A 70,379-nucleotide genomic window follows, 5' to 3' on the forward strand; every position below is an offset into this window, starting at 1 on the left:
AATGTATATGCATTAGAGAGAGTCTGAAGTACTGGCAATCTTAGAGTTATGGTGAGCCCCATGTATGGATTGAGAGAAGGGGAAAAAAGAAAGAAAAAAGAATCAATCAGTTTATTATATAATATATTGTAGAATTATATGCAGATTATACAGTTAGCTATAATTTCTGTATATGTATATTTTAATGTATTGGTTAAAAATCACAACAACAACAACAAAAAAGATAAAAACAAAAAAAAAAAAAAAAAACCCTTAAGTCTAAAACATAAAAGTTTATCTCTGTAAGCTACACTGATTCCAATGATTAGGGGACTATTCTAGCTGTAGGGTACACTTTGGACAGGTTGTTGCTAATAAGAATAAACAAATATCCACGTGTTTTGTCTTATTATTAATCGCCACACACCTAAATCCTACTTGCTACAACCTTTCAGTGCCTGTAGGGGCACCAGAGCTAATGGATTCGATGTTTGCGCTCGCTTGCATCAGAGCAGAAAAAGAAGCAAAGGGCGGCCTTCAGCGATATCCCACATTTAGCCAAGTTCTTTTAGCTATAACGAAAAATCACTTTCCCTCCCTTTAGATAGCCGATGTAAGGTTTGTGCGGAATAAAGACTCATTCATGTAAGTGTGAACGACAGCTACTTCTTATCCATTTCTTTGATATTTATTGTGTGTTAGCTACAGCTAAACAGCTACACCTCGCTATTGTTTGCGTTGAGGAACTAGTTTAACTTAGGCATGCCTATGCTTTGTTAGGTTCAGTCTACTTCCTAGAAACTTAGGCGAGTAGCGTCGTGTTTTTGGTAACGTCCGCGTATTTCCAGCATCCATAGAAGACGTGTGTTGTATCACTTCGGTATATTTTGGAACAGTATGAAAATTGCTAATATTTGCTAGCCGATGGTGATGGCTGGTGAGAACTGGACGGTCCCTGGCCGCGGGTAACACACGTGCGCTAACTGTTATGCGCCCATTATCGGACATATTCACGAAGCGCTTTCCCTCATCTCCTGTAAAACTTTGTTGAAATAAATGTATTCTTCACACAGTGCTGTCTTCATATAGAGGAGAGTGCTTAGTGGCTAGAAAGAAAAAAAAAAGCGTGTCTAAACACAAAAGCACTGCAATAATAAAGTTAATTTCGGTCCGACTGTTAAGTTAATGGAACATAACGGGTGACTGTCTAAAGCTAGTATAACCGTCCGCATGACTCGGTAGCAGCCCATATTCTCTTCCGATTAGCAACCACAATTAAGAAGTGCCTTTGAAAATGTTTAGAAATAACAGGTGATATCATGTTATTTATGACCATCCAGGGTTGACTGCTTCATTTACCGGGTTTATGCGCCGTGGCCGCAGTACTGTCAGAAGGTGATAAATGCTCGAAGACTTGTGCACATTGTTTAGCACACAGTGTGCACTTTGTGTTGATGAAATTCGTGACAAACCCAAAAATATTTACATGAGGCAATGAGCTATCCGATGATGGAGCGCTTGATTCCAGATGCTAAGTTTAAATGGGTCCTAACGGCTCTGCTTATTGTCAAACTCTTCAGGTGTGTAGGTTTTGTAGCTTTCTATGGCTTCTACATTATACTAACCCGTATCTGCTCTGTTGTTACTGTTATTACCTCGCAAGCTAACAAAATGTTTAGCGTCACTTTCCGGAACTAAAAGCATGTCGTCATTACTAAATGCGGAAGCTAGAAATAATGGAAGGCAAGCGGCAAAGAAGCCCCTGATAAGTTGAAATCCTATACTGACGGTTAACACTGAGCAAAGGAGCTTTTTAGTTAGTACAATCTGCCCGTGTCCAGTCAATGATGAGAAGTAATTTTTTTATTTATTTAGTTTTCACCTGTCATTTTAAAATGACTCTACTGAATCTTCTGATTCTGATACAATTTCAGGTGCTGACTGAGGGAAAGGGACAAAACACGCAGACATGTCTGGAGCGTGTCTGGACAGAAGGACCCGCTGGCAGGAGATTCAAAAGGGCCTCCAGTTCATCCAGTAAGTGTCCCTGGTTTGTTTCTTTTTCTTCAGTGTGTGACTGTTTTCCTGAGCCATTTATTAGTTAGTCTTGGTCAGCTTTGGCAACTATTTTGATAATCTGATAATCATCTTATTGGTTTGTTTACATACAAAAAATTAGGGTCTGTGAAAGTGTGGTTTTTCATTCTATTATGGTTTTGCATGTGATGTCATGTGCATATTGCTCAAGAGCTGTCCGCCTCATTAGATGTGATAACCGGTAGAGATCACATCCAATAACTTGTATGTTTTTTTTGTTTTTTTTTTCATATTCATATCACTGCCTCTTCTTCATCTGCCTCCTAAACCATTACTCTCTCCTGCTCATTGCTCTCATCCTCTTTCTCCCCACTCCTGAACTGAAGTTAGTTGCCATACTTAAAAGTAAACATGGGGTTCTAGCATAATAATGTTTAGTAGGTTATTCACTTACTTGACGTGTCAGGATTGCTACACATCTAAAATGGCCGAAAAGTTCATGTCACATGGGAAGCGATCACGTGTCTGCAAAACCACAATCTCTCATTTATCATTTAAGATTCGTACATTAAAATTTTCATCATCTTTCTCTTCATCCGCCTCCTCCCTCGTCTCCACCTTATCGACTTCCTCCTCACTTCAAGCCTTGAAGTGAGGAGGAAATCTCTTGATTTCAAATTAGGGATCTAACAAAAGAAAACTCTATATAATGTTTATTTATAATGAGTGTTGTCACAGTAAGTTATTGTCACTAGCTGTCATCAGACTTGCAGCCCTTCTGTCTCTGGACAGCTGATGACAGATGGTTGTAAGCTAATGTTATGCCAGTGTCCTAAAACACTCTGACTTTCACTCACATTTTGATTACATTGTCAGACCGTATGAGAGTTTATTTGCTAAGTTTACGAGTCATTAACAACATTACACCCACTTCAAAGAAAATTTGAGTAATGAGCTGTGCTTACTTAGGTTCAGGAGATCCTCAACAACTCTCCTCAGTATTGTGGTCAGAGGTGAGGTTCATTGACTCATTACTCCAGGTTAAGGCAGAAACAGTAGGAGAAACATGCTGGTACAAAAGCTCAAAATTCATAGGCAAAAGGAATCAGTGACAATAATAGTTTATATCCTTGTATCAGAATATTAGATTACTTGGGTATTCAAACAAGTTACTTTTTAATTTTTACATATACATACATACATTTTTTTTTTTAACATCAGTTTGACTCACTTTTTCCTTCTTTGAATTTGGGTATCATTGACATTAACATATATAGTGATGCCACGATACCAAAACATTTAGTAGTCAGTACTCAATAGAATCGCATGATTCTCAATACTCAAACAAAATGATCCTCTTATGTAGTTAAACAAACTATGTATTAAAAAGTTGTTGTAAAACATGGAGTCAGATCTTTTATTTAAAATGCATGCATGTTGTGTTGACAGAATACAGACTGAAATGTTAGGATGTTTACAGAGTAGCCTACTAATATTACAGCTATGTTACATCAGCATTAGGGCTGCAACTAAAGGTTAGTAATACAAATTAAATTGCTAGTAGGATTTAAACAAAAGTTAATGTGCAAATAGGAAATTAAAAACGGCTTCTGTCCATAAGTTAGGGTTCAAATTAAATCAAAAAGATTTTCTTTCCAGTTCATGAATTCACGATTGCAGTGAACATGCTCTGGAGTGACGCTTGCTCTTATCTTTGAGATGATGTTCCCAGATGCTGATAACCATCCTAAAGATGCTCTCTGTCATTACTTCAGGTATTTGAGAAGTGCAAAGCCTGGAAACTCATCTTAATACTAGTAAAACAGAATTAGAAAAAACTGTTACTTATCAGAAAAGTAGTTATATATCATAGTTTCTCAGATGGCGTAGTGTTCAATGTCAATTAAACTAAATAATTATTGACATGATCCAACCTACAGATTAACTACCTAAAGATAGGTGGAAGACTATTCAGAAGAAATGTTAATGTGTGAGGGGGGGACTTAAGTTTGTAGCTACTTCTGTTTAATTGTTTCCTCTTGCGTATCACTCATTGGCTAACAAAATTTACATAGTGTTCGCTTAGCAAGCATCATGCTGAGAAGTTTTCCGACAGGTAAGCTAACATAAACATTACTGTAAAAACCTAAACATTATCGTACAAACATTAACATAAATGAGACATCAATGCAATGCACCAGCTTAACGCCCTAAATCTGATCATTCAGAGTTGACATCACAGCTCCATTGTGTCGTGGAAGGTTTGGTTTATTTGAACACTGCTTTTTAAGAGTGAACCATTATCCCTTTGTCAGCCACCCTTGAGTGCAAAGTACTCTCATAGCTGAATCTGCCTTTCTTGAGTTGGAGCAGAGCTTCACTACTTGCCATCTTCCAAGTGTAGTTTTTGCTGTCCCATTTGTATTTTTCCCTGTGCTTGTGGGCTTTGTTTCTAGTGTTCTACTTCAGCATGTTTGGCTAGATTAGAACACTTATAGCCTTCTTCAGTTTCAGAAGAATGGCCACCTCTGTGCATACATCGCCTGTGGATGTTGGTATGGAATCATAAGTAGTATTGATTCTGGTGACATCCCTGACGTCCCCCCTACAGTGTAATCCTGTCACACAATATAAATACATTTCTTGAGGTTTTAAGCATGTAGCACATGGCTTCTTCATATGATATTACACTATTTTTTTTTTTTTTTTTTTTTTTTTTTTTTAAACACTATTTTGCTCTTCACTCTACTCTGAGCCCCTCCCAGATGGCCAAACTCCTCACCCTATCTCTAAGGGAGAGGCCAGCCACCTTTTGGAGAAAGCTGATTTTTAACGCTCGGATCTGCGATACCGTTCTTTCAGTCACTACCCAAAGTTCATGACTGTAGGTGAAAGTAAGCATGTCAACCAGTAAATTGAGAGCTTTGCTTTTACACTCAGCTCTCTCTTTACCACAATGGACCGGTACAGTGTCCGCATCGCTGCAGCGCCAATCCGTCTGTCGATCTCGCGCCCCCCTCTCTGCTGACTCACAAACAAGACCCCGAATACTTAAATTCCGCTACTTAAAATACTTAAAGTCAGATAACACAATACCCATTGGATGATTGTAAAGGAACAGATTGAAAATAAAAACTTGTCTCCCCCCCCCCTTTTAAGAGTAACTAACAGTCCACCACAATCTCATTGGGTTGTTAATATCAGTTGGAGGTAAGAGAGACAGCCGATTACTGGTATTACTTCAGTTTTGTTTCTAGCTTCGTATTCAAGCATCAGGCAGAATTCCTTTATGACCACATGTTGTTTTAGAGCTGAGCAAAGCAGTTTAGCTTTTCATTTCATCTAATCCACCAAGGGCATTTTGTTTTAAAACAAAAGTGATACTTAAAATACTATGGTGAATGCCGTCACTGTGATGTAGTATGTGTGTGTAAAGTTGACAAAGATGAATGAAATAGGTCTGCCACTTAGATTTTTTTCACACCGAATCATTAAATACTTAATTGTTCAAAAACATGGCAACGAGCGAAGTGGTATTTTGTTGTATGCAGAGGAGCTCATCATGCCTTGGTTGAAAGGACTGCCTAGAATATATCGCTCTCCTAGTCCACTGTTTAAAAGAAGAAATGCAACTCTACATACCAGGCAGCAGCTGTAGTGGAAAACAGCCTTTGAGGAAAAAAAAGACAAACTTTTCCATGATAGCATTTAATGGCACAATGGAACCTTTTAGTGTAGCAATTTATCCAGCTAGTTTAACATTGCATCAAATAATTGATGACTGTTGATGATATTAAGCTTGATAATGACTGTAGGTCTGTGTTGACATCTAAATGAAATGTAGGTTTGTGAACTGCTTGTGACATAAACCACACCCTGATTAGAATCATAATACAATTTTACTTCCTGGCAGTCACTACTATTTAGTATAACTTAACAATACAGTCAGAACCAAACCAGTAGATGATGATGATGATGATAATAATAATAATAATAATAATAATAATAATAATAATAATAATGGATTGCATTTATATAGCGCTTTTCGGGACCCCTCAAAGCGCTTTACAATTCCACTATTCATTCACTCTCACATTCATACACTGGTGGAGGCAAGCTACAGTTGTAGCCACAGCTGCCCTGGGGCAGACTGACAGAGGCAAGGCTGCCATATCGCGCCATCGGCCCCTCTGGCCAACACCAGTAGGCGGTAGGTGAAGTGTCTTGCCCAAGGGCACAACGACCGAGACTGTCCGAGCCGGGGCTCGAACCGGCAACCTTCCGATTACAAATGGATGGTTTGGTTTCAATACAGTTTTTAGGATGTTTTACTTAAAAAAAAAAAAAAAAAAAAGGGTAAAAAAGATCAGGGTAATTAATGTAATTTACAGTTTCTCACACACATACATAATTTATTTAATGGCTGGCACTTTGTAATTTCATTTTTATTTCTTTCTTCTAGATCAACCCTTCCATTTCCTGGGAGTCAGGAGCAGTATGAGGTAAGCAGTGTAAATTTGAATGGACGGTGACCCAGTTCCATCAAAATTTGAGTTAAACAAATTTGACGTTATTTTAATTTATTGGGTAAAAAAAATAAAAGGCAAGATATAATTTCCTGCATCTGTGTAAAGACGTATTACTATATTACTGGACTTTGTATGTTTTGTTTTATTTGTATGTTTTAAATTTTCCAGGTGTTCATAAAGGACCTTGTGTGGAATCTGTTTGGAGAAGGAAACGACGTGTTTAGGGAAGGAGAATGGACAAAATCCATCGAGATGTTTACTGAAGCACTGAATATAGCAGATTATGCTGAATCAGAAGATATCTGTGTTCAAACAGGTTTACTAGAAAAGCTGTATGCAAATCGAGCTGCGGCATACCTAAATATTGTTCCGGTAAGTTGTGAGCACAACATTGATCACAAAGTCACTTTCAAACTTTGCTCTTAAAATTTACATATTAGTTTTGTTAGTAAAATGCATAATGGTGAGAAGGAAAACTCTAAGGATAAGGATAAGATACTGTACTAAAATTTTGGATGTGAAAAACAAGCTACATTATTGTTTGGTCTGTTTGTGCTGTTGGCAAAGTGATTTACTTAATCATATTGAGATAATACAGTTAAATATAGTTACTGCCCTTTTTTTTTTTTTTTTTTTTTTTTTTTTTTTTTTTGTTGCTCCCCTGCTCTGCTGTGTAATTGTTATTGTAGTCTGTTGGTAGATGGTTGCTATGACACATGTCATGCACTATTCAAATTTTTGTGGATGGAAAGATGTTGTGAAATTAAAATGACAGAATGTTTTAATAAGGTTTCTTAGGTGCATAAATGCTAGAAATGGGTTATTTTAACCCAGTGGTATGTGGTTGCTAGGCCGCATGATAATGTCATTATTTGTCATGTAAATAAGAAACTTAATGGGTTTAAGATTTATCTGTGTGCCAAATTTGGTTGCTCAACTGATTGCCAGAGCAATTTGGTAGTGAAGGAATACAAACAGTGTGTTCAGATTGAATTCAGTTTGAATTCAGACTGCATTGACAGGAGAAAGTTTCCTCTGTAAGTAAGATGGACACATTCCAGGGGCTCGGCACAGTCTAAATGCAGTCCAGAAAGTGTAGCAATGTCTCTCTGGAGCACATCATACTACACTCACCATATTCCTTCTGGAACTTAATCACTGCTCTGAACTCATCCATGATATTGTCCAGGGTCCTCGCATTCCTCGTGATGATAGCTGTACAGACGGTTTATATTTCCCCCTGTTTAACCCTGTGCTTAGCTCCTCTGAAAACATGTGGGGTTTTTTTTTTTTTTCTTCATATCTCTTCTTGAATTAAATTCCTCGCTCTGTACAGAAATCAGAGCATTCAGCTAGTGAAGATTCTTCATTGCCATGAGTATAATGCAAAGGAAATAGACTTGCAAAACTTGACATTTGCCCAAAAAGTAGCCATTTCACATTCGCATCAAACAGCGAGCAATGAAAATCGACTTTATTGTGTGATAAAGTCAACAAAAATAAAAGCTCCTGCATCCTCCATTCAGTGCATAAAACACAGTTTTAAATGACAGATTAGTAGATGTAGAGGTGGATGGTGATGACCATGTTATGTTTTAAGGCCTTCTTACAAGTCATTTTATCTCTGTTGTATAAAACAGATGATCTGTCATTGACATAATGTTAGAATAAAATCTGAATTAAATTCTTGAACTCAGAGTACCATTTCACTGTCCCGAGTGTCCCAAGAGTTCTACTAAAGTGAAGCCTTACCTGGCTTTGCTATTGCATGTTCTTTTCTACATTATCAGTTAAATGTGCATTAGTGTAACTAAAGGTTTTCAAATACTTACTGAATTGCTAACTCGCTTTAATGCTACAATTTGCATTTCCAGTTTGACAGTAATGCTTAGCCTGAGGACCAGTGGGTTACCTTAACATTAGGGGGAGGGGTGTTTAACTTTGATAACCAGGTCGATTTATGCCAGATATATATTTTTGGTCTTTATAAAAACACATCCAAGAGTTCTGTTCTGTACTGGTGAAGCTGACACTAGATTGATTAGATTTTGGACAGTGATTTAATAACACGTGCTGCTTTTAACTTTGATTTAAATTGTTACCAACACTCTGCATTTAGAAAAAATAAAATATATATAAAATGTCACATTTTAGGAAATATGCTCATTTGCTTTCTTTCTTTGTGAGTGTAATACCTCTCAAGTCTAAATACAGATAGCAACTGCTTAGCACAAAGACAAAGAATCTTAAGAAATGGCTAGTCTTGCTCTAAGATATTAAATTATAGTGTATGTCATGTATTAAATCCATTTGAAACTAGTTGAAAACTTATAACAATACACCAGAAAGGTGTAGGTTTCATTCATCAAAATGTAACTTAGTAATGGGAGAGACTGGGTTCCAGTAAATCAAACTGGTGGAAAATCAACCCTACTTTCCTGTTAGTGTGTTTGCCCTGTATTGAGTCATGTTACATGGCAGTAAAAGCACTCTGCTGTCTTCAGGGAGGAAAAACGACACACCACACCCTTACCTGAGTCAACTCACTGAACGTGTAATGTCAATTTAGGACACAGGAAACTTTTGTTTTGTGCACACAGACCATGCCTCAGTATTCTTACTCTGTAACATGTTTTTTTTTTTCCATAGGGACTCTATGACCAAGCACTAGAAGACTGTGAAAAGGCTCTCCGGTTGAATGAGGGCAACTACAGAGCTCTGTACAGAAAAGCAAGAGCCTTGAAAGAGTTGGGGCGACATCAAGAGGCCTATGAGGCTGTTGCCAAATGCTCTCTAGCAGTGCCTCAGGTAAGGAGGCCCAATCACCCCACCTTTTTTTTGTCATGGACAAGTTAGCTAGTAATTCTCATACTGGATATATATATAGAGGATACACCAAATGGCTGCTTTAGCAAATGAGCGGGACTTAAGAAAGTTTCATAGACTGATATACCCTGGTCTTCAGTGTAATTAGCAATCGGTTTTGCTTTCTGCCATCTTAATTTACTGATTTCTCTTCCTTTCGTACAAATAGTGCTCAAATCTCAGCTCAGGAGAAGTTTTAAATTACCAAATGTTGCCAAATCACTCAACCCCCACTGGTCGTGGCAGATGGCCGCCCCTCCCTGAGCCTGGTTCTGCTGGAGGTTTCTTCCTGCTAAAAGGGAGTTTTTCCTTCCCACTGTTGCCAAAGCGCTTGCTCATAGGGGGTCATTTGATTGTTGGCGTTTTCTTTGTATTCTTGCAGGGTCTTTATCTTACAGTATAGAGCACCTTGTGGCTAATGTTGGTGCTATATAAATAAAATTGGATTCAAATGAATACTGAGTTATTCCTACTTAATGCTGTGAAATGAAAACAATACTCTGCTTTAAGTGTTACGAGTGCATAAATGCTAATAAGGCCTGACTTAGATTTCTGTGGGGAGTCTTTACAGTTTTCTTTACAACTAAACCTACATAAATGGCTGACATTGTCGCAGGTATTTATGTTTGTGCTGGTGCTTTGTGTTAATTATCTTGTGGTTGTGTCCCAGCTGAGAGAAATAAATAAAATGCTGGAACTTTATTTCCCCCTGGGTCTCCCTTCTTTCTGGGGATTTATGCTTCAGCAGGAAAAATACGGTATCTATGTCGTAACTACAAACCGCTCAAACGGCATAGCCTTACGTACGCCGCCCGAGAAATGTAGCTACATGTCAAGTTGGCACAGCCTCAAAATATTGTGATTGGCCTGTTCATCATTGTTTCCTCCCATCTGCTTTTTTGCTGCACTTTTTGAATTTATCAATGAGAGGATAACAATCATCCTCTCAATAAAAGGAATAGCAACCATAGCATCAACATAAGGATTCACAAATGTCAGCAAATTCTTGAAGGGTAATCGTGGCAATTGTCGTATACGAGGGAAATATACAAAGATGTGGAAAAGCGTGAGGGACAACAATGTTAGCCCCTGAAGGGGGAAAAAACCTGACCATAACAAAGGCCTGCTTTAGACTTCCACAGGTAGACTTTGTAGAGCGCAGAGACCATAGGGTTTTATAGGAGTTTGAGGTTACGACGTAACAGAAGCATAAATCACCAGTAATTGGTCATTTTAGCCTAATGGTAGGTGGTTGCTTGGCCACATGGCCTATATGACAGAGAAGCACCTTCAGGGGCAGACATACCTGTATGCCAAGTTTGTCTGCTTAACTCTTGATCGTGTAGGAGTATTTTGCAGACAGAGATTTTAAAGATTTTGTTATAGTGAGTTAGAGATTGTTTTCATAAAAGGTGTATTGTGCTGCATAAACCATATACCAGAAGTATGAACATGTGCCGTTACATTCACTGGATCTTTGTAGTAAAGGTATAAAAGTAGTAATTCTACATGTGCACTTTGAATCATCATAGATAATATAAAAAATGAAGAAAGTTTGGTCTGTAGCCAGATTTTTGTCCACCTCCACCCACACCCTTTCTTTCCCCTAACCTCTGTACGCATTCTGGTACAGAAATTTGCTTGCTTGAAGGACTGCAAATGTAACCTTGGATACAAAAAATGTCAGGAAGACTTTGTATTACAGCCATGCTTTAAGAAGCTCTGCTTTATAAAGTAGTGGTCTCAACATGCACCATGTTTCTGTCATGTATTTGTATAGAATACTATGAATGGAGGGGCGTATCTGTCAGATTTAATTTTAGATAGACTCTCCAGGTTGGTAAAATAGTGCAGTGAAAGATTTCGAGAAAAAAAAATCTTAATTTAACATGAATAGGATGTAGGAGATTATTAATAGCTGTAAAACATAAAGAATCAAAGGCGGTAACTGTCCTGTGTTGTTTCCCCAGGACTCCAGTGTCACACAGCTGACTCAGGACCTTGCCAAAACTTTGGGGTTGAAAATCCGTAAAGCTTATGTGAGGAGTAAGGTATGGATGTATGATGACAAAGGGGACCTGTTAGGTTTTTCAGAATTTTATTTATTTTTTTGTATATCCGCTAATTAAGCAATGACTTACAAACCCTGCTTCTGGGTCCAAGCTCCTACTGTGTTCATTAAGGCTGTTCTCTTTTTTTTTTACATGTTGCAATGCTCTGTATATTTTTATTTATTTATAAACAAACCCCTTAAAAAATTCCTGTGATTGTTGTATGCTTCTCTAGCTGTTCATTAGCACAGTTCATATGCATCACATCTTTAGGCTTAGTTTTTAAAACCCTGCGATGTAACTATTCTTCACAAAAGAATATCTCTGAGGCTCAGTAGGTGCATGACTAACCCTGTGTTGTGGATCGATCATCACAGGCATTCTCTTGACTGAAGTTTGGTCTGTTTTCAGCATCTTTTTCACTGCCACATGATTGCATCTGTCTCTGCCCAACAGGGACACTCAACTTAACGTTCATCCTCCATTCCTGTTTAGTTTTCCGTCTCCATTGATGTTCAAAGAGAGAGCAGAGCTGCACGTTTTTTTTTTTTTGTTTTTTTTTGTTTTGTTTTTTATTTATAAATCCCTCTGTCAGAACAAGGTGGATCAACTTTAGATGGAAACTAGCAAGCTAACTTCCTGCTGACTTTAGGTTCTGTTACACTTCAATCCTGTAAAGCCCCTTTTTCATGGACACCTGGATGTTAAACTTTATCGTAACACGTGGGAGAGCAACCACACGGAACATTTTATTGACAAGTTAGGGCAATTTTAACTCTGCGATATCAGTGTTTGTTTGAGTTTGGACCTGGAAATGATGATGATGTCAGACTTAAGGCAGCTAAAATATTTGACATAAACGTGTAATCCCTGCAATCCAAAAGCTCAGGATTCAGAGTGCACTAAAAGTTAAGCTTGAGTCAGATTTTACAACTTTTGGCTTAATGTGATGCTAATCAGTTGCTTTGGTTACTGCAGTTGTCCCTGTCTGTGAGCCCACACCTGCTCTCCGCACATACTCCACCTGACCACCTGTTGTTTAGACTTTCTGTTCACAATGGAATAGCCACTCAGAACAAAGTTTGCTTAAAGGAAAAGGAGCTAAAACTGCTCTGTCCAAAAATTAAATGCAGAGCTTGGAGCATAATGGGTCCCCGGTTACGGTCAAAACAAGTAAAACCACTCTGATTCGTGGAGGTGGTTTTCAATGAATTGCTGTGTTAATCGAATGATAAGGAAGTGAATTCATAAAAAGATTTTATTTATTTATTTACAGCCTGCCTTGAATGTTTTGAGAGGATCAAGTTATCAAGATGCGTCATGTGACAAGGTAAGCAACCTCAGCCACACAAAAGAAAATATGTAGCAGTAGTTTTCCAAGACACAAGGTGATCAATAACAATTTGTATTTTCCAGTTTTCTTATGGCTCAGATTCGGTTGAAAATATAGAAATTGGTAAGTTTCGGTCCTTGATAACCTTTTTATTTGCATATCAAAAGATGCCAGGGCTAAAATCACTCAATCTGTCCATCCTGTTATGTGTTTTTTAGAAGTGCCTCAGTTAACCCAGGATAGCAGTGTTTTGACTCCAGGACCAGCTCCCATCCAACCTCCGGTGGCAGTGCACCTACCTCTGAATGAAGCAGTGGTGGATGAACTCCCCTCTACCAACAATATTTCATCTGTCCCCTCATCTGAACCTCCAGGCTTCGAATCTGTCGCCCTGCCTGTGTCTGCATCCACGTCCGATCCCCTCCCTGCGCTCACATTCGTAAATGGGTGCCGAGCCAGTAAGCCTTACCCAATTCTTGATACTAGTCAAGATTTTGATACGGACATCATTGGGGACGACCTAGATGATCTTCTGGACCAAGCTGGCCCCGAATCTACTATGGTTAGTTAGCAGGATCCCTGGCAAATCAATAAGACAGTGAGTTTATATTTGAACAGACGTGTGACTTTCCCTAATCTCCTCTGTCAGGTTATTCCTACGGTGAAGGGGCCTCTTCCTTTACCTGCCAGTATTGCCTCAGGCAGTTCCATGTCAAGTCCATTCCTGATGCCATCGCACATCAACCCTTTTCTCCCCAGTGGTCCACATCAGTGCACTGTAACGCTGCCGCCTCTCTATCACAAATCGGGGTCAAGTGCGTATTTTGGTATGGACACTTTTGACCCCATTTCACCACCACTGGACTCTCTGGATAGTCTCAGCATATCAGACTTTAAACCAGGTATGCTACTTCACCTCTTTACTTGGGCTAAGATCACTATTTTTCCATCTGTATCAGATACACAAATAAGCATTTTCCCCTCCTACTGTCACAGTTTCAGATTATGCTCCAAGTGCATTCCTTCCACAGGTAATTACTGTTTATCAATAATATCGAACCATCATCAGTTCAATCTTTGTTACAGGCTCATATCACATTGTTTTTCTTTGTTATTACAGATCAACAATAATCACACCCCAATGGGGATGGCTGTGGGTATGCCTGATGTAAAAGGCCTCCCTGCTGCTGTTGATTTAGCAAAGAACCCCCTAGCTGAAACGCATGAATTCAAACAAGCCTGTTCAGTGTGCTATGTCAAAACTGGTGAGGAATTGTTTTGACAGTACACTTATTTAACTGTCTGCTTTTTGTTCTGCTGTAAGCTCAAATTTGTCACCGTCTTTGAGGATGGGATGGGAAGTAGGGTTTGGTGCAACTTGTTTCATATTTTCTCTATTCACAGGGCCTGGAGTGTTGGATTACACACTTCATACGGAAGACCATAAATGCAAAAAGGATGTATTACTTGGCAGAATCAAGCATTTGCCAGACAAAACATGGAAACTCATTCGACCCAGACCAACAAAAACTCAATATGTTGGACCTTATTACATTTGCAAAGGTTAGTTAATTTATTTTTAGTGTAAATGCCTTTCTCACAACCTGTTTCATTTATTTATGTTGATTCCCCAAAGCATGGATGGGGGAACTCTTGGCCTCATGGGCCGGTGTCCTGCAGGTTTTAGATGTGTCCTTGATCCAACACAGCTGATTCAAATGGCTAAATTACCTCCTCAACATGTCTTGAAGTTCTCCAGAAGCCTGGTAATGAACTAATTATTTGATTCAGGTGTGTTAACCCAGGATGATATCTAAAACCCGCAGGACACCGGCCTGGAGTTCCCCACCCTTACACTGAATCAAAACATTAATTTACGTTTGTTTTGCCAAGAAATACCTGAATTATCAAAGCTCTTTTTGCACATTTGCATTGTTACAGTGCGCTTATTTTGTTATGTTCATCTTCAGCTCCACATTGTTATTGTTTGATAACTTTGCAAAAAACCCTTAATTATCATATAATTACCAGTTTAGCTCCTCTCCCTTTTAAGGCTACGCTGTCTTTAAACTTTCTTCTGATTGGTCGCCACTCCCAAATAGAAGTTTGGTCTGTATTTTATTTGATCATCCACCATTTTAACTGTATACATGACATAGAAAATAAGGAAAAGCTTAATAGCCCCACTTTAAACTCGAATCATTTACCACCTTTTTACAGAGACTGAATAAGATAAGAAATCCCTCTTAGTGGGTCCCATTCCCTCTTTGCTTGTTTACACTAAAACCAACAAATGTGGCGTAATGCTGTCCCAGTGTGCATTTTCAGAAAGCTTGCCAGCATTCTGAAATCAGAGGCATGACGTGTATTACAACAGTGTCAGTGTCTAGTGTAGCGTGTCCCCCCCACACTGGCTTTCTCATGAACACAGATGTCAGTTCAGCTCTGTGACTAAGTCTGCCTCTGGCTTAAAGGAGCAACAACAATATGCCCCATTCCCTCTCTGTACCTTTCACTCAGAAAAGCAAGGCAGGAAAAAAGCATGCAACAGCACTGCTATTTCCTGTTTTATTTTACCTACTTATCCCTACAGAACATGTACACATTTATCTTCAGAGGAACATCTGTAACATGTTTTATGACTGACTTTGCTTCTAGCACTCTTTGTGATAATAAAACGTGACCTTGCGTGTTGCAGAGGTGGCTGTTGGAAAAGATTGCTTGTACCCTGGCCACTGCACATTTGCATACTGCCAAGAAGAAATTGATGTTTGGACTCTGGAGCGGAAAGGATTTATTTCCAGAGAACTGCTCTTCGATCCTTTTGGGCCAAACTCCAACATCAGGTTGACTGTTCCCAAGATCTTGCAGGAGCATCATGGGATATTCATGTTTCTCTGTGGGGTGTGTATTTTGATTTAGTGTCTTATCCAAAACTAGTGTGGATGTATGCAAGGCAGGACCAGTACTTCTGGTTAAGTTATATTAAAGTGCCAAATCTTCGTTTTAAAAAAATTAATATTTTCGGTTCAGTGTTTTAAAATTAATTGGAAATACAAATTCAAGGGGGAAAAATCCTCACATTTAATATTATGCCAAATGTTTTGGCGCGAAACTGTTTTGTTTCAAATAAATGTGCTGATGCACGGATGAAGTAGGATATCTGTCAGTGTTTATTCATCTCATAGACTGTAGTGATAGTGTTGTAGTGCTGCTGCATGTGGGGATTTGTTTGTTTGTTTTTTCCTTGTGAGTTGAGGAGAAAATCTTTGGCCTCGTTGTAAATTGATTCTTTTGCTCAAATATGTTAAATGCAGAAAACAATGCAGACAGTTATGAAATGAATAAACTGGCTCATTTAACCACAGTAGTAAATATCTTTTTCATTGGAATGGAATGCGAGACACTTTTTCTGCTGCTCACGTTTTATAGGTGATCAAAGTGTGTATAGCATAAAGGTGTGTGTATATATAGTTTATTGTCTTGTTAGTTTAATGCCTAAAACAGATATTTTATGGGAAATGTGCTGTTCTGCAGGTGTGCTTTGACCACAAACCCAGAATAATCAGCAAGACCAACAAAGATGACCCTTCAGTTTGTTCTCATCCTGTGACAAAGCATGACTTTGAGGATCATAAGTAAGTCAATCACCATTTCAGCACATGAAACCATCTTCATTTTATTTGTGACTTAAAGGATTTACCCTTACAGTGTTTAGATCTTAGAATATGAAGATATTCTGGAAATACATAAGAATTATCAGATTGCGAGTTTGATCACTCTGTTTCTTTTTGAAGGTGCCTGGTCCACATTTTGAAAGAGAATACAGTCCGGTATTCCAAAATAAGACCCTTAAGTCCCCATTGCCAGCTGGATCTTTGTCGCCACGAAGTCCGGTACGGTTGCGTGAGAGAGGATGACTGTTTCTACGCCCACAGCCTCATCGAGCTGAAGGTCTGGATGATGCAGCACGAGCTTGGTAAGACTATTCTTTGAAAATGATACAAGAACTGGGTGGTATTGCATCTGAAATGCTCCCTTTTCTTTCCCATAAAAGACTGTCATTTTAAATGCTATGTTTTCAAATATAAATCAAATTACATGGATATTTGGTTTTCTGGATTACACAGGTATCACTCACGAAAACATTGTCCAAGAGGCTAATAAGTTTTGGAATGCAACAGCTTCATTGCAGGGAGCTCAGGTAAAACCAGTGTTTTGTTTTTTTTCCTTTCTCTAGTAGGTATTTCTACATTAAACATACATAAAATAACAATAAGAAGAATTTTATTGATCCCAAAGGAAAATTCCTGTCTCTGACATATGAATTTAAGGGTTAAGTGTAAAACATTTCTGTTTTACATTTAACAATAAGGAAATGAAGAACCCGTATTTTAGACCGTTTTTTGCCCTGAATTAAAGTACAGTGGGGGAAGTAATTGTTTGCTCTGCTGAATTTCTTTTTTGCTCACAAAGAAATAAACAGTCTCTAATTTTTATGGTATATTCATTTTAATGGAGACAACATTTCAATCAAAACAAAAAATCGATTGGATAAATTGATTTGCGTGTCAATGAGTGAAATAAGTATTTGATACCCTACAGCCCAAACAGAATTCTGACTCCCACAAATTGGGCAAACAGCCATTTAGTCAGTTACAGATACTTGTGCTCTCACAGAGAGCCCTTTTCCACTAGTAAGTACTTGGGTCAGCTCGGCTCAACTCAACTCATTTTTAAGGGCTTTCCATTAGGTGATAGTACCTGGAACCTTTTTAGTACCTACTTGGCTGGGATTCCAAGCAATCTGAGGCAGTCCGACCATGTGACCGCATGCCACTGATTGACGTCACTTGATCAGTCATGACAGCGTCTCCTTTATGAAAATAAAAACAGCCATTTTTGAAACCTGGCAGCAAGGGAAATGGCTACAAATAAAACAACACCATGGTCCCTACATACACCAAGCAGCAGGTATGCCATCTCCATCGTTGTGGTGTTTGTGTTGCATACAAATGACGTCATAGGACTTTTCGCTACGTTGCTATAATGACCCCATGCATATTTAAGTGGTGCGCCGGTGAAATGGAAAACATCTTGAGTCAAGTAAGTACTAGTGGAAAAGGGCTAAGAAATGTCTTCCATTACAACCTTTCCACCACCAAGACCAAAGGGCTGTCAGAGGATGTCACTGACAAGACTGTAGACCTGCACAAGGCTGGAAAGACCATCAACATGTACAGGCCTATCTTAAGTTTGCCAGTGAACCTCTAAGTGTCTAAGAGAAGGCGAGACGAGAACCTCTTTCTCTCAACCAGAACACTGAAGATGGGTAGTGGATGGGTCTTCCTGCATTACAGTAATCCAAAACACATTGCCAACAGACAAAGAAGTGGCTAAAGAATCATATTAAGGTCATGGAGTGGCCTAGCCAGTCTCTAGTGCTAAATCCTATAGTAAATCGGTGGGAGCTCAAGCTTTGAGTTGCCAACTGGCAGCCAAGAAGCCTAAAGGATTCAGACAGCTTCTATAGAGAGGAGTAGGCCAAAATCCCTCCTGAGATGTGTGCAAACCTGGTGACCAACTACAAGAGGCTGCAACAGGGGTTTCTCCACCAAGCTGTAAGATGCTTTGTTTGGGGATTCAGTGTTATTTTACTCAATGATATCCAAATCAGTTTATAACTTATATGTAATGTGGTTTTTATGGATTTGTGGTTGATATTCTTTCCCTCCATTAAAATGACAGTACTACAAACATGACACATTGTTCATTTCCTTGTAAGTGAGCCAACTTACTTGATCTGCTGCTGAATTTGTAGTTATTTTCCCCACGCTAAGCTGTTGCCATTGTCATTAGCCTTGCACTATATACATTCATTTAATTCTTTTAGTTGTTTCATTGTTGCGAAGGGAAAATTTATGTTTAGTCACAGATTTTAACAAGTCCTTCAAAATATACTCAGCAGCTTCCCAGTGCACTGAGAAGATTTGGACCTCCGAATCTGAAGATGATGTTTGTTTGTGGCCAGTGCTGGAGAAACGGCCAACTAAGTGAAGCTGACAAAAACAAGAAGTATTGCACAGCCAAGGCAAGACACACGTAAGTATTTGGATGTCTTCGTGTATGTGGGGGACTACAATCCATTATGTCATTATTGAGTCACGCTGTCTTTCTGTCTCAGGTGGGCAAAAGACAGGCGGGTGGTGCTTGTAAGTTCCCATGAAAGGAAAAAGTGGACAACTGTAAGACCGCTTCCAACCAAAAAACCCATTCCATCTCAATTTGAGGTATGTTTCCAGCACCGTCTTCCCATCTTATATTTGCCAGACATATAATATATTCAGATTTCGAATAATGGAGACCAAATGTTTTCTGGTCTCTGTTTAGATTTGCATGCATGTGACAGCTGGCAAGAAGTGTCAGTACATTGGGAACTGCACATTTGCTCACAGTGTGGAAGAAAGAGACCTTTGGACCTACATGAAGGAAAACAACAGTGAGTTTTGTTGAAGCGATTGGCTCTCTTAATGTGTAAAATTTAATTGGTGAATGTGATGTGGCAAGCACATTTTATCCCCTCATTTAGTTGGAGATATGGATCAACTTTATGAGCAATGGCTGCAGTCTCAAAGGCCTGGCTGGGGTGATGAAACTTCCACTAACTCAGTCAGAGAAAATGGGAAACAGATCCACATGCCAACTGACTACGCAGAGGAAGTGGTGAGTTGATAAGTTAGTGGATATGAAATGTAGCTCAGTGGCATCTAGTTAATATTGTGCTCAGGGATGTTTGCAGCTAGACTATTAAATTGTGGTTCTTTCCCTAATTTGCAAGTAAACTACACTACCTGGTAGTTTAATCATTCCTATTTCATTAATGTATAACAACACGGTATTTGTGTGGATGCTATTTCACCTTGTTTTTTTAGATTGTCCCTAATTATACCTGGTGAGTTCTGCCTTTTAAATAAGTTGGCAGTTTTTAATAGACTAGTACACTAAAGTGTACTTGGACTGAGTGATGCATACATGCCAGAATACATTTGAACGCTGTGCATTATGTCCTGGCTCGCTTTTCGTTTTGGGCCCAGGTGTGGTGTGATAGGTAGTATGAAGGTTAACCAAGCCCAAGCGTGGACCAAAAATTGCCCAAATTAAGCCAAAGAGTGCATAAAGTTATGAATCTCATTGTGTTCATACATACTTGGAAGGGGTGTCTGAAAGAGAGAGTGAATGGGCGATCGAAATGGGAGCTGAAATAGTAAGAATTATACTTGGGCATAGATCCTTAAACAGAATGTGAGTTTGGGGTAGAATTGAGAGGAATAGCTATGTGGGGACTGGAGTACAAGCCTGTGCTTACTTTAAGTACACTCTTGGGCCTGGATTATATTTCCTGCGTCCTTGTGATCGCTAAAGTCTGTGTGATATAAATTAGTCATCAGACTAGACTGAGTTATGAGGATGTGGATGTCTGTATTTTTTTGTGGCTGTGTGGATTCGCATATAAAGAATTTGCATTATAATGCACTAGCTACACATGTGCCCCAGGCAGCATACTTCAGAATTATAAGCGGAAAGTCTATTTGTGTCCTATTCAGTAGAATGTAATTGAGGCTTTGTTCAGTGGCAACATCCGTAATTATGCATCCTGAATTATGAATGTTTTATTTAATTTTTTTTTAACTGGAAGCAAAGCCAGTGCTGAATTTCGTTAAATGTGCCTTTTTATTTATTGGCCATGAGGTCAAAGGTCAAATCCTGTATAAGTCTATGGAAAACTATCCCTCAAGCTGACCTCTGTAAAGGCGTTCTTGTCAAGTTCAACAAGCTCTGTCACAGTTTTATTGTATAGAACATTAAGTTCTTTTTGGAAATGTTGGTTATTCTAAGCATTGTGGCAATTATCCAGGGTTTCTGCTTGAATAGGTGTTAGCCAATTAGCATATGGTTTTACAATCCTATTTGGACGGCACTCGTCGCATCCAGCTTTAATTGAACAAGATGGGCAGTGTGAAAGTTTTATGTAACAGGGCTTCGCCAAATAGAGGGTGATACCATGATCGCTAAATCCATCATTTATCCTGTCTTTCATGAAAGTGTTTTCATTAACAACAATGTTATTCTGTTCTTAGTGCTATTTATTGATGAAGCAGAAAATAGTTGGATCTAGTGTGTCTACCCTGCATATTTTGGTGAAATTTCTAAAATGTATTTGTTAATTAATTAAATGAAATTGTTTCTGCAGGCTGGCAATCATTGTTGGCTCTGTGGTAAAAACTGCAACAGTGAGAAGCAGTGGCAGCAGCATATCACTTCAGAAAAACACAAAGAACGAGTTTTCAACTCTGAGGATGATCAGAATTGCTGGCAGTATCGATTTCCCACAGGCACTTTCAAAGTTTGTGAGAGGTAGGTTTATCAGAAACAACGCTTACTATGTGTCTTGTTACAAGTCTGATTGTTTTCGATGGTTGACATGTGCTGTCACTTTTTGGCAGGTTCCTCAAAGGCACGTGCACAGAGGATGACTTGTGTAAGCTGGCTCACGGGGAGCAGGAACTAAAAGAATGGAGGGAGCGCAGGGAATTCCTTTTGATGAAACTTGCCAAAGCCACAAAAGACCATCTTATAGCACCAAATGACAATGACTTTGGAAAATACAGTTTTCTGCTTAAAGACATTAAATAATGACGTGATCACAATATTCATGCACACTTGCAAATGATGCAGTATTCAGTCTCGAATCAGGTCATCTTTGAGGGCCTCTGACGTGCACAGGAAATAGCCTGATCACAGCATGATTTTAAAGGAGGGCATACAGGACAGGCCCCCTGAATGATGGCTGTTTGCTCTGATCAGAATTACAGGAGTGTTATCATTAAAAGCAAATACTGAGTGTTAAAACACTTTCCAGAAGCTTTGCAGTGCACCATTCTGTCATACTGAAAATGGTGGGGAGGGAGGAAGCATGAGTAAACCTTGATCAGAGTCATGTTCAGATTCTTACAGTTGACCTAAACAAAAAATTTTTTTTCCCACAAACAGTTTGTATATGTTAATGACCTTTTACTGTTTTAAGTATCAATTACTTAAATAAAGAGTTGAGTTGACATTCTTTTATTTTAATCAGTAAACATAGGTCATCTTCACTTTCCATTTATCTAATAGTGTTACCAATGTAATGGGCACCACACCAAATAAAGCTCCTTTTTTAATCTGTTTTGAAATGGCTTTTATTTAAGCATACACATGCCCAATTCCAGTAACTAAATACAGAAAAGGTGTCCATCTCACTGTAATCATTATGAAAGCAGTTTCATACATTGTTGGTTGTTGTATTGTCTTATAATGGTCCATATATTACAAGCCTGTATGTTACAGGTAACATTGTTAGAGTTGAACTAAAATCATTTACATTAAACACAAGTTCAGAGCAATCCTCAGTGATGGCTTTATACACAATGGGGAGTTTTGAACTCTCATGTCAATACTGATGCAGTGTTTTAATAAAGACCTGATGCATTATTGAAAAGTTATTTGACCATGTTTACTTAACAAAGGTATTCTGAAAAAGAGTCAAAACCTCAAAACAGTACTAGTACAATGAAGATAGTTTGTTTTTTTTGGTCAAGGTTAAGTTATCCATCTAACAGCTCCAGTGACAACTTTGGATTAGGAGCCACACACACCAGTTTTCTTAATCACTTGACCTCCATCAAACAAGTCCAGCAGACAGGAAAGTCATCTTTTAAGTCTGCTGAGGTAACATTTGACACTTCAGTAGTATGTAGCAAGCTACAGGAGGAGGAGCACTTCAGCCCAGCATTCAAGCCAGCACCTGCTGCAGGTCATCCACCTCAAGCTTCCACATCCGTCTGTGAAGTGCAGCAAGCTCCGAGAGGTCTGCCATCTTCACTGCACGGATGACTGGTTCTGGTGAGATCGCCTGAATGATGCCCATCACCATGACATATTTCCCTGTAAGAACAGCAGCAAGTGGTGAACTGTTGACCGACAGTGATTTCAACGGTAAATCGTGGTTGGAGAGATAAATCTGCCAGCTTGCTGCCACAGATTTTAGGATTAATGCTCTCCTTTCAGCCTAACAAGCTGTGCTCTGATGAAAATATTCACATTAACCAGGATTCTCATGAATTCAATAACAGGCCACTAATATCTAGAGTGAAAATTATCTCATTTAAAAATTGTTGTTCAACTACAGCTTTTGAACTTGCAGTGTGTTAAAACCTTATTAGAATTTTAAAATACCGGTCTGAGTTCATTAACAATAGTAGTTATACTTTTTATTTGTAATTAAAAAAAAGAGCCTATCCTGTTGTTTTTTTCTTCTATTAAGATACTTCTTAATAACTCCTAGAATGTAATGTCATTTTGTGTTTGATTCTGTCACTAGATAAAAATGCAGTAAATGGGGACAAAGCTATATTTTTCTCTTTAACCAAACAGAATATACGTCCCCTTTCTAATTGGTCCCAATAATGACTAAGCAACAAAAGCAGTTTCTTTTCACTTACCGGTATATATGCCTAATAGCCAATAATTGTTCTCGTGGGGTAATTTAATTTTAGCTTCTGTGTGGATTGAAACAGAATCTAGCTTGGGTCTGGGTCAGTTACCTTGGGACAAGCACGGTTTCCCTTTGGGGATGTTGTTAACACCCTGAACAATGAAAGTCCCCGTCTCATCCATCAACAGCACGGTGTCTCTGTCCTGCTGGACTTCCAGCACAGTCCCCTGCATCCACACCAGCGAGACGGGCAAAGAGCGTCCCCTGCCCAGTCTAATTACACAGCCGGCCCCGCTATCAGCGGTGCCCCAGTTCCCTGCCGCCCTCAGCTGCCCCGACAGCACTTTAACAGGCGGGGGACGTGTCCTTTCCACGTCTGTCTTCTCTACTTTGGACATCACTGCCAGACTGCTGCTGGCTTCAAGCGACGGACAACTTGCGACAGCGTTTTCATTTCCCGCCTCCCCACGAGCGGAAGTCGTGGCAGCACTCTTTTCTGGCAATAAAACACGTCCTCGCCTGATTCCTTCAGAGTAAAAGCATCAAAACTGAACTTCAATCACAGGCAGGTGAATAGGAGGCAGCATATGATAGAGGGGAAATTCACAGATAAAACACATTTAATTAGTGTAACTGTCATTTCCGTATTGTTTGTAAGCATCACAGGGGGGATCTCTGGGCATCAGGTCAATTTGTGAATGTTACAAAGTTTTAGTCTGCTGTGATAAAGAGCTAAAACCTTGTATAGAAATCAGCCTGACAAACTGTGATAATGAATGAAATGTACAGTAGTGTATGTTTACAATCCGACAATCCTGAAGCTATATTTAAAAAAAACATGTTTTTTAAAATGGACAAAATAGAAAGTGTCTCCATTGGTATTTTTGTTTTTGTTTTAAATACTGATAGCCATTTATGCAAGATTGCTGCAAAATACATCTGAGTCCAAGGAGCAGCTCATTTTGTTATTTAAATCTGATGCATACTCCATGGATGCATAGGAATAGCTCTGACTGCAGCATAATATTCACTAAAGCCACACGGGAGGGGGGTCTCAACAACTGCTTTAGTTGCATATTATAGGGGTGAGTGATGCTGATTAATATTACTGTGAAAAACACTGCTTGAATAAACAAAATGAAAAACCACAAATTAATACTAATTAAACATACCAACAACTGCTGTTGTTCAGCTCCTAAAAATACAGAGCTGTTTATTAATCTGCCAAAAAGTGTTGAAGACTAATGAACACTACATAATGCCACTCTGGACATGACAATAATCATGACAAATGAGTTTATTACTAGAATTTATGCAACTCACCTCCGCTATGACAAGACTAATAAGTCATTTTGAGAAAGTTGCATAATGTGGTTTATAGATTCAGCTTCACTTCCACCCCTCATCGTGTAACTTTTCCTTGAAAATTAAGGGTTAGGAAGTCTGAACATTTCAAGTCCATAATAAAACTTTTTGTTGGCTGTTTAATACAAGGCAAGCACTTCACATCACTGCAGGGCTAATAACAGAGCAAAATCCTAGAGGAAAACATGCTGCGGTCTGCAAGAAAGCTGCTACTCTGGAGATTTATTTGTCTGCAAGACAATGACCCACAACAAGAAAGCCAAAACTGCACAGGATTGACTTTAAAGGTTCTGCAGTGGCATATTCCAGACCTCAATCTAATTCACAATTTGTGGCAGGACATGAAAATTGCTGCTTGTTCACAGCCTCTATTCCACTAGACAGCACGAGCAGTTTTTTGCCAAGAGAATTGGAAAGAACTGCATCTGTTCTTAAGTGTAAAACTTGGAAAAATAAAATAATGCAGACGAAGTTTGCGTGGATTTAATACTGAACGGAGAAGACAGACAGCAATGATCTGGCACATTCAATTCATTAAATATTTTTTTTTATTTCTTTAAGAATAACTGAAGAAAAGTGTTAGCAATTTCTGTACATTTTTTTTGTAATTGTTTTCCCTTGGATTTGCTGAAAACCTTGAATGATCAACAGGGCTGAGAAATGTTATGCTGCCACATAGTGCACTTTAAACCTAAAAAGAATATGATTAGTCCACAGGCATCCGTCAGTGTCCTTGGAATACACTCCAAGAGGTTCCTTAAACTGCTGACACTGCTGACTCCAGTTTCATGTTATCATCTCCTCTCAATCCCAGTTCATCATTGTCAAAAAAGAGGCACATTAGAAATACTGCCATTTTCCAAGGACTGTGTCTTTGATTGCATCGACAAACTGTGCAGGCACCCAGTAGACCCAATACTGCGAAGCTTCCGTTGGACCCAGCTGAAAAGCCTGCAAGGTGGAAGACAAACTGGTAAGTACATTAAGTGGTTTCAGAGGCATTTGCAAATGTAAACATGTATTGAGAATAAATAAACACATTGTGTCTTGTATAGATTTTAAAAGCAAATTTAATTTATAGAAAAAAGAACTTATTTTGCAATAAATAAAATTCAACCACTTGCATTATGATCAGATGTTAAGACACAAAAATCTGGACTTCAGGAAGCCTTAAATGTCTATTGTCATACATATTCACTGGATACTTTATCAGGCATACTTATTCTAATGCAACTCAATGCATTTAAGCACATAAACATGGCCAAGACTAACACCAGAAGTTCAAACCGAGCACCAGAATGGGGAATAAAGGTGATTTAAGAGACTGTGAACGTGGCATGAATTTTGGAGTGATGCTGTCAACTGAATATGACATGGACCAAAATCTCCAAGGAATGTTTCCAGTACTTTTTTGAATCTGCGCCACTAAGGTAGCTCTAAAGGAAAAATGGGGTACAACCCAGTACTAACATGTTGAGTGTGCACAGTGCCTCTTAGAAGCCCTTTCAACACAAAGAGAGTCATTTATTATAATCCACTAAAATGTTATTTTGCAATATAATATGATATAGTATGCTTAATGTAAAAACAGCCACTGTACTGAATCTTTCTGTTATTTTAAAGTAAAAAACCTGGCTAACCAAATCTAATGTTTGGCTTTTATCTTTCTTCTATCTTAAATCATTCCCATCTCCTCGTCTATCTGCTTTGAATATGTTTTCAACTGTTGAGAGATGCAAAAAAACACTCGGAGGAAGCTGCAGGCATCACTTTTCATTTTTGAGCCAAAAACATGACAACACAAAGCATTGTTTTGACTCCACTATCATACATTTGAATATCTCTGCTCTACAGCTGTAACATTATCTGCATTTAGATCTGTTACACTGAGGGTGGTATCTGATGAGGTGGTAATAAAGCTCAATACCAGGGAAGTCCCTCAAAGCCCCACTTATATGTGCTCAGACATTATACTATTTGATTGGATGCACTCATGTGAAGCTGCTATGAAATTCAAACAAAATTACACAGAGACATACTTTGGTCTCAAAGTCTTTTTTGGTGTATTGATCACTTCTATACACACACAAAGTATCTTGTATCTTGTTCTGATGTTGTTACTTCAGATTTGTTAATCTCCAATAAAATAATCAATGTGGCTGTTTGACTAGGTATTACAATAAAAAGCAACAATAAAAAGCAATAACTGGATGAAGAAGGAGACTTGCAGCAATACAATTAGCAATACTGTTAGTTAGCTAAAGATGATATACCATGTCCTGACGAACATTTTAAATAAAAAAAACAAACAAACAAGAAACAAACAACAACAAAAAGAACCAAAAAGTGTGTTTAGGAGGTTTTGTGGGCTAATTGCAATACTATAATGAGCTGTAGCTAGCCAGAGATCTATTGTCAGGCTATTATGGACACTGGACAGGAAAGATGTAGGATGACAGGATGAGTATTAAACTGTCTGAGGGTCCTCCATCTTCCAATGGTTATCCCAGTCTAAATAGAGACCTCCCTCTTGCCAATACCTCTCCCAGCTCTTCCCCTGGCCACAATGAGGTCTTCCCAAGCCTGCAGAAGACATAATCTCTCCTGAATGTCCTGGATCTACATTGGGGCTTCCTCCCAGTGGAAAATGTCCAAAGCACCTCTCATTTGAGGCGCCCAGGAGGCATCGAACCCACATGACCAACTGTATCCTTTTGATATGGAGTGGCTCTACACTGTGACCAAGCTCCTCGCCCTATTTCTACCACTTGTATCAACAATCTTATTCTTTCAGTCACTACCCAGGGCTCACAGGTCATAGGTGAGGGTAGGAACGTAGACCGACTGGTAAATAGACAGCTTTGCTTTCACACTGAGTTCTTTCTTCACCACAACAGAGCAGTACAGCACCCACATCACTGCTGCCACCACACTCTGTTAATCTCCCACTCCTTTTCTCCGTCACGTGTGAACACAGCTGAGACATGTGTTGAGGGTCCTGTAAGTGACCCTTTTGGGGTTTTTGTATCTATTCGCAAATCAAAAGAACAAGAGACAAAACGCTACAGCACTTTAAAAAGACAAGAACCCTAACCCTAGCTAGGAACAAGTGTCATTACATCACTACTTAACAAATGGATAGTATACCACCCAAAGAAACTTTTTTTTTAACTGAAAACCTTCTATTACAGTGACTCCATCGTTGAGGCACACATAGTTCAGTCACTTTAGTGAACAGCCACACCAGCTTTTTACCACACAAAAGATAGTTACCATCATGTGATAGTCCTCATGGCCTTCGATGGGTTCAGACACTATGTTTTTAATGGAGCCCATTGGGACTTTCTCCGTCCTCTCTGCAGATGAGAAATTTAAATTATCAGCATCTTTATGTTGCAGTGCAGCTAGCAAAAGTAGGTTAGCTATAATCTTACCTTTTGTTCCAATCCACAACTGATCTTGCTCCAGCTTGAATGTGAGTCTAACTTTTCCTCCGGATTTGTTATACATTCCGGATAAAGGCACTGTTGGTAATCGTTCCTGTTAAGCGGCACAAGACAGCTGTCAGTTGTGTTTAGTTGTGTATATTCAAACACACTGTATCACTGTAAAAGCACCTTTATCTACAGCTAATAACAGGTTAATTTTCTCTTACCTTTGTTCCTTTAATAGCTGGCATGATGTCATCAGGTTTACCTTTGTCCAAAACTTTCCTATGTTGCTGAGATAATAGTGCAGATTTAAAATGACAAATAAAAACAACAAAAAAACTCTTTCTACAGTAAGGCGACAAATCAAACCTTTTGCCTGCATAAAGGCTCCTTCTTGTTTTCTTCAGCTTTAACTTCCTGCTGGATGACTTCTTTGGGTGTATTTACAGCTAATACATCATTTATTGTAGATCCTACTACCATTATTTTTGCACCATTTGTAATCTTTATTTCACGTAGCGTCTTGTCCTCTGGAAGCAATCCTTTATACATCACTTTTTGCATTGCCGGTGGAAGACCTAAAATAAAAAGAAAAGAAAGAACTATCTTTGAGTTCTTATTGTTTATGCGTTGCTAAACAACACTCATTGTAACAATTAATTTAAAAGAAGAAATGTATGCTGTTGGCTCTCACCAGTGAGTGAGTGAATGCTCTCTTTTAGTTTGGCTCCGGTGCTATCAACAGGAATTTTCAGATCATATTTATTTTTGTTCCAAATGATCTTCAAGTCCACTGTTTCCTTGTCCTCTGTATCATCCCCATTGCTAATATTAGAGTCCTGAGTTGTGGAGTTTCCTGCATCTGTGTGAGACGTCGCTTCTGCACCACCTTTTTCATCATCTTCACCTAGTGATTCAGCTTCTTTTGGTTTTGCCTCAGTTTCCATTATGACTTCTTCACTTCCTGGAAAAGAATGAAATCTTAGACTTATGTTCCTTTAAAGTAACCCTTCCAAGTTTAAATTATTATATCTCAAATTTTCCATATAAGAGTGCCTATGCATTATGATACTGCCTATAGAGATGTGGTCAAAGGTCTCCATACACTCACATGTAGTGGTGATTTGGGGATTTTAATGATTTCTTTGAAAATTTATTTTTCCAAGATCGAATGATAGTACAATATACATCTTTAATGGCAATAACAAAATAATAATTGGGTGCTAGAGCATCTTAATCAATTTCCAGTTTGTTTCTTCTTCCAGCCCTCAGCAAAGTAATGACACATCTGACTAACTTGTACTAATGTACAATTGTTTGAACTAATGATGTTCAAATCTGCAGTTGTTTAGAAATGGCTCCAAGAGACCTTTACAACTTGTGTACATCTACAATTCTTCTTAGATCTTCCCTGAGTTCCTTGGACTTTCCAATTGTTCTGGTTATTGGTCACTCAAATGAGTGCTGTCAGGCAAATCTTTTTATGCTAGCGAAGGGAAACTCCCAGTTATAGTTAATCACATTCACCATGATCACCAAAGAGATGTTAAAAGACACACATAACAGAAGCTGATTACAGGAAGGCCGTCAGTGCCAACAACAGCACTGCAAAAAACAATGTATCACAATAACAACCACAAAGTTTTCTAAAGAGAGAAAGAAATGTGTTGTCTCAGCCTATCAGATGATTACACTTGTCTCTCTTTTACAACAAAGAAACTTTTTGCATTAAAAATAACAACAGACCAAAATGTTGATATTCCTATTATATTCACTCTACCATGACATTTGTTACAAATGTCTTTCTTTCAGGGAACTTTTTTATTACAAGTGTTTCTTGTGTTTTATGCTGGAGGTTGACCACCTTGCCTTAAATGACAACCACCTGCACTGTCACAGTCTCCTATGAATTAGATTAGTATTAGGGCAGACATACATATATAATATCAGATTTTTACAGAAAGATTAACATAGTGATGATATCTTAGTTGTCAGAAATTGTGGCTATTGTTCTCATTGTTAGTGGGGGGGAACAATCATCCTCCCAGCCTTGTTACCGTAAATTAATAAGACATGAAATGCTAGTATCTGCAGTAAATGAGTTTAACCCAGTCATTGCATAACAAAATGATAACGGCAATCTATGAGCAGACCAGCAGATAAATAGAACTATCTCAACTAGCTGTATGTCGACCGCTAATCCCAGCACAAGAACAATTAAAGAATGATAACAGCCTCAAATCATGATATTTTTTTCACAAAACGTCCACCGAAATATCAATATCTGTTTCAAAGCTTGAATCCAGTTTTGTCCGAACTCAAAGCCTCATGTCAACCTACTGCCTTTGGATGACATGTCAGTTTCTTTGCAAACTGCAGCAAAGTTTACAACAGACTTTTTTGCTGTTGGTTATAACAAAATGCAGCCATAACATCTTTAACACAATGTCAATTAGTCTGGAAGTGACTCAGATTAAACATAAACAGAGCTGTGATGCTGAACTTAAGTTTTTTTCCACAGCTCTTTCCACTGAAGGACTTGTTTTGAAAGACTGTTGGTAAGCATATCAAGCAAAAATGACTGGCTGACAAAGAGGCTACAGTCCTAAAAATTCCAGGAGTAAAGTGCCAATTGAGTTGTTTATTATGTATTTTGACTTTCTGGGATAAATGTGGCGCTTCCCACAGAATCAGACTGTATCTGCTGCGGCAGAACACATATATGTATACTTAAGCGAAAGGTAGCAATGCTTTCTTTCCATGGAAAACTCAAACTACATACAATTGTGCAGGTTGTATTTAACACAAATAATTTACCAAAATTGTTGTGAAATAGCTGAGAGACTAAGTGTCAAAACTCTGCTTCTCATTAAAAACTAACAATAAAACTAAATGAGGCTGAACCTAGACGGCTTACTCACAATGGCTTAAAACGAAACAAAACAAAACGGGGAAACCCAGCTCACCTTTATCACTTACAAAATACATTCCTGTGAACTATATTTAGCTACCTATCATATCTATGTCTACTTTGCAACTTTAAATAAGACTTTTGTTTTGTTTTGTTTACCTTGATATAATACAAAACATCGACGTGTTTGGAAGCGTTTAAATCAATAAAATAGAAGTTGACTTAATAGTCTTTATATATTTATATATATATATATATATATATATATATATATAATAAGAATCTCACTTTCGTGCAGTTCCCGATAGTTTCACACAATAAGCAGTTATGTATGGAGGTATTATGAGTTAATAACAAAGATGTAACGAAGTCTAATTTAGTCTTATCTGCTAACCACTTTCCCCCTCGTGGTTTTTCTAGGTCTTTCCACCGCTTCTAGTAAGCAGTCTTTCGATGTGTGCTGAGAAATGGGATACATAAAAGCGAAAAGCCGCCAAAAGAAAACAGAAAAACGTTTTTAAACAACAATAAGCACTCGCAAAACAACACATCTCATAACAAGAATGGCCTTACTGCAAAACTAGTAAAGTAAATAGGCTGTATGTTAGTGTTTGATCGCTACAATACTTAATCCTATACAGTTAAGTCTTTAACAGCTTAAGTTAACTTGATAAAACAAAAAACATTTGTTAAATGACATCACGTTAACCGCAGTGCTTCACACATCCAGCTAAATGTAAATGGACGTTAGCAACCGTTAACATTAGCTAGCCGCAACACTAGTGAACGTTAAAAAATTACCCTGCGGAAAGACGAAAATGTCCATTATTAGTTCAGTATATTTATAGTATATTTAGAGGTACGTGTAATTTCATTAACATTATATGAGCTCAATTTAAAGATATTATTGAAATACTGCTGAATTTTCTCAATACCCACCATCCTGCGTCGCCATGATGATTGTGTACAATCCGTTGTAGGTTGTGGCAAAGATACTACAGGAAGCAGGATGGCTCCAGTATTCAGGAAACAACAGCTAAAATTGTTCTTCTGTCCACATTCGCGCGTGACAACGTAGAAACAGAAACAATTTAATCATTTATTTTGAAAACGCATTATTAATATAGCTATACGCAACCAAACAAAGTTTAAACGTTAATAGTTTCAGTTAGCTCATGGGCAAACCGGGATAATGGAAATGCGCATGCGCTCGCTGAAACAACTGAAGATAACTTTCTTGTTTTTGTAAAAACTGTTACAGGTTAGCTAACGCTACTGTCGATACATTGTGGCTAAACATAAAGGCAAGAAAACACTTTTTCAAGCACGAACAGTCCAATGTACATACGGCCAAGATAACGAACACGGAAGTGAAGAGACGTAATACTCTCGCTTGGCTTCGTTTCTTTGTTGTTGTGAAAGCAAGGGAGACACCGGGAGGTGGCACTTTAATCAATGGCTATTGGTTAAGTCTTTCCTCAAAAGGTGTAAAGGTTCGAAATTTAAAATGACTTTACCTCGCCAACTCTTTTACACAAGATTTTCAGTTATGGAAAAGTAAAAAATAAAAGAAAAAAACCCCAAGCAGATGGCGTTCATGAACTCATTTTACAACTGATGGCGTTGGACAGGATCGTAATATTTTTCAAGATAATGTTTTTATATTATGGTAACACGTACCAACATGCATATCTTACTTATGAAAATATTTTTGAGACATTAACCTACAGTGTAATATATATATACATATATACATAGATATGAGTTACTGGTTTCATGCTGAAATAGTGTCACGGATGCTGGATAATTAGTCCACAATGAATAATCTGACTTTAACAGTTTCTGTAGACTTAATGAACTTTCTACCTTTTTAAAACTGCGGCTGTGGTTATTCTACAGTCTCTTACACAGTGTGGAAAGTAATTTCTCTCTTTTATGTGCTGCTTTGGTCCCTGATTGCAGTACTGTGCAAAAGTCACTTGCTATTTCTTTATATTTTGTTTCCACGGAGCCAGACTTGCTTGTAATTTTTTTTTTAAAGTGGCAATAGTTCTACCAGGCCTTCTGAAGGTCTTTCAAAGTATTTCTTTGGACATTGTCTGCTTTCTCGCACATTTATAGTCCAGACCTTGTATCTGATTTTCAGAGGAATTGTTTGTTTGTTTGCTGAAGCACTCAACACTGACCTATGAATCATTCCATCATTCAATAACACAGAGCACCTCAACAGATGAACCAGTGTTGTGTCTACATATAAGAGAAAACTTAGCAAATTGTATAGTTAGGCACTTCTTTTCACTAAAGCCTGTTGCAAAAATATCACTTGTTCCTATTTCTTTAGTTGAATGTATGAAAAATGCTAAAGAAAATACAGTTTGACAGGCATAAGATAGTATTTTTGCACCAACAAAGCGATTCCCAAAAAGCTATTAGCTGAAAACGTGGCATATCTCAGCATACTGTGCAGTGTGTCCTTAAAAAAATGGATTGGACAGTAGAAGTGGCAAGCATAAAGAAAATCTACAGGCTCTGTTATATTGGGAATCTTGTCAAAACTGATGGATTTATGAAGGCAGAGAAATACTGTTGGGATTTTATTCACAATGCAATGCCATCTCGAGAGTAGATGATTAGCAGGGGCTTCATTTTTCCTCATGATAATAATCCCCAATACAACAGCAATGCAGTAAAAGTATACCTGGATAGAAAATCACACATTTGAAGACAATCGGTCGTAGATTGCTCTCCCCAGAGATCGGACCTCAACATTATTGAAGTAGTGTGAGATCATCTGTAAAGAGACCGGAAGAAAAATCCCCGAACATCCAAAGAAGAGCATTGAATGTTATCCAGAAAGCCTGGAGAACTATTCCTAAGGACGTCTTAAAGGAACAAGAAAGTTGCCTAAGAAAGCTCAGATTGTTTTGAAGAATAACGGTGGTCATACCAAATATTGATTTTTAAGCTCCTTAGAATTGTGTGAACTCTCTTTTTGCCTCATATAGTGTATTTCCCTGTATGTCAGCATGTTTCCATAAAACACCCATTATCCATTTTCCTAGCAAAATAGGAAGAAATGAATGGTGCAAGACTTTTGCACAGTATTGGATTACTTTGTTTGATCATGTGTTTTGGTTTTTTTGTGGATGTGTGGATTTTTTGTCTTTTAGATTTAATACAATAATTATAATACAATAGCAAAAACATTGTGTTGATCAGTCAAAAATTAGATATTTAGGGGTAATAAGGATGCAATGCGAACTAATCTCTCTTTTCCACTCCAACGTCCTTATGCGTGGAAGGGACATGTACTCCATAAACTTTTTCCTATTGCGTAATAGCGCAATAAAAAGTCATCTGTTTCCCACGGGGAATGTTTCTCCTGGTCACCTCTGGAAGGCAGCAAAGATAAAATGCGTGTAAATGTCCGCAAATTGCACAAGAAGAAGAAACTGAAGGCGAAAAGGAGAGTGACGAAAGCCATGACGAAGAGGTCACAGTAAAAGGAAGATCTCAAGAAAAAGAAAAAAGAAAAAATCCCCAGCAACTTTTAATTTAAGTCACAAGTTGTCATGCGTACTTTGGGTAATAGGAGAGACGTGTTCTCGTGACAGTGCTGCTTCTTTAACTGTCTGCATATACGCCACACCGCTCATCTCCGGCCGCTGTTCGCTCACTAAACGCGAACTTTACAAGTTTGTGAAGTGAACTTTATTTTCGCAGCTGCTGAAATGGATCCACGCGAGTGCACATGGGAGGCTTTAGGCTTATAGTACAAACTTAGCGACGCTACTGAATCGCGAGTCTGCAGTGAATTCAAAATGTGTCTGATTTAACGCGATTAAGAAGACGCCATGGCAGACAGAAGGACTTTCAACGTTGTGATTTTGGGTGTGGGATTTTTGTTTATTTTCACCGCCTTCACCACCTGTGGAAATGTTGAGGTAACTTCGTAAACTTTGCTCTTTTAATTACATTTCATTTTTACTTTGCCCCAGAATGTTAGAGGACAACGCATTGAGTTGAGATTTGTATTTAAGAGACAGGAGGTTCATTTATGTTGCTCGTATACAACAACGTTTTTTTCTTGTCATAACAGCTTTTAAAGTAATTTCTAAAGAAAAAAAATTAACCGCCTCATGGGATGTATGAAACAGATCAGCCAAAGGACTATGTGAGGCGCATCTCGTGTTTCTAATTTTCTTCAATGATCACTGAACTAATCAAATCTTATGAATGACTTAAGGACATTACTGTGACTTAATATGTAAATTCTAACCCTGTGGTTCACATAGACTTTTATTCTTTTCCTATTTGCAGCAAACTGTAGTGAAAAGCCTGGGAAATTCTACTTTCACTGGAAGTGGGTACCACAGGTAGGTCATTGTGGAGAAACGGGGGAAAATGCTGGTGTTCAGTTCACCAACTTGTATTTATTTACTTACTGCTACTTACTGCCCCCACTTTACAGCCTTGGAATCATCTATGGAGTCTTCTCGGTCTCCAATCTGCTTGCACCAATGATTGTTACAGTTATTGGACCAAAATTTACCATGTTTCTGAGCGGCCTGCTGTACAGGTAAATACTGACGTGCTGTTTGCATAAAGGAAACGAACAAAGATGCTGAGACACGTTCATCATCATTATGTTTTTCTCTAGTGGTTACATTGGGATGTTCATCGTCCCCTCGACATGGTCTTTTTACTTGACCTCCGTTCTCATCGGCATAGGAGCAGCCAGTAAGTCGCTCTCTCCTAAACTGTCTTTGGAACTTCAAGCCTGGCTTTTAAATGTCTTTGAATACATGCTTGCAATTGCATGCAGATTATATACAAAGTGAGAGTTAGTGTCTGTTTAAAAGACATACAGAATGGTGTGAAAATATGAACATTGCAGTACGGTTATTATCATTATTTAACTGAATAATTATTAATATAAATTTGAAACCTGAGTATGTCAACAATTACTGATTGGACGTTTTTTTTTTTGGTCATTATTCTGGTGTTTTTACTGGCTATTTTATTTTCACAGCTGGGTTGCAACTGATCAGTTTCATCATCGATTAATGTGTTGATTTTTTTCTGCATAAAATATCTTTAAAATAACCCAGTCTTACCTGGACTGATCATTGCTGCGACATTGCTAGGGGTCAGAATTTGGCATAAACCACGTGAAAGCCGTGTATCAACAGTTCAGGCTTTCATGTTTTATGTTTATTTTTGAGTATATATTTGTATTTTTGATTTGTTTAAATATTCACCTTTCAGAGTTTTCTTTGCCACATACATCACATCACAGCCCACTTACTAAAATGTGCGTATGAACACTGAGGCAGGATACAGTGTAGTAACAGACGAAGACTTTCAGCAACATAAATACTTGAAGGTGGCTGTTGTTGGCTTTTGCAGTCCATGCAAGCTCAATTTCTGTGCCAAAATCCAAATGCAGTTTAATCATGCATACAGGGATTATCATGGCTGGGATATGATGATGAACATAAACAGTATATCCCAAATTAGACCTTAAATGGGTTAGGGGCTGATTCTGTAAAGAGTGCTTAACACCTTTGGTTTGCTTGTAAATGTTAGCGGAAATACAGAGAAAGCAGACCTCATGCTGAGCATGTGCTGGAAAAATGAAGAAAAAATGTTTTTAATGCAGCCTCAAATCACTGCAGAGCAATGAATTTTTATCAAGTCCTAGGGCTACTGTATGGTATGATGCATTACTTGACAATGTAAAAAAAAATTAAAATTATATATTTATTAATGTGGGCCATTAATTGACCTTTTTTCCTACTTCAATGACCCGCCCTCATTCACGTTCCTTCAGTGCTCTGGACAGCTCAAGGACAGTTTCTGGTGGAAAACTCAGAGGCCTCCACCATCAACAGAAACACTGGAATGTTCTGGGCTCTCCTACAGTGCAGGTATGGAGCTACTCCAGTCTTTGTGTCTTTTAAAGACAAACCTTTAACATTTTAAAGTTTCTTTAAACCAGAGAGTATTTCATTTCATTTCATTGATTTAGTTTTCATTTGCATCACGCTGTATATGAGAATTTTTAACTTTGGGCTGTGTGAAGTAAATAGTAATGTTTTATTTGAGAATATAACAGTCTTCCTGCTCATCTGCACTCTGAACAAACCCAAAGTTACAATTAATTGACCTTGCATCAAAATATTCATTTCCACCAGTACATCCGGTTCATAAAACACGACTGATCACCGTGTTTTCGCTTGTTATCGTTTTGTTCTGCTGTTTGATGAAGCTGCTCCAGTTGATCAAAGGTGTAACTGCAGTGCAGCTGCCAACATTTTGTTCTGTCTGTATTTTCAGCTCGTAAAAATATATAGTGCAAACTACAAAGAAAAAGAAACATTTAGTAGATCATTTTATAAATGATCTTTTCTTTAAACCAGTCATAAGTTTCTCTGCAAAATCTAAAAAACATGAAAGCCTCTTAAAGTTCGCTAGGTGACAGTTATGGTCTTTTCATCTTCTCCATTTGGCCCATTGCTCTTGCACACTGGCTCGGACGACTAATTTGTATTTGTTAAAATATGCAAATTGAATTAGTATAATAATAACATTGGCTGTCACCTGTGCCAACGCTCCCAATAGGGCAATGCTAATCTGACTCTCCAGTGGTGATCACTGCCACAGTAAACTTATGAATCAGTTCTTCACAGCCTGCAGACACAAACACAGAATACGACTGAAAATCACTGTTATCTTTCATGACTAACCCCTTTCATCCATTGCTGTGGCTCTGGGACAGACTAATTGCTCATCTACATTTTTTAGTTTAGGTAGATATGTAATTAAAGACAGAAATAGATCACAGAATTCCAGTGTTAACCGTGAAAGGCAAATAAACAGCTTCAAAAAAACGAAAGAAGAATCCTCGGAGGCAAAAATGCAGATTATTATGCTTATAAAGTCAGTGTTTGATCCAGCCAGTAAATAAACTTTCTCCACATTTTCTGTCTATCATACATGATTTCTCAAATGATTCAGCTAACACCATGTCCACAGTCTTTTCTTTTAATTACTCTGATTGTCCAAATGGGAGCACTTTAATTAAAGGTCACTATTTTAAGGTTTGAAAGGCCCAGAGAGGTTTGGTGCACATAAAATTTGATGTACACATAATAAATTGCACAGAGAGCAGAGAATGTTTAACTGAACTAATAATGAAAGTCAATAGTGGTTAAACTGTGATAAATTCTGAAGGAGTTTCTGTGTTCCTCATTGGCTCGCATGGTGTATTTGCCTTACCAAACGCCAAAAACCTAGGCATGGAGACTGCTTCTACAAACATTTGTGAAAGAGTGGGTCACTCTCAGGAGCTCAGTGAATTCCAGCATGATACTGTGATAGGAGATAGGATAGGATATGTTTCCCTGATACTAAATTTTCCACAGTCAACTGTTAGTGGTATTATAACAATGTGGAAGTCGGTGGCAATCTCCATTTGCCAATCAGATGGATAAATCTGGGTTTTGATGGTTGTCAGGAGAACACTACTTTCAATGAAAGGAAGTCTTAATGCTTCAGCATACCAAGACATTTTGGACAATTTTATGTTTCTGACTTAGTGGTAATAGTTTTGGGATGGCCTCTTGCTTTATCCACCAGTGCACAAAGCAAGGTCCACCAAGACACGGATGAGCAAGTTTGGTGTAGAAGAACTTGACTGGCATGCACAGAGTCCTGACCTCAATCCGACAGAGCTAGAGCAGATACTGTGAGCCAGGCCTTCTTGTCCAACATCAATATCTGACCTCACTAATGCACTTCTGGAAGAATGGTCCAAAATTCCCATAAACACACTTCTAAACCTTGTAAAAAGAAAGCCTTCCCAGAAGAGCTGAAGCTGTTATATCTGCAAAGGATAGGCGGACATCATATTAAACTTTATGAATTCACACGTTCATAGGCGTGTGAAGGAAGATGAGCGAATACTTTTGGAAGTATAGTCTAAATGATATCTTTTAGTTTATTTTCTCAGTAAATCACCATCATGATCAGACACAGATGTTCTATCAGCATCATTTTTACATCTATAAATGCAGCTCATCCACAGTAGAGTCCTTGTCCACCGAGTACATATTGAATGCCGCTGTGGAGATTTTGGAGGGTGCTGTACGCAATAAATTATATTTGGACGACAGTGAAATGAAAATAATTTGGCATGCAGCATAGCTGCACCAATCAGCCACAACATTAAAATAAATGGCATCTCGCTAAAATGCACCAACTAGCTGAGAAACCCTGGCATATATGTGGAAGTTGATACATACCTATTAACATGAAATTAAGGAGGAGGCGGTTTATTAACTTTATCAAAATAAAGGAAAACAAGAATTTAACCTATCAGCAAGTCCAGTACATCCCTGCTTTGTTTGAGAAATGTTCTTTTACTTATTTTCTTTGCACCATTTTTTTTTTTTGTCTCGACAGCATGTTGTTTGGTAATCTTTACATTTATTTTGACTGGAATGGAAGAACAGAAATACCAGGTAAGGTCAAACTTGTGTAAGTTAACAGCATGAAAATGCTCTTTAGTTCGAGTATGCTCCAGCTTAATGTTATTAATATTTCTAGCACATTTTCATTAAGCGATTTACTTTAATCTTCCTGTCTCAGACAACAGCAGGAGAAACATTTTTCTGTCCCTGCTGGTTATATCCATCCTCGGCACACTTAGCTTCCTGGTGTTGAGAAAGAGCCATCATGAAGAGGAGATGCTCTCTGAAGAGGAAGGGCAGTCACTGCTCTCAACTCGCACGATGTAAATGAATATCCTTTAGATAATTACACATTTTTCACTGCAGACCCACAGAATGACTCAGAATACATAAAGTGTCTGAACTACTGCTCGGATAGGATACACAACGGCTAACATGGCCAAAAATGTCCTTTTTAATCCAGTTGACCTTCTTAAGGTGTTTTCAGACCTCCCACGAAACAGTTTTTTTTTCTTAATCTTAAATCACCCACTTTTTGACTTACTGCTGCTCTTCTACAAGACTTATAAATCACTCTTGTCCTTCACAAAAAATGGACTGATCGTTTTCTCTAGATCAATGCAATTTTGACAGAGTCTTGTCTAATCACAGCGCTTTACTTAAGTAGGGCGCAATCAGGCAGATTTGGGGAAGAGAAGACAGAACATTTCTCTTTGAGAGAGACAGCAGTTAAAGACCCCAACCTTCAACATTTTTAAGGCATATTAAAATTTTAATGTCTTGAATTATGAACAAAGTTTGACTGAAATCACAAGATGGGGGAAAAAATCTGTAAAAATAAATAAATAACTGGCATCAAAGGCAAATAAAAGTCATAGGGAAAATTAAATTACATTCCATAAATGTATCATTCACAAACATCCATCGCAAAAAACAAACCATGAGACTAAAAGTCTTGTTAGCAAAACATACTCTTTCCAGCACTCTTGTGGCAGCAGATGTGTGTGAAAAACAGTTACGGGTACGTGTGATGCATGTATGAGTTTTAGTGTTTATTAGCCAAGTCTGGAACGAAACAATGACTCCAACAGAATAACAAAGAATGCCATCGGGAGCAATCCTTCCACTGTCTGATTTTTAAATTCCTCCACCTGTTCTTTAGTTGAAGGGACGTTTGAGATTGTCTGTGTATGCAGTTTATCTCTGTTGATTAATTTCAGTGTTGTGGAAGTTGTTATTGATTTAATTGTTGTTGTCTAGGTACAAGCACAGAGCGAACACTGCCATGCAGGATACTAAATCGGAGTTCAGTAAGTTTTATCTGCACTTTTGGAAAGCCACATTGAGGCGTACCTAACGAGCTTTGCTAAAATGATACTTGCTCATTTACATACATTTACTGGATTCATTATACATCCATATAAATGTGCATATTGAATGCAGTAAATGCATGCTGGTGCAAAGTGTAATTGAGAAAATCCCATATGTGCTGTATATATGGATACATAAGGAACTTTGTGTAGTAACAAGACTAATGTGCTCTAAATGGATACTGTGAGCTCATTCAAGGTTTTTATAATCCGTTTTATTCATGCTGGAAGAGTGAAAAAGTGACACTGTTGAATATATTCCTGACAGACAGCATGGATAATAAATGTTCTTTCACAGGAAAATAAAGAGCTCTACACACACACAGACACACACAGACATATCTATCTATCTATCTATCTATCTATAGATATATATACAGATATATACATATATATACATATAGATAGATATATATACATATAGATAGATAGATAGATAGATAGATATAGAGAGATATATATATGTGCCTTTTCTATTTCAAGCTTCTCTATTTCAAGCTATTCTCTTTAAACGCTAGAGATGGTTATGTGGGAAAAATCCCAGTAGAGCAGCAGTTTCTAAAAGACCAGCCCATCTGGCACTAATAACCATGCCACGTTTAAAGTCACTTAAATCACTCTTCTTCAGTGGATAGTTTTGACCATCTCTACATATTTATGCACCAAGGGCTGATTAGATATTTGCGTTAATGAGTACACAAACAGGTGACCTAATAAAGTAGCCGCTGAGTGTATATTTGTAAGGATAACTGCAGTGACATTTCAAAGTCATTAAATTCCAACACTGTAGTTCTCTCTTCCTGTTTGTACGAAGGAACATATATCAGTTTTTTGTTTGTTTGCTTTTTTTAAATCCTAAGGGGTACATCCAGATTTCCTGGCAATCAGCCAATATTGAACCAAAGAGTTGAAATTCCTGCCTGTACAGCTATTCACTGTTTTCCCCCCCTTGCACTGTAGATGGGTATCATCTGATATACTGAGCATTCAAAAGGAATGTAAGATCCTACCGAAGTATTTATTTTCCCTTTCCCTCTCTGTTATTTGCATTGCTTTTCATTGCTCTTTTTGTGAAACTAGCAGGCACTCACAGGCGGTTTTGTTTTTCTTGAAGGCGAAAATCGCCTTCATATGGATAAAAATCTTCTAGCATCACAACAGAGTACATAGAATCTGCCTGCGCGTTAGTTTATTTCAGATTCTATCTGTTTGTCAACTGGAAACTCTGCTGCTGCACTTGCACCTGCCTTCAGTGCAGCCTCAAGTTGTTTGGATGATCAGATTGCACCTTGTCTCGCGTGTATCTCTGTGTGCATTTAGACTCGTGCACACCTGCCTTAAAGGTATCAGCTTTTATCAAAGATGCAAGCTGATTCATGTCAAGAAGGGCCATCCAGGCATATATAAACAAGCCTAGTGGGATTTCCTCTTTTAAAATCTGAATTTTTCTAACAGCCAAGTCTCTCTTGGCTGTTTTTTTTTAAATTAGCATTTATATATGGCTTATTATGACAGAATATTTTCCTTCTGCATTGAACTGTGTTAAATTCTCAGCTCAATACCGAGCTAAAGGAGATTGTATTAGTGGAAGAACGGCATTTATTAGCATTTTAAATCGTTGTGTTGTAACTCTCCCTTTTAGAAACCATCCTACGACTGCTGAAGACTAAAACTATACTTCTTCTGAGTCCTTGCATGGCGTACAGCGGTAAGTCAAATGCTTTTGCATATTAAATATTTTAGCCTCCAGTAAAAATGCCTGCAGCTACAGCATGCACTCCCTGTTCTCCAGGCCTTGAGCTATCTTTTTACAGTGGAGTGTATGGGACGTGTATCGGAGCAACTGCACAGTTTGCAGAAGCAGCTAAAGGCTTGATTGGGATCTCAGGGATTGTTGTAGGCATTGGAGAAATAGTAGGTACGTTCACTTTCTGCTCTTAGCAAAGTTATTTAAAGTCATTCAAGGCCGTGCAGATTGATTGATTTATGCAGAATATGCCCTTTTCCATCAGGTGGGGGTTTGTTTGGATTGTTGTGCAAGAACAGCCGCTTCAGACGAACTTCTGTGGTGTTTCTGGGAATGGTTGCCCATTTTGTTGCTTTCTATTTGATCTTTCTTAACATCCCTGATGATGCCCCCATTGTTTTTGAAACCACGTCCCTAAAGAAGCCATATCTAACCCCAAGGTATCCAGTTTTTATGATAATTTAGCATATAAGAAAAAACTGTTTGAGATTATGCTTTGATTTTCTTTCTTCTTTTTCTTTCTCAGTGTATCCATTGCCCTGCTGTGCAGCTTTTTGCTTGGACTCGGGGACAGCTGTTTCAACACACAGCTCTACAGCATATTAGGCCATGTTTATGCTGAAGAAAGCACGCCGGCTTTCGCCATTTTTAAATTCATCCAGGTAATCCTGAGTTGCCAGTTCTCAGACGTTGTTAGCAGAGAAGACCAAAGCTGCTGCAAAATGTGTTCCTTCCAAGTGAAATAAATTCACCTGAAGTCACAGTACAAAGAAAAAAGGCAGATATGCTGGATATCATACCTTCTTCCTTTTTTTTTTTTTTTGATTTTGAATTGAAAATTAAGCTCTAGAAATTAATGTATGCTTTATAACTATTCAAAAAAAATCTTTTTGATTTTGTCAAGGCGTGGAAAATACACCACAATGCAATGAACAGAAACAAACTGAGAAATGTTGACATGGTTGTGCCACCTAGTTGAAGTCCAGCTCAGATTTTGCTGTTACTGGGAAATTGTTAACAGTAAATCTGAAAGTGGGGTTCATGAGTTTGAAAGTAATAGTATGTTTAGTATCTTATAAAGCTCTCTGATTCTGCCCAGAAAAATGAAAACCACGTGTGATTTAAACACATCTCATCTCTTCTTCAACGCCATCTTCAGCGCTGCACTGCTACCAGTGCTGGTGCTGTTTTTCATGCTCTCTGTAGGCCACACCTCTCCCACATGTGCATTTCCACTTGAGAAACATTCAGACTTTTATGGGGATCAGGATATAAACCCCAACCCAAACTGACAGTGGAACGCATGCAGAATCCAAACTTTAAGACGGAGCATTGGGTCAGCTCAGGAGCATGTTTATGGTTGATTTAGGTTCAGACTGTTTATGAGGATTTCTACGACAGTATAATATCCTGTGGTGTATGAGGGAGAGCATCATGTGAAAATGAACTGAATGGTGTGGTTTGCCTGTAATATCATGCACTGGCAGACAGCAAATTGAAAATACAGGAACCCTTTTGGCCACTTCACCATTATCGTCACTCACCACTGGCCACATTTTGCTCACTGTAGCTTTTTCCACTCCTCCTAAATAAAGCTTAAGTTGAAGGGTTATTGTTTGGATTGTTTAGAATGGCAATGATCTGAAAATAGCAGACATTACAGAAGTTGTGCTGTGCTACTCAAGGATATGACTTTGAGGGGGTGATTGGTGAAGCTGGAAAACTTAATATTTTTGTGTAATAATTTGTGCAACTTAGTTTATTAGATTTGTAAAAGCACTTTATCATATTAATCAACAACATTAAATCTGTCTGTCCCTTGTTAGTCTGTCTGTGCAGCAGCTGCGTTCTTCTACAGCGGTTACATCATGCTGATGTGGCAGCTCCTGCTGATGGTCATCCTGGGCTTCACTGGAACACTCTGCTTCTTCGTGGTGGAGAGGATGCAGAACTTCTCTGTAGATATACAGGAATTTTAGGATTCATCTCAGCATTAATGGCTTTCTGAAACTCATTTTCAGGATAAAATGAGGCCATCAGAAATCCTGTAATTTAAAAAAATCTCATTTCATGAAGCGCTTTTTAAAAATCTCTTTCTATAATGAAGCACCGAGGGTCATGCACATTCACATAGCATCGACACTAACGAGAGTTTGAATTGATGCCATAGCTGAAACCAAGCTGCCTTACAAGTCCACACTGTACTTTGCACAATCCTTTTTCCCTCTCACTCTACAAAGTGGTCATCGGACATCTTTAAAGTTATTTTTCTATTACTCTGTTGTACTGCACGTGATCTTAATATGGAATTTTAATAACTTACCTTATCATCTGCTTTGCATTGCTTTGGAAGCTCACGTTCGTAATAACGGTGCCATTGTTGAAGTTAATTTACGAATCTAAAGCGTTACTGCAGGATGTTTAGTGCTGTTTATAATGACAAGAATAGATGGCACTAATTAATGCTTGACAATCACTTCATTTTTTTTTTTTTTACATTTTTGCATATTAATGTAAATGTTTTCACCAATTTTGCTGAATAAATTTTAAAACACTGGGGGGGCTCAAGTATAGACTGTGTTGTGGTCTACATGATTATTATAAATCATCATTTAAGTCAGCGGTGCAAATGTTAAAGTCAAGGCAAGTGGTAACAGCTGACAAAAGGTTTGATCTGTAGATAAACATTAATGTGCTCATGTGTATTAATTAAATTACATGTGACCTGTAAACAAGTTGAGAGCCTGCACTTTAATTTTTGGGTTGTTTTCTTTCATTCTTCATTCCAATTCACAAATTCTGGCTCTTAAAACAATGTGGCATTATTGAGCTACTTATATTACATATCTGTACAGAAATAATCTTGAGCTTTTTCCAAATCTGTGTTTCAGATTTATTGGGGTTTCAGCATTTTCTCACTAAAACTTGTCTATTGCCTACTGTAAATCGAATGGATCTAATCCTGATTTGCCAGATTTATTTGAAAATCAATTGCCATTAATCAAAAAGAAGGCGAAAGCGAGGTCTAAGTTTAAGAGAAAGGGTTACAGGCCCAGAGGTCCCACATTACTTCACTGGTAATTGAGTATTGATTACATTATAATGAGAGTAAGCAGTTTTGTGTGATCTTAAGTCAATTGTGCCACTTACTTGACAACAACAAAGCACTGAAGGGCTAAGTGAAGTGTACGGCATTTACTTACAGAATTAAATCCTGGCAGGGTTCATATTATTAAGTTTGGAGAGATAAGCTTGTGAGGAAAGTAACCAACTTTGGATAGGTCTATTACCTGAAATTTGCAGAAACCAGGCCAAACACTGGCATCTTTAATGCAGGAGGCATTATTTATTACGCCACCTTATCTACAGAAACAAAAAAGGCAAAGAGGCCTCATAGCTAAACTTGCATATTTTTAAATATTAAAACTACTTTTGCTTGGTTTTACCAACATTGCAATACTGCAGTGTAGGTTGGGAGAATTTAATTGACCCAGAGACAGAGATTTTAAGTTTGGTGTGTGTTAACAATGCTACAATATTCCCAGGAGTGGACATCCCAGCAAATCTACCCCAAGGTCAGATTGTGCAATGCTCAGGGAATCTGCAAAGAAATCCCAGAGCTACATCTCAGACTCTAAAGGGCTCAGTTATGTTGAATTTTAAAGTTCACAACAGTACAATTAGAAGAAGGCTGAACAAATGTGGCTTGTTTGAAAGGTTTGAAAACCCAAAGACAGCACATCTGCACAAACAGCTCAGACTAACTGTCAAACGTGGTGGTGTAGGGGTGAGGATTTGGGCTTGTTTTGCAGCCACAGTACCTGGGCACTTTGCAGTCATCGATTCATCCACGAATTCCTCTGTAGGCTGAAGTATTCTAGAGGCAAATGTGAAGCCATTTGTCTGACAGCTAAAGCTCGGCCAAAACTGGGTCATGTAACAGGACAATGATCCTACGCACAGGAGAAAATCTACAACAAAAGAAAAGAATCACGGTGTTGCAATGACCCAGTTAAAGTTCAGGCTTCAACCTGATCGAAATGCTGTGGGGGGACCTCAAGAGAGCTGTGCATAAATGAATGCCCACAAGCCACCATGTTCAAAGGAATGTTTCACATGAGTGTTTATGCTTTTTTTTTTTGGCAAAACCACTTTCGGAGTCAGACAGTATATAGCTTGTGTTTTCAGAAAAATATTTTAGCTTGTTGAGGCCACTTTGTTGTTTTGAACTACAATTCCTTTGTATTTTTTACCCTCTTAAACTGAAGGAAAAAGTGTCTATTATATATCCTTTCCTTCAGCTACAGCGCTTTATCAAAGCATTCCCCACAACTCTTCAAGTTCACCTGTCTGACACTGCCTTAATTTCCCAAAACGCCGCTACTTCTGACTCAATCCAGATCAAACACGCACATTAGGGCAGATCTGCTTAATTTTGTCACTTCCTCACATCATAGTTGTAATAACCAGGCTTGACTGAACAGGACCTACAGGATACACGACTGTGGCTTGTCAGAGGTCTGAAATCCGCGGCTCCCTTTGTTGTCAGGTTTTGCGTTTCTGGTGCCAAACAAGAGTTGTGCTGTCAAAGTACTTTACCAATGAGATGGTTTTAATTTCAAAGTCTGTGTATGCCCAGGGGATTAATTCATTTAATTTATTAATTTTCATCTGTGACCTGCTTGATTAGCTCAGGCTGTCAGTTTAACCAGAGAGCCGTGTTTATTACCACATTTCTGTACCTGTAGCTCACTTGGTTATTAAATTTGAAGACTTGCCTCATTTCCATGAATTATGGAAATCACACATCTGAGAATATTTGTGGGAATAAGGTTGAGAACACAATTAAATAAGCCAATTTGAAAAGAGAAACATACCCTATCAAATTAGATGACTAACAACCCTCTGTAAATTATATGCAGAATGAAATGAGCAGAAACACTTTTAACTGCTCATTTGTTGTTTTCTGTGGCTGCCGGTCGCTTTCCACATAATAGATGTTGCAATCATCAGCAGCACAATTAAAGTAATCATTGAGCAATGTGTGTGCATAGTTCATGGATCAAAGGTTTTTGTAATCAGAGGTCGTCCTAATACTTTTATTAGCCTCACATTAGTTAAAAGCTCTCCAGTGACCTTCTTCAACGGCAGGAGAAATCAGGCTGAAACTAGTTTCATTACACACATGCTATATGGTTTTTTATTTGGAAACTGCAATCACGACCACCAGAAGCTGACAGAGAAGCTGAGCTCTAAGGAGCGGACGTAGTGCCAGTGTCGGACAGGGATGAAAAGAACGTCTCCAGGCTGTAACACGCATTCGAGATACGGAGCTTTGGCAAACTCCGGGAAGCGCTCGGCATCTGGATTTTCCACCTGCACCTAGACGGAAGAAGTCAGAAATTGGAAATACTGCATACATTTGCACGTCCAACATGTGCTATCTCCATGGACTGTCAATCCTACCTGACTGGTATTGTGAAGCAGCTGTGATTGATGAGGGTACAGCTTGCCTGTGTCCTCGGGGGAATATAGGCGAATGTATTTGCTTCCCACTACCTGTATATACAGAAGGAATCCCATGTGGTAAGGAAACTGTTATCACATGATCAACCTTTGACATTAATTTAATTCATAAAGCATTACAGTTAACAGCACCTGCGCCAGAAAGTTCTGTTGAGGATCTTGGTGAAGAGGAGAGACTGTACCCCCGGGACCAAACCACGCATTCACAGTAATATCCTCTTCGTCGCCTTCACCAAGACAGCAATAATCAGGGAGGCGGATATCATCCTTGAGCTCTGGTATCTAAGGTATAATCAAACAGTAATAGGGCATTTAAGACTAATTTTACTTACTAAATAGTATCTTTTTTTCTCATGAGAACTTTGCCAACATTTCCTGGCAAGTAAAAAGAATTGCTAATTATTTTTCCACCTTCTGCCATGCAAACTAAAAAAAATGCATGACTTCTTTTTGTGAGTATATCCACCATAGTTTTCCAACTGAAAAATATTCATAAATACTCGATGGATTTCCATGAAAACTGGCACAGATATTCTGCCATAAGGTTGGTTTTTACTTAACTATTACTGATGAGCTCCCGTACAGCCTCAGAGAGCCACCCGAATGTCTGCAAACAGTCTGTTTATTTATTGGAATTTTCAGTCTCATTACAGCCCAGAGATATTTATCAGCCTGATAAATATCAGTCACAGATTGGCCTCCCCAAAGCCTGGACCTCAATATTACTGAAACAGTGTAGGATCATCCTAACAGGGAATTAAACAAAAGGCAGCCGACATCCAAAGAAGAGCCTTGAACGTCCTTAAGAAGCCTGGAGAACTGTTCATGAAGACTACTTAAAAGAATTACAAGAAAGCTTGCCTAAGACCGTTCACACTGTGCCACATATTCACTTTCAAGCTCATCAGAATTGTATAATCTCGGTTTTTGCCTTTTACCTTGTATTCCCATGTATGTTTGCAGATGTTTCAACAAATCACTGCACAGACTTTGTATTTTCCAAGTGATATATAAAGAAATCAAAGCTTTTGCACATCAAAAATAAATGTTTCATTTAGAAACATGGCACTATAAAATCCCCAAGAAATGTAAAAAAATATAGATGCTGTGTGAAAATCGGTCTAAATGGTGACTCTGTGGCTGGGATCCTTCTAATCTAATCATAGAGTCCAAAAATTTGATCTTAATTATCCAGCCCTGATGTTGAAATTACTGCTAAAAAATACCACTAATGTTAAAAGCAATCTTGTGTTAGTATGACAGCTAGAAAAAGAATCCCGTTCTTTATAGTGCTGAAAATGTCATTTTTAAAGAAGTAATTGTTAAACTGACAAAATTATTCACTACAATTATTTTGGTGTTTCAAAACTAAAAATCTGAACTCTACCTGGTCAAAAAGCTGGTGCTGAGCCAAATAACCCAAAGCTTTCACTCCATCCTGTTCAATGTTGATACACAAAACAAACAACAAAAGCCCAGATATCATGTTAGAAATCCCAAGGTCTTCTCTTTCTCTCATTCACATAAATCGGCAGTCCCCCACCTCCGGGCCACAGACCGGTACCGGGCTGCGAGGGTTGCGTCTTGGGTGTGAAATTTATGGTTTCCAGGGTTCTTATTGTTTACTCTGTTTCCCTGGGTCTTTTTCCTGTGTTGTAGTTGTGTGTCTTATTTTGAAAGAAATATTTACATGTTACCATAGCGACCAGAGAGCATTAAGGGGAAGAGGGGAGGGTGTTACTCTCAATGTTGTTGGCGCATTTCAGGAGGACGCTGCTAATAGAGTTACACAATTACACAGTGAATTTGTGTTTAGTGTTATATTTACAAAATACTGCAGTTTTTGTCTTGGTTGTATCATTTTATTTTGTTGCATTTAGCCGCGACACCTTCAAGCTGGTCCATGAAAATATTGTCTGACATTAAACCGGTCCGTGGCGCAAAAAAGGTTGGGGACCACTGATATAAATAATGTGATTTAAAGACTTGCTCAAGATGCACTTACTTTATTCAAAACATATCTATCAATGAATTCATTGACCGTGAGCAGCGTTTGTGACCAATCCTCATCAGTGTACCTGGATCCCACCTCAACAGGAACAGTCCGGCAGCCGGCCACAGACCTCAGGTATTCTATGCTTTGCAGGAGGGAGACAGTTACTTGAGTGAGTCACACATAAATGTGGCGATCCTGGTTTCAAGCGATGCTTCAAAACATCTTATATATAAGCACGTCAGGATGTGACTGAGGTGCCAGAAGCTGTATGTCAGATGCCAGAGTGAATAGGCTGCTGTCAGGAGTGAGCAATGAGAGGGAGGACAGTGAAGGATATTATTAAATTGAAAGAAAGTTATATCAGACGCTGGTGTCAGACTTGAGAGTCAGCAATCACATATGCAGAGATGAGTAAACAGACCTGTTGTCCCTATTTGCTCACATAGTTAAGGAAATGACAGATAGATATCAAAGTGATACACACTGCATACTACATGTCAGCTGCCTCTCTGTACCAAAGTCCTTCAGGTTTTCTGTCCTCTCAGCTTGATAAGTGCACTCTGCTGCTGCTGCAAGTGTAAAATAGTCTGATTACAAGGCTGGACTGGATGTAAGTGCTGCATTTAACCAAGGTGGAGGAGCACAAACATGCCAGTACTGTGAAGCTTATTTTCACAGACAGAATGTACAATTTTGAAAGTGGTTTTCAAATCTACTTTAACCTTTTCAGTGCATGATTGAGATTAGCATACTAATGAGAGTAAATTGGTTCATAATTGGGGGAAACAGCTGGCTGGTGTCATCCGGACAAAAATATGCAAACGACAATGATTGATAATAGCCAATTAATTAATACACATAGCAATCATGAACTGAACAACAATACATTCTGTACAAACAAACCTCCAGGGGTGTTTGTTGAAAGCAGGCCAATGGTCGATGATTCCTTCTAAAATCACCGGTTTGAGGGGGAGCAGGTAGTTTGTTTTGAAACTTTCCAGTGAAGGACACCTTATCCTGAGAACCGCCGACTCTTCTTTGATTGCAGAGACAAGCTGGCTTTCAATCTTTATTCTCTGGAAATGATTTCAAAATGAAAAAAAAAAAAAAATCAATTCAACCTTTAGAGGAAAACGATAAGAAAAACAAGTCCTTGATTATATCTCACATATGTGAGTAAACAACTATCAATTAAGTCTTCTCTGGGTTCCAGCTTATACTGATTTCAGTGATCTTTTGTACTGTAAGTGTGGCAGGCAATTTAATCATAGTATGACTTTAAGCTTCTGGGAAATGTGTTGCTACTTTCTACCATTTCCTTGCCCTGATTAACCAAGAACAAATTAAAGACAACATTTCTAAATACTTGTTAGTTGCAGCCCCATTCCCCACTGTGCAGCTCGTGACAGATGGGTAGACTATTTCAACAGCTTTTTTAAGATGATAGCTTTTAAAAGGGGAAAAAAAGCACGGAAAATCCTGCCAGCCCTGCACTAAACTCTCCATCTCTATTTAGATGGTGTCTAAACAAAGTGACCTGACATTTGAAAAGTTGCTGCACTTAATCTTCAGTGACATCTGATGGAGTGCAACAAAATGAAGGTCACAGAGGAATTTCTTTTCCAAGCGTCCAGAAGATTTACTCTGAAATGTCCCCATCAGTCACTATTAGTTCGAACTCTGAATCAGGTTGAATGAAATGTACAAGAATGTTTTCTCACTAGTAGAACTATCAGTTAGTAATTACTAAATAAACTAAAGGACTGACAGAAAATTGTGCATTTCAGATGAAAGAAAAAAATCGCTGACCTTGACCTCAGCATGTTCACTCTCATCCTCTTCTTTAGTAGAGTTCAATGTCCTTATGTGACTTTGCAGAATCCGAACAATAACCTGAAGTATATCACCCATGATGGCCGCGCCCATGATTAGACCCATGTCGCAAATCCGAACAGCCTCCAGGATCTTGTCTTCGGACGGACTTTCACAACACAGTGCCGCCACTTTGAAGAGGCAGCCATATGAGTAAACGCGCCTCCACTCCTTGTCCACATGCCGCCATGTTCCGGTGTTGAGCTTCTCCCATGAAATGTCCAAAATAATCTGAGCATTAAGCAACCGGCTGGAACTTGTGATGTCTCCGTACAGCTGCTTCCTGGACCGTTGCAGCATTTCCACCACACTCAGCTCCACTTTGTCACTGAATTTCAGTGGAAACTGCTCTTCATTAGCAGGCAGTACTGGAGAGATTTTTGACCACAGCGATGCCATTGACAAGAAGGTCGTTACTTTTACTGTGAAATGAACAATGAAAGTGAGTCAGGGTTAACAGTGAAGTGTCAACTCAAGTTTTTATAATGAAGCACTTAGAAGTTAAATTTGCTCAGATTTAGGCTCACTTTCACCAATTCACTGACTTTTCTTTTTTTAAAGGGGAGGGATGTAATTTAATGACTCCTTATGTATTTAGCTGGTTATTGAGCCCACCAACTGTTAAAACAGCCTGCCATTGTCGCACAAATACACAGTACGCTTGTTCAGCCTCTTTGGTGCTGTGAAACAGATGTATACAACTAATTACTAAACTGGCAACAACAGAACACAGGTGAGGGCATCCTGAGCCAGAACCGGGGGGGGCGAGACACATGCATGAAAACAACACTTTTGCCGCATTGTTGCTGGAGCCGCCAACTCCGCCTCCATGTGACTCCATCAGCGTTTGGATGGTCTGTGTTGCTGGAGATGATGCCAAAGCAGGAGGCAGCCAACTCCGAGGGCCTGATTCATTTTAGTACAGAAACGCAGCCCTGTGAACTCAGAGGCAGACTGGACTAAACAAAGAAAGCATTTGATATGCCACATGCCTAAGCCATCCACGACCCTGGAGTGCACTCCAGCTGATTTTTACACAGTCACATGGGCTGTGCAGCAAACCCAAAAATCCAATGGAAACCCCAGCGACTTAGGATATTTGGGGAATTACAGTCCCTTCAGCGAGATTTCATTATGGAAGTCATCAAAGTATGAGCAAAGAGTGAACTTTATCTCATTCATTTTTTTTTCTTTATGCAGCAGCGGGAGAAAGCCAATTATATTTTCCGTTAAAGCCTCGGAGATTAGACTCACGCAGTGCAATTCACTCTATGCTCAATTTTATCCCAAAATCTCACAAGAAACAAAGATGTAACATGAACGCAAGGCTGTAGCTTTAAAACGTGGCTACTTACACATACACACAGAGAGATATATATTTTCCTATAAATATAAATATTCTTATTTTTTGCTACTAAAGCTTGCCGGGAATTTCCCATTTAAAGCTATGACGCAACGCACTTAATACCTGAAACAGGTTTATGGACACAGAAATAGAGGACCAGACCTCATGAAAATATTTAGTTTTCCATATTTATCCCTTTCTTCCTTCTGTCATTCTTCGTCTCTTTTCTGTTACTTGCAGTCTGTGAATTTTGCACACTTGTGAAAAACGTTTTGGCGGCAATGTTTCACGATGACTCGTAAACACGGAGACTTAATTTAAGTTCAAATTAAATCCCTAAAATGCCACATTTACCTTTTACTAAGCCATTTACACCAATAATCCGATAATATCTGTGAAATTACGGAGCAACTCCACACACGCGCGCGCGCTGCTCTGACGCCTGTGGCACAACAAAAACACACCGGGAGGAAACTCGAATAGCTAAACATATTGGTTCCACGCTGCAGTGTAGATATTAAAAGCTGTATATAAAAACTGATCCCATCAAATTATTAATGACAAAATATTGCTTTTATGGTTTATTTATTTTCAAGAACTTAAGCCTTTTCTTTTCCTTCTCAAAAGGCAGAAACTGGGATTCCCTTTGTGGTCCAGTAGATGGTGGCAGCATCTGCACTTCCTCTAACCCGTGAGGTTACAGTCCCACTGCAAAGGCAGGATGGCATTGAATTAAATGGTACTTTGCTAAGTCCTTGGACTTTGCGACCCCCCCCCTCCCCTTCTCCAAGTCAAGCTGGCGCACTGCACACCCCTGTTTGTTTGTCATGTGTTGCCAGTTTCCTGCCAAGCATACACACTCCCACGCATATCCTACTCCTACACACACATTTTTGCTCACAACCTCTCAGACTACTGGCTATTTAAAACCTGTGTCTGTCTCATTTCTGTCTTTTTAGATGATTAACCAGATGCTCTGAAGCTCAGTTAAAATGAAACAGCGCTCTGGTGACAGCACCACCTCATTTACATACAATTATAAATTTGGCTTAACAGGTGAAATGACAGAGTCCAGTCAATAGACTGTCTTGCAGTGAGACCCCAGCTCTTTTGTCACATTAAATGACAGCACACAACTATTTGTTTTTCCTCCCTTTTAATTGCTCCAACTGCTCGAAACGATTTATGTAAACACAGATATTCCAAGAAGGATGATTGATATTTATCAGCTCAAGTGAAACCATAATTGGATTTGTCTTTTTGATGTCACACAGAGATATTTGGAGGGGCAGGGCAGTTATATTGCTTTTTTAGGGGGTATGTAGCCTGAACAAGCATGATAGGAAACCTTCGGCAGGGAAGTGTAGAATCTATAAACACAGTGCACTATTATCAAATGTCAAACACTCTATGAAATTCAAATATTCTCTCAGTGCAAACTGAACAGCCGCTCTTGTATGTAAAGCAGATGGAAACAAGAGAGAGACAGCGTGGCTTTCCAGGAATCACGGGGGATTTTAAAATGTTTCAGACGTTTCTATTCATTCTCACAGTGTAAACAGCAGAATCCTCGTGGCTCGATCTTTTGTTCACCTCCTGCATGGAGGTGAGAAATTACTGTGACAGCCAAAAAAGGCTTTGTGTTCTTTTAAGCTTTTTAAGCTTTTCCTAAAAAATTAAAATTAAAATTAAAAGGACTAACTGCAAAAACAGGTAATTACAAATTTAAAAGAATAAAGAAAATCAGTATTTGAGTGCTTGACAAGATACTTGTGCACAATTGCCTAAAACAATGACCTACTGTAATAATGTTAAAGGTTTAAAAAATAAAGTAATATGCCAACAAGCATTGAAGATTAAAAAAAAAAGCCACTCAATCAGATAAGTTCCTATAGGCAATAAATATTGGACCAAACCTCAGCTCTGCTCACTATTGTGTAGGATGTCGAGGGACACAAACCTTACACTGTGGATGTGAATGATGTGTTTCTGAACCTCTGCTTGTGTGAGCAGTGAGGGTGGTCCCAGCAGGAGAGGTCGATGTATTATTCAGATGTGTCTGACTCTGGTTGTAAGACAGCACAGGGCTGAAGGTCAGAGGCCCAGCACTGTTGTTCCTCCCTGTGCTCACAGCACTGACTTCATGTGCAGGCCGTCCTTCCAACACTTCATCGACAGGGGTCAGCAACCTTTCTCTTCTTTATGTAGAAGGAAAGGCCCATGACTCTGTTCCTCCCAGGGCCTAGTTAGAGCGTGCCATTCAGAAAATATCTTGGAATTTAATTTCAAAATATTTTTTTACACCTGATTTGAAAAGATTTCTTGATTTCAGCTAGTGAGTCCACCGATATGTAATCTAACACATACATGCCAGTAAAACCAACAGCATGTTGCTCATCCTAACAATTAAATTTAGGGCAAAGACTGTTTGTGTGGACAATGTCGAACATCTTAGCAATTTAACTTTAAAAAATTAAAACAAAATAAATAATAACTATGCAGGTCACATTGTCATTTATCACGTTAAGGAAACATATATTTTATTTGAAACAACTTGTACAACACCTTCACTCCAAAAAGCACAAAAAGCAACTCAAGTGTGTTGTCATGGCATCGTGTGATAGTCTTAATAATCCTGTAGCCAAAAGATTTGCACGCCTGTTTCAGCATTTTTTAACCAATTATCACACACACACTGCACATTGCAACATATCTCCCCTTATGCAAAACAGAAAACAAAAAACTATAACAAAAACTATATTTCCCATTATGAAAGGTTGTGCATAAGTTAAATGCATCCTCTAGGAAGCTCAAATGAATAAATGGATGTGTCCTGTTGTGATTCAAGTTGCTAGTCTTACCAATACAATGATTATGTCATTTTGATGCTTCCAGATTGATCAGTGGCTTTCTCTGTTCCAGCATTGGCATCAAAACACATGGTAACCTGAATCTGACTACAGTTAAATGCCTTCCCTGTTTTCTTCACGTGGTTTGGGTAAAATCCAGATTTTAGACAAGTGAATTCCCTTCAAAGCTGCCCAAAATGATATACAGTGTCTCCATATATTTGTGCAGTTCCATATAAAGGAGACATCTGGTAGCGCCACCTAACTTAACGTCTTTGAAGACCAAGCATGCTCTCCATGGCAACAACATCCCCCAATGGCAGTGGCTCTTTTAAGCAGGGGAATATACCACCGTTAGTAAAGCGTAAACCATAGAAAATGTGCTATTAACTATTTAGTTTTATTTTTTTTAACACATTTTTTGGTTGCTGATCAATCTGGAAGCATTAAAATGACATAATCATTGTATCGGTAAGACTAGTAACCTGAACCACAACAGGACACATCCACTTTATTCATTTGAGCTTCCTAGAGGATGCGTTTAACTTATGCACAACCTTTCATAATGCCCAGAGCGACATCAACCAATCACACAGATGCAAAACAAAAACAACTCCTCAGAGCACAACAGAGTCTGAACCAATTCAACAACAACCCTGTGGGCAGTTCTCGACTTGCAGTTTCCTTGGATTTGTAGTCTTCTTTTCAAGAAACAACTGATAAGTCAAATAATTTTAGAAAGACTGCAGGAGCTCTGTTGAGGTTCAAGTCATCTTATATGATCTTCATTTGCAGATGAAGATACAGGATTTACCAAGGAAAACGACAATGTGATCTAAAGCTCCAGATCCTTTTGGTAAGACTGATTTGTAAACAACTGTTTCTGACACTTCAGTTTTTTTTTTTTTTTAAAGTTAATCCACTTTTCCTAAAAAGTTAAATTATTTATAGTGTTCTTAGTCCCTTATAACATATTTCAGCACCTAAATTTTTCTGAATTACATTACCACCAGATTTATATTATATTATCTAATATAATAACGTAATAATAATATACATACTCTATATCTGTTTCCTCTTTTGGTCAAGTTGAATGATTTCATTTCATAAAAGTGCTCTCCAAGTAGATTTATTTAATTCAATTTCTTTCCAAGTAAACAGTTTTAATTTTATGCCTCTGCAAGTAGGAGGCTTTCCTGATACATTGTTTGGAATCTCAGCTGTGCCCGGGTTTGTGCAGTAAACAATTAATTTGGTTTGTATTATCATAATTCCCTTTGAACCTGGGCTTGTCTCAGCAGTGGTACAACAAAAAATCTCAGCAGCAGCAGCTCAGGGTTTGCCAGCAGTCAAACAGGGCAGCAGGGCAGCATGGACCGTGACTGTCAGTAGCATATTCCCAGAGGCCGTGAGGGTAGAACCACTGAGGCACCACAGGAGGGATGTAATCACCACCATTACGCTCCAGGTGCTGCTGAAAAAAAAAGGGAAGATTGAAACAAGCCTCCGGTGGTGTTGCCATGGATCAGAATCCAATTAAACACTGTTTAGCTTGACACAAACTGCCAGTCGTAGCCTGTTGACTCATGAAATTAATGTATTGTCATGGCACAAAGAAATTGTTGCCACAGAGAGTGCAGCATGACCTGAGGCAGTACCCATTTGAAGCGCTGCAGCTTCATTCTGAGGTCATGTAAATTTCATCAGGCAATTCAAGTGTCAGAGAAATCACACAATATTGCATCTGTAATTTCACAATGAGTATTTTTTTTTGTCACTGCTCAGTTTTAGAGGTCACCTGTTTGCTTAACCTTGCACAGGAAAACACATCATGTCACAACTACCAAATTCAGTGTCACATTTATCCCCAAGGCAATTTATGCATACATAAAAGCTAGCAGAGGTTAAGGGTTGCTGCATTCCTTGGAAACCTGGTAATGGATATTTGGAAATGCCCTGGAGAGGTAACAAATGAGAGGTGTAAAGTTAAATGTCCTGTGAAATCATCAGGAGATCTGAAACAAGCTGCCTTTACAGCCTCGGGGAGGTTTCCACAGACAATTATCTCTGGCACACCCGGCCGTCAGCTCAGTGTGACTACAGGTCAGTGTTGCAGGGCTGCTCACTTACAGATGTTCCTGGTAAGTCAGAGGCAGGGATGACAGAGCCGTCCCCTGGGTCACTGCGAAGACATGGGCTTGCCAGCTTGGCATACCTCCACAAAGCAGTGTTAGCGAAGCGCTCTTGCCCACGTGCTCCAAATAGGTGCTCAGTTCCACTGGCTTTCTGTGGGACGCTAGAGTGCAGACAGTCCGTCAAAACCACTTTGGATCAAATTAATGCAACCAGGTGTGCCCCTGCAGTTGGGGCTCAGGTGACACCTGCTACTTCCCTTTAATTAGAGCTCAAACAGCTGTTTCAGGGTATACAGAAAGGGGGAAAGTCCCCAGGTTACTCTGCTTCCTCAGTCACCACTTGATACTGGTCATGTTTGATTATTGATGGAAACTTGGGGTGATGCTTATACGCAAATCAATACCAGGCGGTGGGGAAATATACCGTTTCAACCTTTCATCGGAATAGAAAAAAAATAATGACACTGAATGTGTTTGCCTGCTTGAAAAATCCCCCCCCCCCCCTTTTTTCAACTCTTCCCTGGGTGCATTTCTAAGAAGAGCATGGCACTTCTGGCCAAAAAGATTCACTTCTGACAAATATGACTCACTTGGTAAGCAAGGTGGAGATAAAAGTGGAAGCAGTCTTCACCTCGTTATTCTAGTACTGTGAAAAATCTTCAGTGGGCTGCAAGCTCTGAGGGTAGTTTAGGTAGCTTTGATCTTTCTTGGATGCAGTAATAAGCATAGTATATATGAAGAGAAAGGGTATCATCTTGAAATATGATTTCCCTTTGGTTCTTTAACAAGGCTAAAACGAGGTGGGTGGTCACCTCCAGGGGTTCTGCAGGAATTTCTTAGCTTCTGACAAGGTGCTGGTGTAGAGCTCATACATACAACCGTAGCATCTGAACAAAGTGATATTACTCCAAATGTCTTGGAGGCCCCTGCAGCTGGAGAGCCTACGAGTCATTAGTAAAACTGCCACTGCTATGCAGCCTGTAAATCTTCAAGTCACAATGTGGATAATCTGTAAATGAGGACAACACATTTGCCTATGTTCTACAGTGCATGTCTGATGTACTGCATTTCTGAGCTACAGAGAAAAAAGACGTTAATGACACTGGTTTGATTGATTGCTCTCAGTGCATACATATGCAAATGTGAATAATATGCATTTTTAATAACAGGTTAACAATGAAGAGTTGAAGGACTGGAATGATTTCAGGAGGTTTTTGCTTTTTCTGCCCGGAAATCGTACCTCTTTTGCAGCTTTAAGCCGTTTTCTTGAACAAATACAACCTCGACTCCTTAATCTCTCCTTATTCTAGCCTGCAAATGTTCAAAGGTCAGTCCAACACAAGGAGTTAATTTACCAGCAGAGAGCAGTGTTGTGGCAGCAAAGTGCTCCTCCTTCATGGCTTAACAATTTAGTATGCAAAGAGGAAACAGAGATAGTTGCGTATGTCATGCTTTCTTTGTTGACAATTCTTGACTCCAAAGGCTTTTCATCAGGTCAGATTTATGAACGACACCCCCAACATTAGAGAGAGAGGCTGTAGAACAGAGATTAAGACTTCAAAAGCGAGTCAAGACACAGAGGAAAAAAATAGCTATGTACACCACAGAAAACTCTCAAAATCTTTTTCATCGCTTCACGCTTTTCAACGCACAGAACAATGATTTTATTCAGGTTTATGAATATTATGGTAGGCCCATGCATTCAACAGATCATTTTCAATTGAGAACTCCTCGTAGAATTCTGCTCATTTTCAACCGCAACTTGAATGCATCCAGTTATATTAACAAAGTATTTAATCTTTTCTGCTTTCTCCTGTTTTGCATTTGGCAAAATTAAAGTTGGAACATAAAAAACAAATTCCATCCAAAGACCAAAACTGTGATGCACAGTCGCTTATTCCTGTGTGTCTCCGTGTAAAACAGGAGAATGCTTTTTGTACTTATTACAGGTTCCAGAAACATCCCTTATCCTTTTCTTCGTGTTAGAAAAAGGTTACAGAAGATCAGAAAGGCACTCAGAATTGAAAATACATGCACTCAGAGACTCCATAACAGTGCATGCACCAAGTCAACAATGCCTTTTGGTGGTTTGTGAACAAATAAAAGTTGTGGATGTCTGACCTTGGCACACATTACCTGCTTCAACTGGGTTAGCAGTCACCTCCACTTGTGAAGAGGAGTCTATTCTTCATTTGTGCACAAGCGGAAACCTAATGCTTCGGGAGAATGCATCCACAAAGTTCTATTTCAGTATAAGGGAGGGTAAATGTTCACACTTGTTTGCAGTGAAGGGAAGAAGATGGTTAATTTTCATGGCACCTGTGACCTGCCACCGTCTCTGTCACAAACAACTGCCTCGGTAAATAAGGAGGAAGAGAGGAAAATGTATCATGGCAGATTCAGTGACAGAGCGGTGTTCTTTGTCCCAATAGTCCTGGTTGTAACTATGTAGAAATGTTGTCACATTGTATTGATTTAGGAAAGCAGAAGTGTTGATGGATTATTTCACTTTGGGTTTGCATGCGTGAAAGAGATCCTTTATATGAGAGGAAAGCCTCCGTTTATTCATCTGCATCGCTGTAATCATTTTTTATAATCAGCATCATTCAACATCCTGCTCAGATTGCAAAAATATTAATTTCCTTGCATTATATGTTGTGTGGGAGCTGGAACAAAAACACAAATAAAGCAGAGGAAAGCGATTCAGTTCTTCAACCACCTGCCTCTCTGATGAACAAATACACAGAAACAACTCTGAGCATACCCAGGGGCTCTTATCACATCCTGCTGTCAAATGTGTGCTGATCCATCATCCAAGTTCAGTGTTCACATTGTGACACACTGACCTCTTTGAATCTTTAATATGAATGAGCTGGATGTCCGGGGTTATCGTGCTGAAATATACAGCGAAAAATTTCCATATTAGAAAACTGCTTCTTTTTGAGCAGCTGCGCTTGAAAACCCATTTAATGTACACGTTGTGCCAGTGTGAGTGTCTAGATGCAGTCCTTTATATTGCTTTTATTGTCTTATTCAGGGATAGTTAGGAGAGCGCAGACAAAATGTGGCCAGTTGTTCCCAGCTTCCCTCCACCTTTTTTCCCCCACCCGCCACAGCAGACTTTCACAGATTTCCTATTACAAGTTTTTCTTCTTCTTTTTGCTCCTCATCCAAGAGAAATTATGATCTATTCTCAAGTCCTACAAAGCTACATTTCTGGTAACCTTGGAAACTGCAGCTTTGTTTGAAATGGCTGTAGCACTGGTCTTTCGAAATGTCAGATTATCCAACCATCCACAACTTCTGTGTTTTACGTTAGTTGACATAAAATATGATAAATCACTTTTGCACATTTTCTCGCCTTGTCAGATTTGTTGGGCGGCAGCAGTGGCTAAACTAATGTATGTCTTTGGATTCTGGGAGGATACTAGAGCACTTGAAGAAAACCAACACAGCCACAGGTAGAAAGTGCAAGGTCCCAAATGACCAGCAGGTGTGAACTCAGCACTGTCTTGAGTGTCAGTGTTTGTCAGCTTCTCTGTAGTCTGTGATGGACTGGCAAACAGGATGCACATCCTCTACTGCTCCATAGTCAGGTGGGTTAGATTTTACATTTTCTTTAATCCTTAATTAGATAATTTGACAAATGTGTTACTCTTATTCTCTTTGTCAAATTTTCTCAAAGAGGGATCAGTGAAATGTCTGAAAGAACACCACACAGATGAACTGGCTGAAGGCGTCTTGTCCTCTGTAAGCTTCTTACATTTCATTTGAAATCGAACTCAGAGCAATTCATAAGCTTTCTATGTTAGTTCTGAGAAGATTTGCCCTGAGGGGGGATCTGTCCTGCATAGCCACTGGGCTGCAATTTAATTCATTTTCATTTGATTGTCTTTTTGACTTGGACAATTAAAAAAGCAAAAACTTATTGAATTCAAAGTCATTTTAACTGCCCATCAAAGAATACTGTGTATTAGTAAACTGGTGCTTTTTTAAAATATACATCAAAATAGTTTAATAATTCAGAAGTCAGTATTACCAGCAGCTCTGACTATTGCACTTTATTGACTTTATTTATAAAAAACAAAACAAAACTTAACATATGAGCAGGAAGAAACATTTGATTGCCTGTCTGGCCACTGGAAGGATTTTTTTGTTTTTCATATTTTCTGCAGTTGAAAGCATGTGATGAATCCTCTGCTTGTAGGATGTGAAAGCTTTGGCAGTTCACTGACTCCAGGCAAACTTGGCAAGCCTCACTAGGTTATGTTTTAACTTAGACAGATTAAAGTCTCACACTCAAGCCTCTCCCTTGATATGCTTCTCTAATCCTGATGGTAATGCTAAGTAAAACATAGAAATATTGGGATTCATTATGGTAATATTGCATATTTGCAGAGTCTGTGTGAAATCATGGAAATAATTCAAGCTGTTCACTTTATTTCATTTTTCAGTGCAGTTTATGACTCTTCTCCCAAATTAGAAAAGGGGAAAATATAATTAAACCCTGTATTATATTGAAATATAATGATGTGAACAATAGGAGGATAAAAATACAAGGCAAAATATAGCTGTATTACATTTTGCCAGCATTAAATGCCATTTTTTGTATTTATACATGCATGATATGCCTGTGTGGTCACTGCAATCATTATGATAATTTTACATCAGTAAATTAAATGTATCCGTATAAAATAAAAAACTCTATTGATATTAATTTTACATAAAGAATATAAAACACATGCATGAGTTAATATATGCATATATGCCTGTACATTTATACATACGCATCTACTTATTGCAGCGAAAACAAATCTAAATACTCAGAAAATATAAACAACATATTTAAAAAAATAAATTGATAGTACATTCAGGCTCCGTCTACAATTTTAGCAGCAAGCACCAAGTTACTGTTATCTTAATCTTGCCTAAATTACCACTGTGCAAAAAATCTATTTTATTTGAATTCTCCTGAGACACTCTCACAAAATTAAATTTGGAGACCCTCCAACCCTGCTTGATTTGTGCTGGAAGTGCGTGATGACTTCGACTCTGGGAGAAAATATAAATAGCAGAGGCTGTTGGATGAGAAGAAGAATGATGCATATCTCACAACTATCTCAAACCAGCGAGAGAGAGAAAAAAAAACAGCAGCAGATCTGATTTCTTCTTCTGTCAAAATGTATTTCCCCAGTGATTCATTCATAAAATGATTGCACCTCAATAGATAAGGCTGGTAAAGCTGTTTTTCAATATTTTTCCTAATGTCAACAAAACATGTAATAAATCCTGAAATAAGTACAAGGGATATTTTACTAAGCACGTTCAGTATATCATGAATTACATGTTAAATAATACAATATTAACAGTTTTTTTAGAGTAAACACCCCAGATGAAGATATCTGCCAGCCATTTATTTGTTTCTATTTTCTTGTCTTCTTTTTTTCTTTTTTTATGTTTACAGGTACAAGAATAGTAGACTCTTAGATTGTAACTGTGTAGATTGTATTACCCCTGTAACGATTCAATTGCTGTGACTTATCAGGATGAATCAAACAGAACATTAATGACTGACAAGTCAGTAGTTTGTTGTTAGTCAATAATTCTATGCTATTCTATATCTATGTCTGTCTATTCTATTCTATTCAAGCTTTCTACAGCTACTTGACAATAAAAGATGAATATAGAATATCATATTTTCCAACATGCACCCCCAATAATCCATACTTTTTCTTAAAATATTATCTTCCATTGCCCCTACTGTTGTCATTCCCACATTTGTTCTGCATTCATAAATCTCATTGAGTTCTCACCATACATTTATTGTTCTGTCTATCCAGTTTCTTCAATTCATGGTTGCAAAGGCAGTCACTGGGCTACCACAGACAAACAGACAACTATTCACACTTAAGGCAAATTTTAGAATCACCAGTTAACCTAACGAGTATGCAAACACCGACCAGCAGATTCAAACCCAGGACTTTGTTGCTGTTAGAGTGACAGCCCTAACCAGTGCACCGCAGTACCACTGATCCACCCTGCCACACATACATTTGTGTGCATATTCTAACAGGAGAACACAAGCGCTTTCAGACAAGCTAATATTTAAATCACAACTCAGTTCAAGGTTGAAGATCGGAGGTTTTTCTGCCTCTTTTTCAATTTATATGCTTGGCATTGTTGCCACATTTTTTTTTCCCAGAGTACAGTACACAAGGGCATGATTGCCTTCCTACCTGTGTGATGGAGACATTTCCTCTGTGACTTGAGGTCCCTTCATGCTTTCATTACAACAGGACCATACATCTTCCCTGTATCTTGATGGTGCTCAGGGAGTGCAGCAACCATCTGGGGAAGCATACAGACATACAACACTGTATCATTTGTGGCAACCTATCAACACCTGCCTCACCTTTTTTAATTCTGATTTAGAGGGCGAAGCAAGCAGCTATGAGGCAGTGCTGATGATACAATCCCCTTCAAACTGGGCCTGCTGAACAAAAGAGACCATGGAGACCAACTCTCCTCCAAGAGACACATGAATCATCACTGACAAGGCTCCTCCCCTTGCACTGTTGCCGCCATGAATTATCTACCTCTTGTAAAGGCCTTGATCAATTAGTCAATCTCTCAACTGCGGCCCTCAATTAACAAGGTGATTCCCAATGCTGCTAGCTCCTAACATGTTGTGCATTACTTGACGCTGCCAATTAAAGTCGTGCACTACCACAGCACTCAGAGCCGATATGAGTATACAGAGGGATTCATCTATAACCACTCTGAGCCTGTGAAGCTGAAAATGAGGGGGTAGAAAGCATCTTTCTTAGATTGATGTGCTCAGGGATGCTGTTAGAGAATTGATTTTGTTATAAATTCAGCAAGAAGGTGCCAATCACCTGTGCTGGCAGCCAAAAACAGCCAGTATGAACAGAATCTGAAACGAAAGCAGGGCTAAAAGGAGATGTGTGCGGGTTCAAACAGAATACAGATTGGCATTGGGATATGTGGGCCCCCAGTGCTCCAGAGCAACATGCCACTACCCTAAGTCCACTCCAATAGACCGTTGCATGTGTCAAGGGGAATCTGGTGCGTGAGGCTTGCTGTAATTGGAGCAATCTGTTCCCTTGGCCTGAAGCTGCTGAGGCTGTTACATGTTTGAAGTCATAACCCTGGCAAGATGTCCTCTATTTCCCACTATTGGTGAGTGGCTATGCTGCTTGTTCGAGAAGCTCCGGCCGCTGCATGCTCTTCACTGCACCAAAACGCCCTTTGACATTTGCACTCCTGAATTGCCAGACTGCAGCCATCATGTCTGAATGCTTGGTCTATCCCAATTCCCTTTTCTGTCTGTGAGGTAAGGTACTTGCTTGAAAGGTAATTTCAAGCAAGTACAAAAGAAGCTATTAGAGCTTGAAGAGGCTTTCTATTAGAATGTGTGGATTTCGTAATCTTTGCACAGAACTTGAATTATTCTCGACAGGTTCAAATTAGCAGCAAGCTAACTCGGGTGCAATAGCTTTTAATTATGAACTCTCCCTGAAAATTTGAGAACTTTTCTGATAAGGTGAATATTCTTAAGCTATACAATGGTCATTACTCAAAAATAAAGTATTACACATTAAACATGACATTTTTGGGAGTAATTAATTGATCTCCAAGACAGTAATTTGGTACACTATTCGTTACATTACTTTCACATTACCACACACGCTCATAAATCACTATCTTAATGAGGACATACGTGTTTCCAGCCCAAAGAGACTTTAAAATGATCGCTACAGTTGTAGTCAGTATGCTGACTGCAATACAACACATGTTATGTAAGAATACATATTTTGCAAAGTTTCTTTAAACAGTGGTCCCTGGTACCGGTTCATGAGTCGTTTGGTACCAGGCTGCGAGAGTTGAGTCTTGGGTTTGAAATTTATGGTTTCTGGGGTTTTCAGGGTTTTAACTCTGTTTTGTAGTTGTGTGTCTTATTTTGAAATAAATATTTACGCGTTACCATAGCGACCAGAGAGCATTAAGGGGCAGAGAGGAGGATGTTACTTTCAATGTTGTTGGCGCATTTCAGGAGGACGCTGCTAACAGTTACACAGTGAATTTGTGTTTAGTATTATATTTACAAAATACCACAGTTTTTGTCTTGGTCGAATCATTTTATTTTGTTGTATTTATCCGCGACATCCTAAAGGCCGGTCCGTGAAAATATTGTCTGACATTAAACTGGTCCGTGGTGCAAAAAAGTTACACCAGTTAGCATGTCTTTATCAGAGACTGAGGTTTGTGTTAGCTTTAGCTGATTGTGGCTCATAGCTACAGATCAACGGCACTGACAAAAGAATGATATTAATATTCTCATATAACTCAGTGTACTAAGAAGCATTAGGCAAAATTATCTTCTAACATGTGAATTAGTGTCATTTGCTTCATTTTAATGTGCTATTTTGAACCAGAAAATAATCCCATATTTTTCTTGTTAAATCAACTCTGGTGCTGTTACCATGTCTACAAATGAGTCTACTATTTACTGACCATGAAAAAAATACATAATTTGCCACCTGATGACATCATGACGGCTCTTAACCGACTCGAATATCAAAGATTATATTTGCTATTTCCTCTCTCATCTGGATAATCTAGGTGATATTTGTTTGACTTCACTCAGCACAGCAGTGACAATGCGGGAGAGGATATGGAGAGAAAATGTCCAGCAGGTCCGAGGTGATCTCTGTAGAAGTGCTAACCCATGTAATATAAAAGCTGCGTTCTTTCTCAGCTGGAGAGCATGACACATGAATGGCCACACAAATCCTCACATTCATATTGCAGCTGATAGACTGCCATCAAAGGTGCTGGGCCAGATGCATTACATTTCCTGGCTCATTGAAATCTCTCCCCCTCCCTTCATTCTATTTCAAATTAGAGACGCTTTGTTGGAAAAGTGTCTTCTCTCAGATGAGAGCTGTAGATCTTTTCCAGAGCAGACTACTAAAACAATCCCGACAATATTGTGATACATCAGCCTTTTGTATTAAGTAGCTGTGATTCTTTGAAGAGACCTGAGTGTAATTTGAGCTAATGGCTAACTCTGTCAGCTCATTTTGTGCTTTCAGATAAATAAGGAAGAAGAATCCCTTTCAGAGATATTTGTCTTTTCTGTATTTTACTCTCAGTCAGAGTGATCCATGGGGAGCCCGGACAATTTGATTTCAATTTCTAACTGCATCAAAATGCTTGGCCATTAAACTTTCAATTTGTAGTAAGTTGTCATTCTCTGGTGCTCTTTGACGCATTTGAATGCTCATGATATTTGTAGATCTGGAGCAGCTGACATCCACAGGGCTCCATATAAGGGCATCTCAATTATTCTGCAGATGTATCCACGTGGCCTGAACTGTACCTGACAGTCTGCATAATTGCAAAATTCCTATGGGTCTTCCACGGTGAGATGAAAGGAAAGCTGGAAAGTTATTTTTCAGTAACTGCACATATGTTTTCTTTTTAATTAAAAGAGAATATTACAGGTGTGTAATGTGTTAATACATACAGTATAAATATGCTCACACCACTATAGCAGGACACCACTGATGCTTTGCCTTTCATCCATCTAGTGTCTGGCCTCCCAAGCTCTGATCATATATGTCAAGACAGAACCTAGTTTGTTTGATTTAGCTGTGCCTACAGCTCCGTCACATAATGAATAAGCTTAAAAATCAATGTCAAATTAAGCTGCACACGAGAAAGAAGATTGTGCTTTATGTCACTACAGTGCAAAGTTCAGATCTGACTTGAGAAAATCAGTTCATTCCTGTGTCTCTTGCATCATTGCGCATTACATTTAATGTGTTAGGAGTTGTAATTCCTTGAGTCATGTTAAATGGCTTAAATAAATAAATGTAGATGGAATAATTGAGAAAAATTAAGGAAGGGAGGAATAAATTAAACAGTGCTGCAGTAAGATAAGTAGGTCAAAGGAAGTATTTATATCTAATGCAAAGGGGTTTTGCATTCAACAGCTGTACATACATATTACAGGTGTGTAATGTGTTAATACATACAGTATAAATATGCTCACACCACTACATCAGGACACCACTGATGCTTTGCCTTGGGTGCTGTTACCATGTCTACAAATGAGTCTACTATTTACTGACCATGAAATAAATACATAATTTGCCTCCTGATGACATCATGACGGCTCTTAACCGACTCAAATATCAAAGATTATATTTGCTATTTGCTATTTCCACATTATAATGTACATAAACACTTCTATATATAAATTAGTATATTAATAGTATATTAATATAATGGGTTTATATAATATGTAACTGTATACTTGTATATAATAATATTAGTATATCTATGGCTCTGTAAAAATGAAGGATACATGAAATCTTCATTTAAAAAATATATAATAATACATGTTTATCGTGTGCATTATACTTTGCTGTCTTAGGAAGAATAAGAAATTTATTCAAGCAAGTTTTTGCTTAAATTGATGCATATAGTGCTTTTCAACTCTTACTGAGTACTCAAAGCAATTTTAGACTAAATTCACACAGCACTTCATTTTATGCACTTTTATCTATCACACAAACACAATAGATGCTTTGCAGGAAATTTGGGGTTTAGTTGCTAAAGCAGAGGTATTATTCAAAGCTTGGTCTTAAATCCATGAGTCAGATCTTTTCCTGCACTTTGTTCTTCAGTCCTATAAACAGAATGAATGTGTATCTTCTTTCTACCAACTGGTTCTCCAAACTGAATATCCAAATGGGTTTTTGTCCCTTTCTTTGATAAGCACCATAGGTTTCATAATACTGGTCTCATCCTTGTTATAATAATAAATAGATAGATAAGGTCATGCCGTGGTCTTGGTAAAAAGAATAAAGCTACAGCTTTGAAGCAGAAAATGAACAGCCACTTCGAGTGTTAAAGTTCAATGTTTTGTCAAGCCATTGATTTAACTTGATGTGCCAACATTTGAAATGTAGCTCTTTATAACAGCTCTCTCCTTTGCTCTCAACATAATTACTATACCCACAAGTAGGCTTTGACACAATAAAATATAACTGTGGGTCATAATAAGGAACTTGGACAAACAATCTATGGGGTTATTTTTTATGGACTCTCTCTTCTGTGCTCAAAGATATTAAATTTGTAAAACTGATGAAAAAATATCACTTTAGAAATGATGCTAAGGTTTAATATTTCATTAAAAATACTGCTAAATTGCAAGGGATTACAATAAGAGCATGTGCACTGCCATCAATATTTCAGCCAACCAAAGGCCTTTCTCATGCTAGAACCCAAAATGATCAAATGAACTTTATTAACTATTTCTTGCAGTTTTTGGCTAATTATGAGGCACAGATGCAGCATAACTCTAGACAGATGTATAGCCTAGATGGATCTCTGTACACAATGGATGATAAGCAAGAGAAGGAGGCTTTACAGCATATAAAGAGCACTGAAAGCTGATTAGAGTTTTTCACCAGTAATCATAAATGGGTCATTGTCAAGCTCTTTATTCCTTTTTTTAACCTCTACTACTACTGATTCTGTACTTTTGGAATTATAAATCCATAAAGTTTGCTAGCCAAACAGATAACTTGCACTTCATTTGAAATGTAATTTCAATTTTACTAGCTGGGCCCACGTGCTTATTTTAGGTTTGACAGCGTTTTAGTAGGTAAAAGTGAATGCTTTGACATGAATTGAGCTGCGGTTTGGGGAAGGCCTCGAAGGGGACTGGCGATGGCTCCCGGGCCTGGCAGATCCCCATGCACTAAATAGAAATGAAGAAGTTAAAGAATTGAGAACAAGGAGGGAGAGAGAGTGGGGCACGTAAACGAGAATGAACAGCTTGCAGAACTGGGGGAACCTATATAGATGACAACCGGAAGGAGCGTGTTTGGAGGCGTGGTCTTGCTCCTGAAATTCCGATACATAATCTCCAATAACTCTAAACATCCATTTAAAAAATGTATATATAATTTTTGGGCCAGTTTTGTCTAAATAGTG

The 70,379-nt window shown here is 38.6% G+C and overlaps 5 protein-coding genes across 9 annotated transcripts; 2 read left to right on the plus strand and 3 right to left on the minus strand.

Moving 5' to 3' along the window:
* Positions 1–452: 452 nt before the first annotated feature.
* On the plus strand, positions 453–22,015 carry zc3h7a (zinc finger CCCH-type containing 7A). Of its 2 annotated transcripts, none has more exons than XM_040046678.1 (23): positions 453–624; positions 1,914–2,016; positions 6,479–6,518; positions 6,714–6,917; positions 9,195–9,353; positions 11,381–11,461; positions 12,738–12,791; positions 12,878–12,917; positions 13,013–13,356; positions 13,444–13,696; positions 13,791–13,825; positions 13,915–14,059; positions 14,199–14,357; positions 15,493–15,698; positions 16,332–16,432; positions 16,592–16,773; positions 16,925–16,998; positions 18,763–18,896; positions 18,979–19,084; positions 19,185–19,293; positions 19,384–19,517; positions 21,046–21,209; positions 21,299–22,015. In XM_040046678.1, exons 2-23 carry the CDS (start codon positions 1,949–1,951, stop codon positions 21,486–21,488), a joined length of 2,982 nt encoding a protein of 993 aa, XP_039902612.1. In that variant the 5' UTR covers positions 453–624; positions 1,914–1,948; the 3' UTR covers positions 21,489–22,015. The 2 variants fall into 2 exon arrangements, with proteins under 2 accessions (XP_039902612.1, XP_039902603.1); XM_040046669.1 differs by having other exon boundaries at positions 454–624; positions 18,760–18,896.
* A 398-nt stretch (positions 22,016–22,413) lies between these two features.
* On the minus strand, positions 22,414–24,160 carry rmi2 (RecQ mediated genome instability 2). Its single transcript, XM_040046707.1, has 2 exons — positions 23,438–24,160; positions 22,414–22,778 (listed from the first exon to the last, which is right to left on the minus strand). Exons 1-2 carry the CDS (start codon positions 23,724–23,726, stop codon positions 22,627–22,629), a joined length of 441 nt encoding a protein of 146 aa, XP_039902641.1. The 5' UTR covers positions 23,727–24,160; the 3' UTR covers positions 22,414–22,626.
* Positions 24,161–25,161: 1,001 nt separating this feature from the next.
* ubfd1 (ubiquitin family domain containing 1) lies at positions 25,162–32,471 on the minus strand. 2 transcript variants are annotated; one of them, XM_040046695.1, is made up of 7 exons: positions 32,384–32,471; positions 28,819–29,088; positions 28,494–28,702; positions 28,349–28,414; positions 28,128–28,233; positions 27,967–28,049; positions 25,162–25,644 (listed from the first exon to the last, which is right to left on the minus strand). In XM_040046695.1, exons 2-7 carry the CDS (start codon positions 29,069–29,071, stop codon positions 25,534–25,536), a joined length of 828 nt encoding a protein of 275 aa, XP_039902629.1. In that variant the 5' UTR covers positions 29,072–29,088; positions 32,384–32,471; the 3' UTR covers positions 25,162–25,533. The 2 variants fall into 2 exon arrangements, with proteins under 2 accessions (XP_039902629.1, XP_039902621.1); XM_040046687.1 differs by lacking the exon at positions 32,384–32,471 and adding an exon at positions 31,975–32,219.
* Positions 32,472–34,479: 2,008 nt separating this feature from the next.
* Positions 34,480–45,358, plus strand: LOC120743146 (UNC93-like protein MFSD11). Its single transcript, XM_040046720.1, has 13 exons — positions 34,480–34,979; positions 35,356–35,411; positions 35,507–35,614; positions 35,696–35,775; positions 36,869–36,965; positions 39,502–39,560; positions 39,688–39,832; positions 40,770–40,819; positions 42,522–42,587; positions 42,672–42,797; positions 42,892–43,066; positions 43,153–43,288; positions 44,453–45,358. Exons 1-13 carry the CDS (start codon positions 34,890–34,892, stop codon positions 44,603–44,605), a joined length of 1,341 nt encoding a protein of 446 aa, XP_039902654.1. The 5' UTR covers positions 34,480–34,889; the 3' UTR covers positions 44,606–45,358.
* A 2,353-nt stretch (positions 45,359–47,711) lies between these two features.
* Positions 47,712–53,828, minus strand: kdm8 (lysine (K)-specific demethylase 8). Of its 3 annotated transcripts, none has more exons than XM_040046733.1 (8): positions 53,720–53,828; positions 51,958–52,442; positions 51,052–51,224; positions 50,158–50,290; positions 49,540–49,590; positions 48,285–48,434; positions 48,093–48,185; positions 47,712–48,008 (listed from the first exon to the last, which is right to left on the minus strand). In XM_040046733.1, the coding sequence occupies exons 2-8, from the start codon at positions 52,417–52,419 to the stop codon at positions 47,844–47,846; spliced, it is 1,227 nt and encodes a 408-aa protein (XP_039902667.1). In that variant the 5' UTR covers positions 52,420–52,442; positions 53,720–53,828; the 3' UTR covers positions 47,712–47,843. The 3 variants fall into 3 exon arrangements, with proteins under 3 accessions (XP_039902667.1, XP_039902675.1, XP_039902682.1); XM_040046741.1 differs by having other exon boundaries at positions 53,528–53,819; XM_040046748.1 differs by lacking the exon at positions 49,540–49,590.
* Between the last annotated feature and the right edge of the window lie 16,551 nt (positions 53,829–70,379).

Source organism: Simochromis diagramma, unplaced genomic scaffold, assembly GCF_900408965.1.
Source record: "Simochromis diagramma unplaced genomic scaffold, fSimDia1.1 OVJJ01000321.1, whole genome shotgun sequence".
Taxonomy (NCBI): Eukaryota; Metazoa; Chordata; class Actinopteri; order Cichliformes; family Cichlidae; genus Simochromis; species Simochromis diagramma.

What these genes read in the sequence shown, in the direction of transcription:
- kdm8 (XM_040046733.1), bottom strand. Translation starts at nt 52,419, where the DNA reads ATGGCATCGCTGTGGTCAAAAATCTCTCCAGTACTGCCTGCTAATGAA. An exon ending in GTGAACATGCTGAGGTCAAG is followed by an intron (nt 51,225 to 51,957) that starts GTCAGCGATTTT and finishes AATCATTTCCAG; the next exon opens with AGAATAAAGATTGAAAGCCA. An exon ending in AACAGAACTTTCTGGCGCAG is followed by an intron (nt 48,186 to 48,284) that starts GTGCTGTTAACT and finishes CTGTATATACAG; the next exon opens with GTAGTGGGAAGCAAATACAT.
- rmi2 (XM_040046707.1), bottom strand. Translation starts at nt 23,726, where the DNA reads ATGTCCAAAGTAGAGAAGACAGACGTGGAAAGGACACGTCCCCCGCCT. An exon ending in GAAACCGTGCTTGTCCCAAG is followed by an intron (nt 22,779 to 23,437) that starts GTAACTGACCCA and finishes CTGTTCTTACAG; the next exon opens with GGAAATATGTCATGGTGATG.
- zc3h7a (XM_040046669.1), top strand. Translation starts at nt 1,949, where the DNA reads ATGTCTGGAGCGTGTCTGGACAGAAGGACCCGCTGGCAGGAGATTCAA. An exon ending in CATATCAGACTTTAAACCAG is followed by an intron (nt 13,697 to 13,790) that starts GTATGCTACTTC and finishes CTACTGTCACAG; the next exon opens with TTTCAGATTATGCTCCAAGT. An exon ending in CATGACTTTGAGGATCATAA is followed by an intron (nt 16,433 to 16,591) that starts GTAAGTCAATCA and finishes TTCTTTTTGAAG; the next exon opens with GTGCCTGGTCCACATTTTGA.
- ubfd1 (XM_040046687.1), bottom strand. An exon ending in AGCCTTTATGCAGGCAAAAG is followed by an intron (nt 28,415 to 28,493) that starts GTTTGATTTGTC and finishes CTATTATCTCAG; the next exon opens with CAACATAGGAAAGTTTTGGA. An exon ending in CAGCTATTAAAGGAACAAAG is followed by an intron (nt 28,234 to 28,348) that starts GTAAGAGAAAAT and finishes GCCGCTTAACAG; the next exon opens with GAACGATTACCAACAGTGCC.
- LOC120743146 (XM_040046720.1), top strand. Translation starts at nt 34,890, where the DNA reads ATGGCAGACAGAAGGACTTTCAACGTTGTGATTTTGGGTGTGGGATTT. An exon ending in CTGAGCGGCCTGCTGTACAG is followed by an intron (nt 35,615 to 35,695) that starts GTAAATACTGAC and finishes GTTTTTCTCTAG; the next exon opens with TGGTTACATTGGGATGTTCA. An exon ending in CTGCTCTCAACTCGCACGAT is followed by an intron (nt 39,833 to 40,769) that starts GTAAATGAATAT and finishes GTTGTTGTCTAG; the next exon opens with GTACAAGCACAGAGCGAACA.